Source organism: Rhinopithecus roxellana, chromosome 13 (genome assembly GCF_007565055.1).
Source record: "Rhinopithecus roxellana isolate Shanxi Qingling chromosome 13, ASM756505v1, whole genome shotgun sequence".
Classification (NCBI taxonomy): Eukaryota; Metazoa; Chordata; class Mammalia; order Primates; family Cercopithecidae; genus Rhinopithecus; species Rhinopithecus roxellana.
In genome coordinates this window covers 3,989,758-4,060,096 of record NC_044561.1, presented here as the reverse complement: position 1 = coordinate 4,060,096, position 70,339 = coordinate 3,989,758, and the positions used below count along the sequence as shown (strand labels likewise).

The following is a 70,339-nucleotide window of genomic DNA, read 5'->3' as shown; positions in this document are numbered from 1 at the left end:
TCTAGCCTGGGCAACAGAGCAAGACTCCATCTCAAAAACAAGCAAACAAAAACAGGTAAAGATGACACAGATTAACACCCTCATAAACACAGATGCAAATATTATTAACAAAATCGTATCACATTGAAAATAATATGTAAATATATACAACATTATCCATAGCATTTACTCCCAGGAATGCAAGGCTGGGAAGAAAGAAATAAAACTGTATTTTCAAATATCAGGATTGTGTGTAAAATCCTGTGGGATCATCCAAAAACTATTACAGCTTAACAAGGTTGAAGGATGCAAGATCACTGTATTAAAATCAATTATATTGCTGTATAATAGCAATAAACAATTGAGAATTAAAATTTCTTAAAACCCAGTTATAATAGCATCCAAAATATAAAATACATAGAGAAAATAATCTAACAAAAGCTACATGCAAAATCATATATTAATAATGAAAAAACATTTCTGAGAGAAATTAAAGATGATCTAAATAAATGAAGAGCCATACCATGGTCATGAATCAGAAGACTCAACATTTTAAATATGTCAATTCCTCCCAAATTAATCTATAGATTCACTGTAATCACAATAAAAATTCCAGCAATTTTCTTGTTGAAATTGATTGCTGTTTCTAAAATTCACAGAGGAATGCGATGCAGGCCAGGCACAGTGGCTCATGCCTATAATCTCAGCACTTAAAGAGGCCAAGGCAGGTGGATTGCTTGAGTCCAGGAGTTCGAGACCAGCCTGGGCAACATGGTGAAACCCCATCTCTACAAAAGGACAAAAATTAGCTGGGTGTGGTGGTGCATGCCTGTAATTCCATCTACCCGGGAGGCTGAGGCAGGAGAATCTCTTGAATCTGAGAGGCAGAGGTTGCAGTGCACCAAGATCGTGCCACTGCACTTCAGCCTGGGTGACAGAGTGAGACTCCATCTCAAAAAAAAATAAAAAATACAGGTATGAACACGCTTCAAAAAATAAAAAATAGAGTCTCAGCATAGAAATAGGAGATAAAAGGAAGAATCAGATAGAAATTTTAGAAGTAGAAAATATAACAACTGAAATAAAAAGCTCAGTGAATGGGCTCAAAAGTGTAAAAGAGGACAACACAAGCAGTGAACTGGAAGACAGGACAACAGAAATTACCCAATCTGAACAACAGAAAGAAAATGGACTGGTAAAAGTAAACAAGAAAGAAAAGAAAAGAGCCCAGGCGCAGTGGCTCATATCTGTAATCCCAGCACTTTGGGAGGCCAAGGCGGGCAGATCATGAGGTCAGGAGATCGAGACCATCCCTGGCTAACACAGTGAAACCCCATCTCTACTAAGAATACAAAAACAAAATTAGCCGAGCATGGTGGTGGGCGCCTGTAGTCCCAACCACTGCGGAGGTTGAAGCAAGAGAATGACGTGAACCCGGGAGGCGGAGTTTGCAGTGAGCCAAGATCACACCACTGCACTCCAGCCTGGGCAACAGAGCGAGACTCCATCTTGAAAAAAAAAAGGAGAAGAAGAAAAAAAGAAACAAACAATAAAAACAACCTCAGGGACCTGTGAGGCTATTAATAAAGGATCAGAGTGGGGCGTGGTAGCTCACCCCTGTAATCCCAGCATTTTGGGAGGCAGAGGCAGAAGGATTGCTTGAGCCCAGGAGTTTGAGACCATCCTGGACAACACAGTAAGATGCCATCTCTACAAAAAACACAAAGATTAACTGAGTGTGGGGGCTGGGCACAGTGGCTCACACCTGTAATTCCAGGACTTTGGGAGGCCGAGGTGGGCAGACCACAAGGTCAAGAGATCAAGACCATCCTGGCCAACTTGGTGAAACCCCATCTCTACCAAAAATACAAAAATGAGCTGGGCGTGGTGGCAGGCGCCTGTAATCCCAGCTGCACAGGAGGCTGAGGCAGGAGAATCACTGGAATCCGGGAGGCAGCGGTTGCAGTGAGCCGAGATCGTGCCACTGCACTCCATCCTGGCGAAAGAGCAAGACTCCCACTCAAAAACAAAACACAAATTGAGTGTGGTGGTGCACACTGTGGTCCCAGCTACTCTGGGGGCAGAAGTGGGAGGAACGCTCGAGCCTGGAAGGTCTAGGTTGCAGTGAGTCATGATTCTGCCACTGTACTCCAGCCTGGGTAACAGAGTAAGACACTGTTTCAAAAAAATACATTAATAAATAAATAATCAAATGAATAAATATTCAAAGAAAACATTCCTACTTGGCAAAATGCATAAAACAATAGATTCAAGAAGCTGAGAGAAAGAATTCCAATCAGGATAAACCCAAAGAAGTTCACACTGGGTTTTCTGGAGCAAGATGGCCAAAGAGGAACAGCTCCAGCCTCCAGCTTCCAGCGCGAGCGACACAGAAGACGGGTGATTTCTGCATTTTCAACTGAGGTACTGGGTTCATCTCACTGTGGAGTGCCGGATAATCGGTGCTGGTTAGCTGGTGCAGCCCGACCAGCCACAGCTGAAGCAGGGCAAGGCATTGCCTCACCTGGGAAGCGCAAGGGGGCAGGGAATCCCTTTTCCTAGCCAAGGGAAATTGAGACACCCAACACCTGGAAAATCGGGTAACTCCCACCCTAATACTGCGCTTTGCCAAGGGTCTTAGCAAACGGCACACCAGGAGATTATATCCCACACCTGGCCCGGAGGGTCTCACGCCCACGGAGCCTCCCTCATTGCTAGCACAGCAGTCTGAGATCTAACTGCAAGGCAGCAGAGAGGCTAGGGGAGGGGCGCCCGCCATTGCTGAGGCTAAAGTAGGTAAACAAGCCTCCAGGAAGCTCGAACTGAGTGGAGCCCACCGCAGCTCAAGGAGGCCTGCCTGCCTCTGTAGACTCCACCTCTGGGGATAGGGCATAGCTAAACAAAAAGCAGCAAAAACGTCTGCAGATGTAAAAGACCCTGTCTGACAGCTTTGAAGAGAGCAGTGCGTCTCCCAGCATGGAGATTGAGATCTGAGAACGGACAGACTGCATGCTCAAGTGGGTCCCTGACCCTTGAGTAACCTAACTGGGAGACATCCCCCACTAAGTGCAGACCGACACCTCACACCTCACATGGCTGGGCACACCTCTGAGATGACGTTTCCAGAGCAAGAATCAGACAGCAACACTCGCTGTTCAGCAATATTCTATCTTCTGCAGCCTCCGCTGCTGATACCCAGGCAAACAGGGTCTGGAGTGGACCTCAAGCAAACTCCAACAGACCTGCAGCTGAGGGTCCTGACTGTTAGAAGGAAAACTAACAAACAGAAAGGACACCCACACCAAAACCCCATTGGTACGTCACCATCATCAAAGACCAAAGGCAGATAAAACCACAAAGATGGGGAAAAAGCAGGGCAGAAAAGCTGGAAATTCAAAAAATCAGAGCACATCTCCCCCTCCAAAGGAACGCAGCTCATGATCAGCAATGGATCAAAGCTGGACAGAGAATGACTGTGACGAGTTGAGAAAAGAAGGCTTCGGTCAATCAAACTTCTCAGAGCTAAAGGAGGAACTACGTACCCAGTGCAAAGAAACTAAAAATCTTGAAAAAAGAATGGAAGAATGGATAACTAGAATAATCAACACAGAAAAGGCCATAAACGAACTGACAGAGATGAAAACCATGACACAAGAATTACGTGACAAATGCACAACCTTCAGTAACCGACTCGATCAACTGGAATAAAGAGTATCAATGATTGAAGATCAAATGAATGAAATGAAGTGAGAAGAGAAGTCTAGAGAAAAAAGAGGAAAAAGAAATGAACAAAGCCTCCAAGAAATATGGGATTATGTGAAAAGACCAAATCTACGTCTGATTGGTGTGCCTGAAAGTGAGGGGGAAAATGGAACCAAGCTGGAAAATACTCTTCAGGATATCATCCAGGAGAAATTCCCCAACCTAGAAAGGCAGGCCAACATTCAAATTCGGGAAATACAGAGAATGCCACAAAGATACTCCTCGAGAAGAGCAACTCCAAGACACATAACTGTCAGATTCACCAAAGTTGAAATGAAGGAAAAAATGTTAAGGGCAGCCAGAGAGAAAGGTCAGGTTACCCACAAAGGGAAGCCCATCAGACTAACACAGATCTCTCGGCAGAAATTCTACAAGCCAGAAGAGTGGGGGCCAATATTCAACATTCTTAGAGAAAAGAATTTTCGCCGGGCGCGGTGGCTCAAGTCTGTAATCCCAGCACTTTGGGAGGCCGAGACGGGCGGATCACAAGGTCAGGAGATCGAGACCATCCTGGCTAACACGGTGAAACCCCATCTCTACTAAAAAATACAAAAACAAAAAACTAGCCGGGCGAGATGGCGGGTGCCTGTAGTCCCAGCTACTCCAGAGGCTGAGGCAGGAGAATGGTGTGAACCCGGGAGGCGGAGCTTGCAGTGAGCTGAGATCTGGCCACTGCACTCCAGCCTGGGCGACAGAGCGAGACTCCGTCTCAAAAAAAAAAAAAAGAAAAGAAAAGAAAAGAATTTTCAACCCAGAATTTCATATCCAGTCAAACTAAGTTTCACAAGTGAAGGAGAAATAAAATCCTTTACAGACAAGCAAATGCTTAGAGATGTTGTTACCACCAGGCCTGTCCTACAAGAGACCCTGAAGGAAGCACTAAATATGGAAAGGAACAACCAGTACTAGCCATTGCAAAAACATGCCAAAATGTAAAGACCATCGATGCTAGGTAGAAACTGCATCAACTAACGAGCAAAATAACCAGCTAATATCACAATGACAGGATCAAGTTCACATATAACAATATTAACCTTAAATGTAAATGGACTAAATGGTCCAATTAAAAGACACAGACTGGCAAATTGGATAAAGAGTCAAGACCCATCAGTTTGCTGTATTCAGGAGACCCATCTCACATGCAGACACACACATAGGCTCAAAATAAAGGGATGGAGGAAGATCTACCAAGCAAATGGAAAACAAAAAAAGCAGGAGTTGCAATCCTACTCTCTGATAAAACAGACTTTAAACCATCAAAGATCAAAAGAGACAAAGAAGGCCATTACATAATGGTAAAGGGATCAATTCATCAGGAAGAGCTAACTATCCTAAATATATATGCACCCAATACAGGAGCACCCAGATTCATAAAGCAAGTCCTTAGAGACTTACAAAGAGACTTAGACTCCCATACAAAAATAATGGGAGACTTCGACACCCCACTGTCAACATTAGACAGATCAACAAGACAGAAAGTCAACAAGGATATCCAGGAATTGAACTCAACTCTGCACCAAGTGGACCTAATAGACATCTACAGAACTCTCCACCCCAAATCAACAGAATATACATTCTTCTCAGCACCACATCGCACTTATTCCAAAATTGACCACATAGTTGGAAGTAAAGCACTCCTCAGCAAATGTAAAAGAACAGAAATTATAACAAACTGTCTTTCAGACCACAGTGCAATCAAACTAGAACTCAGGACTAAGAAACTCAATCAAAATTGCTCAACTACATGGAAACTGAACAACTTGCTCCTGAACGACAACTGGGTATATAACGAAATGAAGGCAGAAATCAAGATGTTCTTTGAAACCAATGAGAACAAAGACACAACATACCAGAATCTCTGGGACACATTTAAAGCAGTGTGTAGAGGGAAATTTATAGCACTAAATGCCCACAAGAGAAAGCTGGAAAGATCTAAAATTGACACCCTAACATCACAATTAAAAGAACTAGAGAAGCAAGAGCAAACACATTCAAAAGCTAGCAGAAGGCAAGAAATAACTAAGATCAGAGTAGAACTGAAGGAGATAGAGACACAAAAAACCCTCCAAAAAATCAGTGAATCCAGGAGCTGGTTTTTTGAAAAGATCAACAAAATTGATAGACCACTAGCAAGACTAACAAAGAAAAAAAGAGAGAAGAATCAAATAGACGCAATAAAAAATTACAAAGGGGATATCACCACTTACCCCAAAGAAATACAAACTACCATCAGAGAATACTATAAACACCTCTATGCAAATAAACTAGAAAACCTAGAAGAAATAGATAATTTCCTGGACACTTACATTCTCTCAAGACTAAACCAGGAAGAAGTTGAATCCCTGAATAGACCAATAGCAGACTCTGAAATTGAGGCAATAATTAATAGCCTACCAACTAAAAAAAGTCCAGGACCAGACGGATTCACAGCCGAATTCTACCAGAGGTACAAGGAGGAGCTGGTACCATTCCTTCTGAAACTATTCCAATCAACAGAAAAAGAAGGAATCCTCCCTAACTCATTTTATGAGGCCAACATCATCCTGATACAAAAACGCCTGGCAGAGACACAACAAAACAAGATAATTTTAGACCAATATCCCTGATGAACGTCGATGCAGAACTCTCCAATAAAATACTGGCAAACCGAATCCAGCAGCACATCAAAAAGCTTATCCACCATGATCAAGTGGGCTTCATCCCTGGGATGCAAGCCTGGTTCAACATATGCAAATCAATAAATGTAATCCAGCATATAAACAGAACCAAAGACAAAAACCACATGATTATCTTAATAGATGCAGAAAAGGCCTTAGACAAAATTCAACAGCCCTTCATGCTAAAAACGCTCAATAAATTCGGTATTGATGGAACATGTCTCAAAATAATAAGAGCTATTTATGACAAACCCACAGCCAATATAATACTGAATGGGCAAAAACTGGAAGCATTCCCTTTGAAAACTGGCACAAGACAGGGATGCCCTCTCTCACCACTCCTATTCAACATAGTGTTGGAAGTTCTGGCCACAGCAATCAGCCAAGAGAAAGAAATCAAAGGTATTCAGTTAGGAAAAGAAGAAGTCAAATTGTCCCTGTTTGCAGATTACATGACTGTATATTTAGAAAACCCCATCATCTCAGCCCAAAATCTCCTTAAGCTGATAAGCAACTTCAGCAAAGTCTCAGGATACAAAATCAATGTGCAAAAATCATAAGCATTCTTATACACCAGTAACAGACAAACAGAGAGCCAAATCATGAATGAACTCCCATTCACAATAGCTTCAAAGAGAATAAAATACCTAGGAATCCAACTTACAAGGGATGTAAAGGACCTCTTCAAGGAGAACTACAAACCACTGCTCAGTGAAATAAAAGAGGACACAAACAAATGGAAGAACATTCCATGATCATGGACAGGAAAAATCAATATCATGAAAATGGCCATACTGCCCAAGGTAACTTATAAATTGAATGCCATCCCCATCAAGCTACCAATGACTTTCTTCACAGAATTGGAAAAAACTGCTTTAAAGTTCACATAGAACCAAAAAAGCATTGCCAAGACAATCCTAAGTCAAAAGAACAAAGCTGGAGGCATCACGCTACCTGACTTCAAACTATACTACAAGTCTACAGTAATCAAAACAGCATGGTACTGGTACCAAAACAGAGATATAGACCAATGGAACAGAACAGAGCCCTCAGAAATAATACCACACATCTACAGCCATCTGATCTTTGACAAACCTGACAAAAACAAGAAATGGGGAAAGGATTCCCTATTTAATAAATGGTCCTGGGAAAATTGGCTAGCCATAAGTAGAAAGCTGAAACTGGATCCTTTCCTTACTCCTTATACGAAAATTAATTCAAGATGGATTAGAGACTTCAATGTTAGACCTAATACCATAAAAACCCTAGAAGAAAACCTAGGTAATACCATTCAGGACATAGGCATGGGCAAGGACTTCAAGTCTAAAACACCAAAAACAACGGCAACAAAAGCCAAAATTGACAAATGGGATCTAATTAAAACTAAAGAGCTTCTGCACAGCAAAAGAAACTACCATCAGAGTGAACAGGCAACCTACAGAATGGGAGCAAATTTTTGCAATCCACTCATCTGACAAAGGGCTAATATCCAGAACCTACAAAGAACTCAAACAAATTTACAAGAAAAAAACAAACAACCCCATCAAAAAGTGGGCAAAGGATATGAACAGACACTTCTCAAAAGAAGACATGTGGCCAGGTGCAGTGGCTCAGGCCTGTAATCCCAGCACTTTGGGAGGCTGAGACGGGCGGATCACGAGGTCAGGAGATCGAGACCATCCTGGCTAACACGGTGAAACCCTGTCTCTACTAAAAAAAAAAACAAAAAACTAGCCGGGCGAGGTGGCGGGCGCCTGTAGTCCCAGCTACTCGGGAGGCTGAGGCAGGAGAATGGCGTAAACCCGGGGGGCGGAGCGTGCAGTGAGCTGAGATCCGGCCACTGCACTCCAGCCTGGGCCACAGAGCAAGACTCCGTCTCAAAAAAAAAAAAAAAAAAAAAAGAAGGCATTCATACAGTCAACAGATACATGAAAAAATGCTCATCATCACTGGCCATCAGAGAAATGCAAATCAAAACCACAATGAGATACCATCTCACACCAGTTAGAATGGCAATCATTAAAAAGTCAGGAAACAACAGGTGCTGGAGAGGATGTGGAGAAATAGGAACACTTTTACACTGCTGGTGGGATTGTAAACTAGTTCAACCATTGTGGAAAACAGTATGGCGATTCCTCAAGGATCTAGAACTAGAAATACCATATGACCCAGCCACCCCATTACTGGGTATATGCCCAAAGGATTATAAATCATGCTGCTATAAAGACACATGCACACATATGTTTATTGCAGCACTATTCACAATAGCAAAGACTTGGAATCAACCCAAATGTTCGTCACTGACAGACTGGATTAAGAAAATGTGGCACATATACACCATGGAATACTATGCAGCCATAAAAAAGGATGAGTTTGTGTCCTTTGTAGGGACATGGATACAGCTGGAAACCATCATTCTCAGCAAACTATCGCAAGAACAGAAAACCAAACATCGCATATTCTCACTCACAGGTGGGAACTGAACAATGAGATCACTTGGACACGGGAAGGGGAACATCACACACTGGGGCCTATTGTGGGGAGGGGGGAGGGGGGAGGGGGGAGGGATGGCATTGGGAGTTATACCTGATGTAAATGACAAGCTGATGGGTGCAGCACACCAACATGGCACATGTATACATATGTAACAAACCTGCACGTTGTGCACATGTACCCTAGAACTTAAAGTATAATAATAATAATAATAAAAGAAGTTCACACCAAGACACATTATAGTCAAACTTCTGAAAACAAAACAAAAAAATTATTTGAAAGCAGCCAGAGGAAAACAATTTGTTACTTACATAGAAAAAATAATTTGAATGACAGCTGATTTCTCATTAGACAACAGAAAGCAGAAAGAAGTGACACAGCATTTTTCAACTGTTAAAAAAAAAACTATCAACTCAGAATCCCATATCCAATGAAAATATCCTTCAAGAATGCTGGGGGAAATCAGAAAATTCTGAAAGGAAGGAAAACTAAGAGAATTTGTCACCAACTAATATGCCCAGTTGGTTTTTTTATAAAGTGCTGATGCAATTCAATGGAGGAAAAATGGCTTTTCAACAAATGGTTCTGGAGTAATCAGATATTCATAGGCAAGAAAATGAATCTTGAACTAAGTTTTACATTATATACAAAAATTATGACAAGGTGTAGTGGCTCATGCCTATAATTCCAGCATTTTGAGAAGCTATGGTGGGTAGATCACTTGAAGTCAGGAGTTCAAGACCAGCCTGGCCAACATGGTGAAACCCCGTCTCTACTAAAAATACAAAAATTAGCTGGGTGTGATGGTGTGCACCTGTAATTCCAGCTACTTCAGAGGATGAGGCACTAGAATCAGGGAGGCAGAAGTTGCAGTAAGCCAAGATCATGCAACTGCACTCCAGCCTGGGTGAGGGAGTAAGATTCTGTCTCAAAAAAAAAAAAAAAAAAAAAAAAGGACCACATAGACCATGGACTCAAATGTAAATCATCAAACATTTAGGAGAAAATCTTCTGGACCTAGAGCTCTGCAAAGCATTTTTAGTCTTGACACCAAAAGCGCAATCCATAACAGGAAAAATAATAAACTGGATTTCATCAAAACTAAGCACATTTGCTCTGTGAAAGACCCTGTTCAGAGGATGAAAAGGCACAGAGTGGGATAAAATATTTGCAAACTATGCATCTGACAAAGGACTAGTATCTAGAATATATAAAGAACTCCCAAAACTCAAAAGTAAATAATCTAAATAAAAAATGTACAAAAGACATGAAAAAGCACTTCACTAAAGAGAATATACAGATTGGAAATAAACTTGGGAAAGGATGTTCAATATCACTAGCCATTAAGGGAATGCAAACTAAAATTACAATGGGATATCCTGTACACTTACCCAAATGGCTAAATGTAAAAAGTTGCTACACCAAATATAGGAGAGGATGTCGAGACACTGGATCACTCATAAATTGCCAATGAGAATGTAAAATGATACAGTTATTCTGGAAAACAATTTGGCAGTTTCTTTTTTTTTTTCCCCTGAGACAGAGTCTTGCTCTGTCACCCAGGCTGGCATGCAGCGGTGTGATCTTGGTTCACTGCAACCTCTGCCTCCCGGGTTCAAGCAATACTCCTGCCTCAGCCTCCCAAGTAGCTGGGATTACAGGCAGACACCACCATGCCTGGCCAACTTTTGTATTTTTAGTAGAGATGGGGTTTCACCATGTTGGCCAGGCTGGTCTTGAACTCCAGACCTTGTGATCCACCTGTCTCAGACTCCCAAAGTGCTGGAATTACAGGTGTGAGCCACTGCACCCAGCCTAATTTGGCAGTTTCTTAAACAACTAAATATGCAATAACCATGTGACCCACTGCACTTGGGCATTTATACAGAGAAACGAAGACTTACGTTGACAGAAAAGCCATACACAAATGTTTATAGTAATTTGATTTGTAGTAGCCAAAAACCAAAACAACCCACATGTCCTTCAAGGGGTGAATGGTTAAACAAACTGTGGTGCCTCCATACCATGGAATACTACTCAAATGTAAAAAGGAATAAAGTATTTATACATGTAACAAGCTTCATGAACCTCAAGAAATTGATACTGAGTGAAAAAAAAAAAGCCTAGCCAAAAGGTCATATAGTGTATGATTTCATTTATATCATAATCTTGAAATGATCAAATTATAGAAATGGGTACAGCAAGGTGGCTCACGCCTGTAATCCCAGCACTTTGGGAGGCTGAGGTGGGAGGATTGCTTGAGCCCAGGAGTTCAAGACAAGCCTGGGCAACAAGGTAAGACCCAGTCTCTACAAAAAAATTACAAAACAATTTAGCTGTACATGGTGGTATGTGCCTGTAGTCCCAGCTACTTGGGAGGCTGAGGTGGAAGGATCTCAAGGGGAGGCTGCAGTGAGTCAAGATTGTATCACTACACTCCAGCCTGGGCCACAGAGTAAGATGCTGTCTCAAAAAACAAAAATTACAGAAATGAAGTTCCTTTGTCAGGGACTAAGGAGGAGAAGAGGGAAAGGCAATATGAAGAATCCTTGTAGTGATGGAGATAGTCTGTATCTTGATTATATTAATGTCAATATCCTAGTTGTGACATTTTACTACTGTTTTACAAGATGTTACCATTGGGGGAAACTGGGTAATGGGTACACCTGACCACTCTGTATTACTGATTACACAAATGAATCTATATCATCTCAACATAAACATTTAATTTAAAATATGCCACATAATATAGGAAACATGATAAAAGTCACTTTCTCTTCCTTATGGGGACAAGAAAGAAAAGCAGAAGTATGAGGCAATGTGTGGCTGTATATGTGGGCTCTGAGGAATTGTTTCCAGTTCCTGATACCTCCCCCTTGCTTTGGCTTGCATCTTGGAGCCCTATGAGCCCATATGCCACTGGAATAAAAAAGACCCTCTGCTCTTAATACTGACTTTATTGTGATCTCAGAGAAGAAGGACACAAATAGATGCTTGGCCATCTCAGGCAGGGGATCTTTAAACTGAAGCCAAAAGAGGGGTGGGGGTGAGGGGAGAGGAAGTAGAACACTGAACTGGGGTAAGAAATTCTGGGATCTGGTTCTCACTCTACTACCAACTACACAAGTCCCTTAAATGCTGAGGGCTTCAATTCAACCCAATTTAACATTCTCTGGGCACTAAGGACAGTGGCGAAAAGAGGCCAGGTAGGTGGTTAACCCTTATCCCTTATCTATATCAATACCTATCACCAAAAAGAGCAATATTATTTGCTACAGACACTGACATTTCTCAATCTTGGATAAAAGTGCATGAAAGGGGCTGGGCGTGGTGGCTCACTCCTGTAATCCCAGCACTTTGGGAGGCCAAAGCAGGTGGATCATCTCAGGTCAGGAGTTCGAGATCAGCATGGCTAACATGGCAAAACCCCATCTCTACTAAAAATACAAAAATTAGCCGGGCATGGTGGTGGGTGCCTGTAATCCCACCTACTCAGGAGGCTGAGGCAGAATTGCTTGAACCTGGGAGACAGAGGTTGCAGTATGCTGAGATTGTGCCACTGCACTCCATTCTGGGCCACAGAGCAAGACTCCATCTCAAAAAAAAAGTACACGAACCCACCTTTAGAAATCTCTATTTGGGCCGAGCACGGTGGCTCTCGCTTGTAATCCCAGCACTTTGGGAGGCCGAGGTGGGCAGATCACAAGGTCAGGAGATCGAGACCATCCTGGCTAACACGGTGAAAACCCGTCTCTAGTAATAATACAAAAAAAAAAAAATTAGCCTGGCGTGGTGGCAGGCGCCTATAGTCCCAGCTACTCATAGCACCAGCTACTCGGGAGTCTGAGCCAGGATAATGGCGTGAACCCGGGAGGTGAGGCTTGCAGTGAGCCAAGATCGCGCCACTGCACTCCAGTCTGGGTGACAGAGTCAGACTCTGTCTCAAAACAAAAACAGAAATCTCCATTTGTATTAATCCATAATTACAATATAAGTGAAAAATAAGAGGCTTAAGATGCAAACACAGTTTGAAGACAATCTGCTGGATGTTCTCCAACCATCCCCCTGAACAAGGCTGCTGCCCTTCAGTGGCTCTTAGTCACTAAGATCTACTCTGAAAGGTGTGAGGGCTGAGACTAAAGAAAGTCAACAGAATTCTCATAATCTGATTAGTAGACAAAGGAAAAGAAAACTAACATTTATCAAACATCTGTGTCCACCTGACACTCTTCTAGGCACTTCATATTATGTACGTTGTCTCATTTAATCCTACTGTGTGGTAGTCATCCTTATCCCCATTTTATACATGCAGAAACCAAAGTTCGTAGACGAAAGGTAACTTGACATACAGCTTGTAGCTGATGTCAGGGTCTGACTCTAAAGTTCAAATTATTTTTACTATATACTACATTGCCTCTATCACTATGGAGGATATTTATTTTCAGAACTGTTCTGTTCTTTCCCAATTTTCTAAAATCACTCTTGTTAATAAGAATAAATAAGGTTTTTTTTCCCTTTTTAAGGTATGATAGCAAAAAGGCACCATTCACTAAATTACACTGAACTCTACACATTTAAAAAATGATCAAGGACCATTTCCGCCCCTCAGTGGCTTTACTGTGATATAATTTACATACTATAAAATATCTCCTTCACCCATTTTAAGTGTAAAACTAAATGAATTTTAGTATATTTTAAAAGTTGTACACTGTCACTACAAACTAATTTTAGAGTATTGCCATCAGTCTTAAAAGAAACCTTAAGGCCAGGCAGGGTGGCTCACCCTTGTAATCCCAGCACTTGGGTAGGCCGAGATGGGCGGATCACAGGTTAGGAGTTCAAGAACAGTCTGGCCAACATGGCAAAAACCTGTCTCTACTAAAAATACAAAAATTAGCCAGGGGTGATGGTGTATGCCTGTAATCCCAGCTACTTGGGAGGCTGAGGCAAGAGAATCGCTTGAACCCAGGAGACGGAGGCTGCAGTGAGCCGCGATCGCACCACTGCACTCCAGCCTGGGTGACACAGTGAGACTCCTCTGTCCACCGCCCCCTGCCCAAGAAAAAAGGAAACCTTGTGCCTTTCACATTCAGTCCCCATTTTCACTCTCAGCATCTGATAACCACTCATCTTCTATCTCTATAGATTTGTGTCTTCTGAATCCTTTATATAAAGAGAATAATATGATATGTGCTATTTGTGTTTAGCTTTTTTCACTTAGTGTATTTTCAGGGTTCAACATTGCTGAAGAGTATCCATTACATGGATATACCACATGTATTAGGCCCTTCTTGCATTGCTATAAAGAAATACCTGAGGCTGGGTGATTCGTAGAGAAAAGAGGTTTAGGCTGGCCGTGGTGGCTCATGACTGTAATCCCACACATTGGGAGGCTGATGTAGGTGGATCACTTGAGGTCAGGAGTTTGAGACCAGCCTGACCAACACGGTGAAACCTTGCCTCTACTAAAAATACAAAAATTAGCCAGGCATGGTGGCGTGCGCCTATAATCCTACCTACTTGGAAGGCTGAAGCAGGAGAATCACTTGAACCCAGGAGGCAGAGGTTACAGTGAGCTGAGATCGTGCCATCACCCTCCAGCCTGGGCAACAGAGCAAGACTCCACCTCAAAAAAAAAAAAAAAAAAGAGAGAGAGAGAGAGAAAAAAAGAGGTTTAATTGACTTAGAGTTTTGCAGGCTGTGTAAGCATGGCTCCAGCATCTGCTCCTGGTGAGGGCCTCAGGAAGTTTCCAATCACAGCAGAAGGAAAAGGGAGAGCAGGGATGTCACATGGTGACAGCAGGAGCAAGAGAGCAAAGCGGGAGATGCCATACACCTTTAAACAACCAGATTGCAGATGAACTCACTCATCACCAAGGGGATGGTGCGAAGCTGTTCATGAGGGATCTGCCTCCATGATCCATTCACCTCCCACCAGGCTTCAACTCCAACACTGGGGATGACATTTCGACATGAGATTTGGAGGGGACAAACATCCAAACCATATCACCACTATTTTGGGTTTTGTTTAGGTTTGTTTTTTTGTCACCCAGGCTGGAGTACAGTGGTAGGATCGTAGCTTATAGTAAGCTCGAACTCCTGGGTTCAAGCAATCCTCCTACCTCAGCCTCCTGAGTAGCTGGGACTACAGACACGTACCACCATGCTCAGCTATTTTAACTAATTTTTGTAGAGATCCAGTATCACTATGTTGCCCAAGCTGTTCTCAAACTCCTGGCCTCAAGCAATCCTGAGATTACAGGAATGAGCCACCATGCCTGGCTGACAGACCACATTCTATTTATCCACTTATCAACTGATAGCCATTTGAGTGTTTTTAGTTTTTGGCTATGGTGAATAATGCTGCTATGAACATTTGCATACAAGTCTTTGTATGGACAAAAATTTCTTCAGGGTAAATACCTAGGATTGGAATTGCTGGATCACACAGTAAGTCTACGTTTAACTTTTTTTTTTTTTTTTTAAATAGAGTCTCACTATTTTGCCTAGTCTGGTCTCAAACTCCTAAGCTCAAGTGATGCTTCTTCCTGGCTATATTTAACTGTTTAAGAAACTGCCAGACTGTTTTCCCAAATGGCTATACCATTTTACATTCCCACCAACAAAGTATGAAAGTTCTAATTTCTCTACATTCTTGCCAATACTAACGTTTGTCTTTTTTTTTTTTTTTTTTTTTTTTTTTTGAGATGGAGTCTTGCTGTGTCACCCAGGCTGGAATGCAATGGTGTAACCTTGCCTCACTGCAACCTCCACCTCCCGAGTCAAGCAATTCTCCTGCCTCAGCTTCCCTAGTAGCTGGGATTACAGGCATGCACAACCAAGCCCAGCTAATTTTCCTATTTTTAGTAGAGAAGGGGTTTCAACATGTTAGCCAGGCTGGTCTCGAACTCCTGAACTCAAGTTTCCACCAGCCTTGGCCTCTCAAAGTGCTGGGATTACAGGTGTGAGCCACCGTGCCTGGCTGTGTCTGTCTTTTTTATTCTAGCCATTCTACTGAGTGAGAAATGCTATCTCATGAGGGCTTTGATTTGTGTTTCCCTAATGGTTCATGATGTTGAATGTCTTTCCATATATGTATTGGTCATCTGTATATCCTCTTTGGAGAAATGGTTATTCAAATAATTTGCCCATTAAAATAAAAATTTCATCTTTAAGAGCAGTTTTGAGTTCACAGCAAAACTGAACAGAAAATACAGGGTTCCCCTACCCCCACACACTCAGAGCCTCCCCCCACCATCAACATCAGGCACCAGAGGAAACATTTGTTACAAGCAATGACGCTATACTGACACAACAGTATCACCCATATCCCATAGCTTACATTCGGTTTCACTCTTGGTGTTGTATATCCTGTAGGGTTTGACAAAATGTGTAGTAACATGTATCCACCCTTATATAGTCCAGAGTAATTTCACTACCCTAAACATTCTCTGTGCACCACCTCTGTGCATTTCTCCCCACTCCCAGCCCCTGCCATCTTTTTACTGTCTCCATAGTTTTACCTTTTCCAGGATGTAATATAGTTGGAATCATACAGTATGTAGCTTTTTCAGATTGGCTTCTTTCACTTAGTTATATGCATTTAAGGTTTCTCCATGCCTTTTCATGGCTTAATAGCTCATTTCTCTCTAGTGCTCAATACAGTTCATTGTCTGGATATACCACAGTTTATTTATCCACTCACCTGCTAAAGGACATCCAGGTTGCTTTCAAGTTTTGGCAATTACAAATAAAGCTGCTGTAAACATCCACGTGTAGGTTTCTGTGTGGACATAAGTTTTCAGCTCATTTGGGTAAACACTAAGAAGTGCAATGGCTGGATCTTCTGATAGGAGTATGTTCAGTTTTGTAAGAAAGCCAAACTGTCTTCCAAAGTTGCTGTATCATTTTGCATTCCTACCAATAAGGAGAGTTCCTGTTGCTTCACATCCTCACCAACATTTGTGTTGCCACCCTTGACCATTTCTAAATTTGGCTATTTGTCTTTTCATTATTGAGTTGTAAGAATTTTATGTATGCTAGATACAAGTCCCTTATGGAACATGTGATATGCAAAAATTTTCTCCCAGTTTGTGAGTTGTTTAGAGGTCTTTTTCTTTTTTTCAGACAGGGTCTCACTCTGTCGCCCAGACTGCAGTACAGTGGCGCAATCTTGGCTCACCGCAACCTCCGCCTCCCAGGCTCAAGTGATTCTCCTGCATCAGCCTCCTGACTAGCTGAGATTACAGGTGCCCACCACCACACCAGCAAATTTTTGTATTTTTAGTAGAGACGGGGTTTCACCATGTTGGCCAGGTGGGTCTCAAACTCCTGACCTCAGGTGATACACCCGCCTTGGCCTCCCAAAGTGCTGGAATGACAGGTATGAGCCACCACCCCCGGCTGATATACTCATTTTATAGATGAGAAAACTGAGGCACAAAGAGACTAAGTTACTTTACAGCATTGGGGTTGAAGCCCAGGCAGCTGGTGCCACAGTCGGTTTTCTGACTCTCACAGCACCTATATACCATGATATCTACCTGTGTGATTCTTACTGCACCATTGCAGTCCAGCCTAGGTAAATCTCACTCTGTCTCAAAAAAAAAAAAAAGAAAAAAAAAAAAGGATATATCAACACTATCTCACTGGTGTGTTGTGGGGCCTAGTCAAGTTAATGTACCTAGAAAACTAGAGAACAGTGGCTACTAAGGACATCTAAGGACACTTTATATAAACCTTAAGTGTGTTACAACTTCTTAAGTCAGTACTGAGGTTCAAAAGCTTCCATTTTATTATTATGCTTTATAATTTATGTATGTTACGTGCTTCCTTTTTTATAGCTCACTTGAATATACACATACATTTTAGAAGATAATAAGGAAGAAAAAAGTATATCTGGTCCTTTAACCCTTCGAAATGGTAAAGTTTGGACTAGATGCAGGGGTAAGCTCAGTCCTGGCCCCTGGCCCTTCCCCAGTACTCACAGGTTCCTGTCAACTGCACCTTCAGAAAAAGACCGAGACTCTTAGGCAGGAGTCAGGCAGGTGGGGGGCGATCTGTCACGTGACCTAGACTCTGGGCCACCTGAGTTTCCTCACCTGTAAAATGGGGATGCTGACGGTACCTACCTGACCTGAGAGCGGAGAACACTGAGATATCTTGCCCGTGGCCTGCCCTGTGGTTAGCTGTTCTTTTTTCCTTGACACTTGTAGGTTCCTCTCGTTGGAAAACGCCAGCGAAGAGAGACACCCAGAATGGACGATCTAAGGTTCCTTCCAGCTTCCAAATTCTGGTCTGCTTTTCAGAGATCCAGGGCTCAGGATGCGAATGTGCCTGTCTACGATGGGGCTGCCGTTACAGCCTTCCTCCCGCGGCTCTGGAGACGCGCCGGCGCTTTGACACCTCTCCTGCGCTAAGGAAGAGTTGGTTTACAAGAAAAATAAGTATACCCTGGCCCTGCAGAAAGCCGCCAGGCGGCAGGGCAAGCGCCACCGCAGTCCAGGCGCCATTATCTGCCTCAGCAGTTACCTCGGGGGCCCACCGCGAGGAGGTTCTTCGAGGCCTGCGCGTCCACGGACACTACCAGGGAGCACGGCGGGCAGCCGGATAGCAGGACGCTGACGGAAGCCCCGCAGTCGCTCGGCGTCCCCGGCTCCAGCTCACTACCCAGCTACCACCCTGCTGTCCGAGCGTCCCCTGGTGGCGACGCCGGCCCGTTAGCGCGACAGATACGTTAGTCCAAAGGCCAAGCGGCGCTTCTGTAGGTGAGCATGCGCAGCCCCCACCGTTCGCTCAGCCAGAGAGAGGCTTCCCAGCCAATCGGAGAGCCTTACAGTCATCCTCCCGCCCACCCAGCATACAGGCGGGGCATTTCTCCTCAGCCAATGAGAAAAGACATTCGCCCGCGGGTCGCACGCGCGGCTTGCAAGAGGCGGGGTTGTGGAGCGGATACTTTGGCAAGATGGCGGCGAGCGGCGTCCGCCAAGCTGCCTCTACCGCCAGCACCTTTGTGAAGCCCATTTTCAGTCGGGACATGAACGAGGCCAAGCGGAGGGTGCGCGAGCTCTACCGCGCCTGGTATCGGGAGGTGCCGAACACTGGTGAGAGGTAGCGGCTTACGTGGGGACCCGGAGGCCGCCGCTCAAGGTCGTAGTCGGCCCGACCGGGGTTTCTCATGGGCCGAGCTGAGGTCACCAATTTGGGCAGAGGCGATTGCGGGTGCTTCGGGAGAAGAGCGTCACCCGAGCCTACCATGGGCCGGACCCGGCGGCGGCGCCGTGGTCAGACCGGCCGTCCCCAGCGTTCGTATGGCGCCCTCGGAGCTTTGGTCTGTTTTGTCCCCCGCAATTGGCAGAAGGACGAGGACTGTCAGTGACACACTCACTTTGTGGGGGAGGCAGCGGAGGCACCGAGAGGCGAAGTGATGTGCCCAGGGCCCAGGCCGAGCCACTGGTGTACCTGGAACCCACAGTCTAGAGTTGCAGAGTGTAATTTAGATGTCCGTTGGATTTTTTGTTTTGTTTGTGAGAGTCTCGCTGTGTAGCCCAGCCTGGAGTGAAGTGGCACGATCTCGGCTCACTGCAACCTCTGCCTCCTGCGTTCAAGCGATTCTCCTACCTCAGCCTCCCGAGTAGCTGGGACTACAGGCGTTCGCTAGCACGCCGGGCTAATTTTTGTATCTTTAGTAGAGATGGGATTTCACCATGTTGGCCAGGCTGGTCTCCACCTCCTGACCTCAAGTGATCTGCTGGCCTTGGCCTCCCAAAGTACTGGGATTACAGGCGTGAGCCACTGCGCCCGGCCTGACTCGGTGTTTTCACATGGCGCGTAATGCTAGTCGGAGAAAGAGGTGTTTTTTGTTTTTTGTTTTTGTTTGTTTGTTTTGTTTTTGAGACGGAGTCTCACTCTGTTGCTCAGGCTGGAGCGCAGTGGTGCGATCTCGGCTCACTGCAAGCTCCGTCTCCTGGGTTCTCGCCATTCTCCTGCCTCAGTCTCCCGAGTAGCTGGGATTACAGGCGCCCGCCACCACGCCCGGCATATGTATTTGTATTTTTAGTAGAGACGGGGTTTCACCGTGTTAGTCAGGATGGTCTCGATCTCCTGACCTCGTGATCCGCCCGTCTTGGCCTCCCGAAGTGTGAGAAAGAGGTGTTTTTGAGTGAGCTGGAGCATGGTGCCACTCCTCAGGGCTGTCGAGTCCCTGCTTGTGTGTGTGTGAAGAGGCGGTAGAATGTGGTGGTTAGGAGCATGAACTTTTATCCAGGCGCTGCCCTCAACTAACTATGTGACGTTGGGCCGGTTATTTCATCTGTTCCTGTTTCTTTATCTTTAAAATGGGAATGATAATTCCTTCTTCAGAAAGTTACTGTATTAAGTTAAAATATCTAGAGTGCTTAGAACAGGGCTTGGTGCATATTTAACTCATTAAATATTAGCTGCTGCCATTGTTTTTGTTGTTATTTTTTTTATTTATAGGGCTTACCTTAGCAGCAGCTTCCAAGCAGAACCCGGTTCTTTGACATCTGAGAACCGTCTCTGCTCCACAGAGTCCCTGTCCTCAAGCTGACTTTTGGAAAAATTGCTACTGACCAGAACTTAAACCCACGCGATACTAGAGAAGGAGAAACTTGACTGATCCGCTGGTTCAGGGACTGCAAATTCAGATGCCTTCAAGGGCAGGCAGATAAAAGATGTGTGTGGGGAGCGACAGTAGCAGTGTTTATGTGTATGTGTGTGTGTTTTGGGGTGGTGCATTCCAGTTCAGAAGTTTGAAAACATAATGTTTGCCTGGCAGAATACTTCTAGGAGTACCCAGAACCCTCTCTGGTTGCAGGAGGAAGGTGCTGGGGGAAGGAGGACCACATTCAAAAAGGGTGGCTTGTGAAGGGTAGATCAGTGGCCAAGTAGAAGACAGAACCCAGGTATCCTGACTCTGAGAATCCAGCTCTTTCTAAACCATCCCCTCCCAAGACCTTCCCTCAAATTCTGTTTTGGGAAGAAAGTCCTAAAGTCAGAAGGGTCTTGAGAGGAGGAAAAGAAGGCAGAGGGTTACAGGAGCCTAAAGAGCAAGGGAAGAGGAGAGAAAAGAAGGGGTCAAGGAGTGTGCATCCCTATGGGGAAGATCAGTGATCTGTAGCTGGCCAGTTACTCAGACCTGTGCCACATGGGTTTTATGGTATCCATCATCAGGACTCCAGCTGAGGATTCAAATCAAGGAAGGGGAAAATAGTGTCAATAACTTAGAACAGCCTGAGTATTAATAAACGTAAAATTTTAAGTATTTAATGAAAAAAATAGTATTGATAACTCTTTTTTTTTTTTTTTTTTTTTTTTTGAGACAGTCTCGCTCTGTCTCCCAGGCTGGAGTGCAATGGCACGATCTCGGCTCACTGCAACCTCCGCCTCCTGGGTTCAAGTGATTCCCCATGCCTCAGCCTCCCAAATAGCTGGGATTATAGGCGCGCGCCACCACACCTGGCTAACTTTTGTATTTTTAGTAGAGATGGGGTTTCACCATGTTGGCCAGGCTGTCTCGAACTTCTGACCTCAGGTGATCCACTGGCCTCGGCCTGCCAAAGTGCTGGGATTACAGGCATGAGCCACTGTGACTGGCTGATAACTAACATTTATTGAAATGCTTACATATGACTCAGCACTATGACTTATTTTAGGGTGGGCTCTAATAGCTTCCTCTTGCCTTGTAGATGAGAAAACTGAGGCACATAAATTTGTCTCAGATGACATCGTTAGGAAGTAGGCAACCTGTAAACCCCTAATACCCGGCTCTTAGCTTCTACTGCAGTTTTCCCTGAATCTCCCAGGGCCCAGTTTTGCATGGGAGCACAGGGATAGAACTGCCTTTGAATCCTTCCTTTGAAAAAATATGACATGCTGTTTGCTGGCCGTAAGATAACAGGAGACTTTCTATAGAAACGGTTCATTCATTTAATTTCCATTTCATTAAGTATCTGTTGTACTTCAGAGTCAGTACTAGATGCCTAGAGAGATACAAAAATGTATAAAACACAACCCTACCTTCAGGGGTCTGATGGTCTAATCTTATGGTCTAGTCTATTTTAGGCATTTAACCAGATAATTAAACCCAAGGTATTATAGAGGTATGGGGGAAAAAGTGTGACAGTTTTAACAGCCAGGATTTGGATCATGCTTTATAAGGTGTCACTTGATTTTTCACTATATTCCTGTAAAAGAATTAGGTTAGAGTTTATTTTCTTTCCTATTTTTTTAGATGAGATGACAGGCTAAGGAGGCTGTACCCCAGGCAAGATCATAATTTATAATGATCTGGAGACCTTACCCAGCTTATTTGACCCCTAATCCCACATTATTTTCCATTATACTATGCTGCCTTCCCATCTAAGAATACAGGCCTTGTGCCTTGTATGAATACAACCAAAATGAATTAGAGCAAATAACTGAGAGCAGTATCGGACTGTCCTTCCAAATCTGTCAGAGCCTTCTGGACTCACGAAAGCCTTAACAATAACTTCAGAAAAGCACACAGAGACTGTGGAAAAGTCACCTTCACCCAAAAAGGGTACTTCCTTTTGAGCCTCACAGATTTTTTCAAATTGAAATAGAAGTAGATTGAAATTGAATTAGATCAATAGAAGTAATTGAAATTGAAATAGATCACTCAGGATTCAAAGAATAAGCCAGGAATTTGTGAGCTGAGAAAGAACAATTGGAACTGATTTACATCAGGGTTTCTCAACAGTGGCATGTGGGCTGGACGATTGCTGTGCAGGGCTGTCCCCTGCATCATAGGATGTTTAGCAGCATCCCTGGCCTCTACCCACAAGATGCCAGTAGCACCCACCCCATGGGTGTGACAACCAAAAATGCTTCCAGACACTACCAAATGTTCTGGGGGGCAAAATCGTTGCTGGTTTGCCACAGATTTAGACCAAGGAACGATTCAGTCTACGGCTAGGCTATTTCCATTTGCTTTTCTGCAGCCTTTCTCGCTGGTTGGGGGGTGCATTCAGAGTGCTGGGATGGGAGGAGGGAGCCTGGGACAGACCTATATGGAATTTATCTTTCTAGAGACAAGGGTTCTTAATCTGAGGATGGGCACTCAAGGATCTGTAACCTCCTGAAACTATAAGTAAAATGTTGCATTTATGCAGTGTCAACATTTTGCTGACGAGAAGATTCATCACCCAGTGCCCTGCTGTGTAGTAGTTCAGGAGATCATGAGGAATGGGAGCTGATGGGCACAAGCTCCCGTAAGTATGCCCAGAGAAATCTTGTTTTTTCATTCCCAAAGTTGGTCAGGAATCTAAAATAAAAAATGCAGGAACGATAAGCACTGATAGTAGGGGAAGATTCCTCATAATCTCTTCCTTAAAAGAGCACTGGATTCTAGGCACACGTGTACCAAGGACAGGTTTGGTCAGGTGTGGTAGCTTACACTTGTAATCCCAGCACTTTGGGAGGCAGAGGCAGAAGGATCGCTTAAGCCCAGGAGTTCAAGACCAGCTTAGGCAATGTAGTGAGACGCCCGTCTCCACAAAAAACTAAAAAAGTATGGGCGCGATGGTGCATGCGTGTAGTCTCAGCTACTGGGGAGGCTGAGGTGGGAGAATTGCTTGAGCCGGGAGGTCAAGGCTGCAGTGAGCCATGATCATGCCATTGCACTCCAGCCTGGGTGACACAGCAAGACCCTGTCTTAAAAAAATAATAATAAAATTCCAGATTCCATATTAGTTGGCATTTATTTTTGCATCTGTCTTCTTATTGTCCCTTTGTCTGCTCTTTACTGGAATTCCTAATATACCTTGGTGAACAGCTCTGTGGGAGGTAGAACTCAAATTTATAGTGTTTGCCAGTTTCCATGGTATAAATACTCCCACCATGATTGATTTTTAAGTGAAGTCAGTGTGGACGGATTTGGGAAGAGATGTATAACTGGCTCTCCATGAGAGCCTGCTCCAGCACACCCTGGACACTTACTTCTAGTGAATGCTCCTCTGTCCTCTGTGGTGTTAACATTGACCTATCAAGCTGGGATGCCAGTTCTCCTAGTAGATTTCTGCTGTTGCTTTTTCCTTGGTTGGATCAGAAACTTTGTTTTCTTTGCAGCATGGCCTATGATATGTCCCTCAGCAGAGGCTTTATTTTTCTATCACTGTCACTAAGTTAGGAGTAAAAAGATTCAGGTGAGGTCCAGTGGCTCATGCCCATAATCCCAACACCTTTTGGGAGGTCAAGGATTGCTGGAAGCCAGGAGTTCCAGACCAGCCTGGGGAACATAGTGAGACCCTGCTTCTACAAAAAAAAAAAAAATTTAAGGTTCAAACTTTATTGCTAATTCAATCAGAAAATGGCCTTCATCATTTTCAGAGCTGGTTATGATAGTTCTGTAGGCCAGGGTGAACATGTCACAGGAATGACCACAAGACAAGGTATTCCAAAGAAATACACTGGTTTCCTTCACTACAGTGCTCATTCTAGCCTGGGAGCCTTGATACTGCTGTCCCCACAGCCTAGTATGCCTCTGTGTATCCCACCTACCACGCAAGACCCTGTTCATGACCCTGTCATCAACAAATCCACAGATGGCTGAGCGTCCCAGGGGGTGGTAATGCATGTAACTGAAACCTAATTTTCAAAGGACATCCGTACGTCTCATCTGAAGTTCCAGGTTACTGAGTCTTTGTCACTATTTTAGGAGCTTAATCAGGGATTATTGAGTATTATGATTTTATGTTTATATTCATAGCTGGCTGTCCCTCCAGTCAGAATTTAACACCTAGACAAGTGGAGCAACATCTTAAACTTTGCTTCCTCCAAGTAACCTAAGATGGTATTAATTGCTTGTTGGATTGAAGCCTCCCTAACCTGCATAAACCCCTAGCAGTCTCCCTCAACTCAAAGTTTGTGTAGTACTTAACAGCCTAGGCCACATCATTTTACATTAATTTCAATCCTGTTTTCTTTTGCCGATTGTTCCATATAAAAATAATGCTAATGTCTATTGAGAGCTTATTCCATGTGAGGCACTATTGTGAGCATTTTGCATTGTCTCATGAAATCTCCACAAGAGCCCTGGAGTTATATGTGCTGTTACTGTCTTCATTTTATTGATAAATAAATACACTCAGCCAGGACAATGGCTCACGCATGTAATCCCAGCAACTTGCCAGGCTGAGAGGCAGGAGGATCACGGGGGCCCAGGAGTTCAAGGGTGCAGGTAGCTATGATAACACAGAGCAAGACCCTGTCTCCAAAAAAATAATTTTTTTTTTTTTTTTTGAGACAGTCTCACTCTGTCACCCAGGCTGGAGTGCAGTGGCACCATCTCAGCTCACTGCAACCTCCGCCTCCCGGGTTGAAGTGATTCTCCTGCCTCAGCCTCCCGAGTAGCTGGGATTACAGGCGCCCGCCACCACACCCGGCTAATGTTTGTATTTTTAGTAGAGATGGGGTTCGCCATGTTGGCCAGGCTGGTCTTGAACTCCTGACCTCAGGTGATCCACCCACCTCAGCCTCCCAAAGTGCTGGGATTACAGGCGTGAGCTGCCGTACCCGGCTAAAAAAAATAATTTTTAAAAAAATACACTCAGGCACAAGAAAGTTAACTTACACAGGATCATATACCTAACAAAAGTTGGGATTTGAGGCCGGGCGCGGTGGCTCAAGCCTGTAATCCCAGCACTTTGGGAGGCCGAGACGGGTGGATCACGAGGTCAGGAGATCGAGACCATCCTGGCTAACACGGTGAAACCCGTCTCTACTAAAAAAATACAAAAAAAAAAACTAGCCGGGCAATGTGGCGGGCACCTGTAGTCCCAGTTATTCGGGAGGCTGAGGCAGGAGAATGGCATAAAGCCGGGAGGCGGAGCTTGCAGTGAGCTGAGATCCGGCCACTGCACTCCAGCCTGGGTGATAGAGCGAGACTCCGTCTCAAAAAAAAAAAAGTTGGGATTTGAACCTAGGTTGTTCAAACTCTTGAACAATGCTTTACTGCCTCTTCAAATTCAGTGGTCTTTTTCCCCAAACAAAATAATAAGTTCCTTGAGAGCAAATGCCATGAATCACACGTCTCATCCTCAGGCACCTAGCCTAGGGTCAGGCTGATTTTTGGTGAAGGAATGAATGGGCGACCTGTATGTGTTCAGTGAGTATCCTTTGACTCTAGGTTTTAAAAACATGTTTTAACCATACAATTTCTACCCTGAGTCATGTTTTTCTCTCTAGTACACCAATTCCAGCTGGACATCACTGTGAAAATGGGACGGGATAAAGTCCGAGAAATGTTTATGAAGAATGCCCACGTCACAGACCCCAGGGTGGTTGATCTTCTGGTCATTAAGGTAACTGACCCTCCCTGACCAATTTAAAAGATCAGCCAACTTGTTCATTACTTCTCAGTCTTTCCAAATGAACATTTTGTCTCCAAGTTTAGAAAGCAGCTACTGGTTCAGCAGTGATTATTGCTGTATTTCAGAGAAATACTTGAACTTGGAGGTTATCATCTGGATAAATAGATAAGATTCATCAAGGCAACATCCACTGGGACTTGCATTTTATAACCAAAAAAAAAAAAAGGGTTTGGGAGGAAAGTTTGAATTCTTCTTGAACCTCATCCCTAGAAGTTACCACTTCATCTGAATGCCAGTTTACAGCTGGAAGAGGCAGTTAGGCTGGTTATGAGTCCTGTATAAATGGGGTCAAATCCTGGGGCTGATTCTGTCCCCCTGGCCAGTCACATTAGCATCAATGGGAGCTTCAGCATAGACCAGTCAGTAACAGAAGAAATGATAAGCAGAAACATAAGCCAGTCAGGTTAGGTGGTCATGGGATAAGAGCCTGTTAACCTATATGTTTCTCCTCTTGGTACCAGTTAACCAGAGTTAAAGAATCTTTGAAAGGTCTCAGAAATCATTTACCCCAACCATCTGATTGTCCAGACATAGAAACTTTGCCCAGACAGAGTAGTTACTTGCCCAAGGTCATTCAACAAGTCCATGCTGAGCAGAGAATAGAATCCTGGCCTTCAGTGTCATATGCCTTCAACTTGACCACTGTGACTGATGACCTCTCTCCTCGCTGTTCAGGGAAAGATGGAACTGGAAGAAACAATTAAAGTATGGAAGCAGCGGACACATGTTATGCGGTTCTTCCATGAAACAGAAGCGCCAAGGCCAAAGGATTTCCTATCCAAGTTCTATGTTGGCCATGACCCATGAAATCACTCAGTGGAAAGGTGCATGTTGATATTATTTTAGAGCACAAATAAACTCACTATACGATGGTCACTTTGTGATAGAATTCCATTGATGAACCAATGTTCTGAAGCCTGTTTTTGCCTGAGCAAGTGGGGCTTTGGTATACACACCACCTGTTCTTTCCCTTTTCTTGAAATGTGGTGTTTGCTGTAAATTGGACTGAATTATTTTTCTCAGAACCTTGCATGTCAGTAAACAGGAAGGAAGGAGGCCATCTGTTCAAAAACTGTGACACTGGGCATGAGGCTGGATAACTTGTTAATGTAGTAGTTTCTACAGTCCCCATGATTAGACACCTTTGTGTCAGGGCACAGATATCCAAAATTAGCCAGCTCTTGCTGTCAGAGAGGGATCAGAGCAGCACTAACAGGCGCAAAAGTAGAGCTGTCAAAATGGGCTAGTTTTCCTTGGGTTCTGAAGAAAATGGATGTGCAAAGGCTTGGCTCCACTACTTGTAACAAGCTCTAGCCCTTAAAATGAAATTAACTTCCTACTCAGGCACCCTGCTAGGTGCACAGCTATTCAATATACACACAGAGAAAAGAAATATTCCTACTGTCTTTGCAAACTCTGGTGTACCTCTCAGTGGCAGGAGAATAAACATCAACCCTGGTTCAAGAACTGATCTGTTTGGATGGTAGTCTTCTCTCATCCTTCCCAGGGCAATCCAAATGATAGAGAAGGGGGTTTGGAACCTATAGGTATGATCAGTGAGGATTCCCATACTTTTTTTTTTTTTTTTTTTTTGTAGCGATGGGGTCTCTCCATTGCCCAGGCTGGTCTTTTTTTTTTTTTTTTTTTTGAGATGGAGTCTCGCTGTTGTTGCCCAGGCTGGAGTGCAGTGGCGTGATCTTGGCTCACTGCACCCCCCGCTTCCTGGTTCAAGTGATTCTCCCTGCCTCAGCCTCCCAAGTAGCTGGGATTACAGGCGTGGACCACCACATCCAGCTAGTTTTATATTTTTAGAAGAGACAGAGTTTCACCATGTTGGCCAGGCTGCTCTCAAACTCTTGACCTCAAGCAATCCACCCACCTTGGCCTCCCAAAGTGCTGGCGTGAGCCACTGCGCCCAGGCTGGTCTTGAACTTTGGGCTAAAGTGATCCTCCTGCCTCAGCCTCCCAAAGTGTTGGGACTACAGGCCTCAGCCATTGTGCATGGCCCCAAAACTTACGGCACCAAGGATCCCTTTATATTTTCACCTTAGGAACCTGAGGAGAAAACTCAAAAGTGTTTTTGTGTTCTCTCACTCAGTAACAATAAACACATAAGACTTCTGTGATCAAACGTATGAGGGTTTTTCCCCACACTAAGCAACCAGTCAGTTCTGCAGCAGACACCAGCTGGCTGTCCTTCAATTCTCTTCCAACACTATCTACCTGGAGATAGCATCAGATTCCACAGGTTTGGGGCTCAGTCCCACAAGATTGCTCCCACCCCCATTAGACAACATTCACAAGTCCAAGCCTCCAGCACTTCTGAGCTTCAAGTTGGGGTTCCCATGACCCCTTCTTTTTAATTTGCTGGAGCAGCTTGCAGAACTCGGGAACACTTAGGTCCATTTACTGGTTTATTATAAAGGATATCACAAAAAATACAGATGAAGAGATGCATAGGGTAAGGTATAGAAGGGGCATGGAGCTTCCAAGTTCTCTCCAGGCATGCCACTTTCCAAAGCCAAGTGTTCTGTTCTCCGAAAGCTCTCTGAACCTGTCTTCTTGGGCCTTTTATGGAGACCTCATTGGATAGGGATGATTGAAGCATGGACAACGGTGGAAAAATGGGAGTAGACAAAAGAGGCATAATCTAATACAGATGGAGTGGGGAAGTCCAACAAGGCCTGTCCACATTTCTTCCTCCCAGGTAAGGGGCAGAATCCTTTCTGAAATGGGGGTCTCATGACGTAAAATCAGACAAGGTAGGTCAGAGAATTCTTTTTATGGCCAACTCGAAGACAGGCAAAGGAAGATTATACTTTTAGTTTCTATGGCCTACCTTGGGGAGAAAAAGCAGCAGGTGAAAGGAGGTCAGGAGAAGGTCTGAGAAAGAGACTTGTTTTCTGAGGCCCGAAGTGCCCAACATTGTAACAAAAGCCTAAAACAAGGGCTTTGGGAGTTATAAGCCAGGAAATAGATGAAAACCTATATATATATATCCTCATATCACAGAACCCAAGTTTTGAATCATTCTAGTTATATTTAAGTAGTACGCTAACAAGCAGAGCATACTACTTAAATGACTGGCACTGAACACAGAGTGTCATGAAGCTTTAGTTAGGCCGTGTAGCTTTCTTAAGGGAAAATGAGCAGTTTCTGTTGGGCTTTTGTAAACAATGAAAATTGTTCCCAGGCCCCCAGAATAGTTCACCGGGCTCCATTGCAGCCTGGATAGCCTGGGCCTATGTTTCTCTCATAAATAAAGGACAGCAGAGACAACCGCACCAACTAGAGCCTAGGCATACTGGGAACTTGCAGCAATCACTCAGTCACACACAGCTGATATTTATTACGTTTATTCATAATTTGCTTGTTTGTGCAGTGCTTAGTGGACAGCACATCTCAGGGAGCCTGCCAGAGCCTGGGGTGGGATATGGTCATGGACCATACAGGAAGCTTCACCAGACTGGGAGGCTGAGGGCCTTCCCTGAGCCCTTCTGCTGATAGGGAAGGCAGAGAAGCTGAGAGCATCACCATTTCTTCAGTTACTGCTTTCTCCTTTCTGTAATGCCTGGAAGAAAGGAAAGCAGCAGTGAACTGGGCAATAGAGTAGTCTTCCATCCGCAGACTGAAAGAATTCCACAAAGTGCTTCTATCAAACATGGCAGGAGAAAGGCAGCTTTGAGCACGTTTGATTGTTTATGCATATGTTAACTGGGCATTCACCACGGGCCAGGCACTGGGGGCCCAAAGGTATAAAAAATGTCTCCTGCCAGCAAGAAGCTCAGAGTCTAGTAAAAGTTTGGTTTGAGTATGTTTAGACACATAATACCAAGTATTTGAAGAGATGTACTGGAGGTACTGGTTGCTCAGAGGAAGGAGTAGTCAACTTTCAAATGAAGGGAGGAAGGAAGACTTCAAAGACACTGTAGAAGGGGTGGAATTAAGACCCAGAGCTCTCGGAAACAGTCTTCCATGTGGGAGGAACAATGAGCCAATGTTTGGGGGTGGGTATGAGTGTGAAAACTCAAGAAATGGTGAATACTGGGAATCGGTGTGTGGCTGGAAATATGGAAGATGAGACTGGAATAAGGTGTGTGACCAGATTATGGCAAGCCTTGAATGCCAGGCTAAGGAGTCAGGAGTGTCCTCATCTTTGACAGTAATGCCATGAAGCACATATTAGAGCACATGAAGTTGGCTGGGCACAGTGACTCACGCCTGTAATCGCAGCACTCTGGGAGGCCGAGGTGGGTGGATCACCTGAGGTCGGGAGTTTGAGACCAACCTGACTAACATGGAGAACCCTGTCTACTAAAAATACAAAATTAGCCGGGCATGGTAGCGCATGCCTGTAATCCAAGCTACTCAGTAGGCTGAGGCAGGAGAATCGCTTGAACCTGGAAGGCAGAGGTTGCAGTGAGTCGAGATCATACCATTGCACTCCAGCCTGGGTAACGAGCGAAACTCCATCTCAAAAAACAAACAAAAAACATTAGCCACCAAATGGGTAAATTCATTAAAGCTTCTGCCCTTAGTGTCCAAATGCTGCTACCAGGCCAGACTGCATCACAGACAGATGCTCCACCCTGCTTCCTCGTCCATCTAGGGTAAAGCAAGTCTTACCTGTTAGTCATCATCATCGTCATCCTCTGGAACAAAAATGTCATGTTCCTCAAGTAGAGCGGCAAAGTTCTTGCTAATGAGTGTCCCGACATAGAGAAAGGGGATCACAATGGAGAACACACGGAGAAGGCCAAAGGACATCTGCAGAGGGTCAGAGTGGCAGCTGTGAGCTCCAGAGCCCACTCTGGCAGGACCAAAGAAGACCTGGCCCTCTCACGGACAGACCCTCCTGTGGACCTCAGACCCATCATAAGCAACTTGATTTTAAAATCCTTGGAAAAATTCAGGGCAAGAAAAGTAATTAGAAAAGGAGAGGGCCAGGCGGGGTGGCTCACACCTGTAATCCCAGCACTTTGGGAAGCCAAGGTGGGTGGACCACCTGAGGTCAGGAGCTTGAGACCAGCCTAGCCAACATGGTGAAACCCCGTCTCTACTAAAAATACAAAAAAATTAGCCCAGCATGGTGGCGCACGCCTGTAATCCCAGCTACTTGGGAGGATGAGGCAGGAGAATTGCTTGAACCCAGGAGACAGGGGTTGCAGTGAGCCAAGATTGCACCATTGCACTCCAGCCTCAGCAACAGAGTGAGTCTCTGTCTAAAAAAAAGAAAAAAGGCCAGGCGCAGTGGCTCATATCTGTAATCCCAGCACTTTGGGAGGCCAAGGCAAGCAGATCACAAGGTCAGGAGTTCGAAACCAGCCTGGCCAACATGGTGAAACCCCATCTCTACTAAAAATACAAAAAATTAGCCGGGTGTGGTGGTACACGCCTGTAGTCCCAGCTACTCAGAAGACTGAGGCAGAAGAATCACTTGAACCCGGGAGGCGGAGGTTGCAGTGAGCCGAGACTGTGCCACTGTACTCCAGCCTGGGTGACAAGGTGAGATTCCATCTCAAAAAAAAAAAAAAAAACAATAATAAAAAGGGATAAGGTGACTGTTATGGCCATCAAAGTGGATGAAAAGTCCACTGCAAAGAAAAGTCTAAGCCACCCTAGACATCTAAAGTTAGGACACAGCCTGCTAATTACTTTAAATCCCTACAGGCAGACGGGTGCACCAGTACTAGGAGGGCCAGACTACGGTGAGCTCTACCTGAACACGAAATACACGAAAACCGCTGACAGAAACATGTACACTGAAGGGATATTCTATACAGTTCATTAAGTAACAAGTTCCCTGATGCCTGAGAAATTTTGATTTAAAAATTTTAGAAACAGATGTATTTGAAACTGGGCATGTATTTACACTCAAAGACTATTTAGATGGATTGGGAGAATGTCAGTAAAATCTCAGCAACGTTTCTCTCGTATTCCTAGAATTTTAAAAAACGTTTTTTCCAACTGCTTTGATAAGGCAGGTCTTTCCCAACATGGACCTGCAGTCAACTGTGTGAGTTAGCATAGGCCAGACTAGCTTTAAGAGAATGTTTTCTTAACTCCCACACCACAAGGCCCTGCAGTGCTAAAGCAAACTTTTGCTGGATATAAGGGACTGTTTTCGTTTTCCCTAGAAAAACGCAAGCATGTGACAGCGTTCAGTGTTGGAAAAAGATAGAACCTGATGGGGACGGTACCAGGAAGAAACCCGGATGCTGCGGCCTCAGCGATGGCCTTGGATACTAACTTCACCGCTCTAGCCTGATTGTTCATTTGAAAAACCGTGATTTTAATAATTCCCTGTACATCTGTCAGGACTGTAAATCACATGAATACTAGGTGACAACTCATAAAAAGATGAGGCCCGTCCCACGTACCCTTTATTTACAGAGTCCTTTCACAATTCATATTTCATCCCATAAACTAGGAGACAGGCAAGGCAGAGATTACAGGACTGGTCTAAGCTAGAAGCACACGGCCTAGTCTTCTGACTCCAGAGGAGCAGAGCACCCCACCTCTCAGGACAAGCTAATGTGAAAAGCCATCTTCCCCTCAGCGTTTTCCCCCCATCTTCTGTCTACCTACCATTTTCTACACACCTGTCAAAATTAGCAACTCACTAGCGTATTTATTCTTGGTCCGCCTTCCAGTCTAAGGTAATCGTTATGATTGGCCTTGGCTCCCGTCAATCAGCGCCGCCCTCACGCACTCCCCACAATGATTGGCCTCAGCCCCTTCGCCCCGTCTCCAGGCAGACACTCACTTTCACCGGTTTGGGCAAAATGGCGCCGCTGCGGGTAACGATGACTGACCTCGACGGTACCAGGCTCTGGCCTAAGCCACTCCGTGCGGCGGCGACATCGCCATCTTTCCTCAAGCTAGGCCCGCTTCGGAGAGCCCCGGACCTGACTGGTGCCAGTGCTAGCCAGCGAGCCGCTCCGGACGCCATGCCCCCAGCTCCGCCCCTCACCCGGGCACCCGGACCCCACCGCCCGGCCCTGGTGCCGCCCTCGGGAAGAACACCGCCCGAAGCCTCGCGAGACTTTGAGGAGCACACGAGAAGCCCAGCCCTCCCATTCGTGCAGTGCTGGCGGTGGGAGGTGTTTGTCACTGGCCAGCGTGGTAACGTCACGAGAGCAGCGGCACCGCCCCAGCTCCCTACGTCCGCGTCCTCCGGGGCGGGGCTGCGGTCCTGGATCCCGCACCAAGGACGGCAGGGTAGCCAGAGCAGGACCTAACGGCCGGCTGTGGAAATAAACCCAGGGAGACGAATGAGTAATAATGAAAAAGCTTTACTAGTGTTTTAACCGCGTACAAAACACTGTAGCAATAAGAGAAGGGCCCGTGTTATCTGTGCTTCAACAAAATGCAGTGGCTGCGGAGCTTCCAGGCAGGGCTGGGGAACAGGCCGGGCGCCCGCCCTGGGCGCATCTCCGCCTCCTGCGGGTAAGAGGCTCCGAGCGTCCCCCTTAGGCCTAGTTGGGTGCGGGTCAGTCCTGCCCAAGGCCCCAGTGAGGGGAGCCGAGGCTAGGAAGGGGCAAGTTTTGTGTGTTTGGGAGGGGGTGTCTCCTCCCGGCCTCTGCGTCTTCCCCCTGCGGCGTCAGTCTGGTCAGGCTCTGGTGACCCAGCCGCTTTGCCTCCCAGAACACTAGAAAAATCACGCTCGATGTTGGGAAGAGTAGCAAGGAAAGGTCCTGGCAGGTACACTCTGGGTGACAAACAGGGCTATGAGAGTTTCCAGGTGGTTTCTCGAGCAGCTTCAGTTTACCGGAGCCCAGCCAGGAGAGAGAATTTTAGCACAGGAAACGGAATCCCGTGTCCAAACTCCTAGAATACCCAGGACTGAGAACCAAAGCAACAAACTTTACCCAGGGAGCCACGCTGCCTACCCACCTCTTCTTTAACCCCTCACTTGGCAGCTCCAGGAGTTGGCTGCTGAAGACAGAGTACAGGCGGGCATTTCGTTGACATAAAAAAGCTACAAGCCCCTTCTGGGGCAAGGTCCAGCACCATCTGTTAACAGGGGAGCCGGGGAGAAAGGATGGGACCCCAACACTCTGAGCAGAATAAATCTCTCTTCACTGGCCAAAGACCCTCTGCCTCAAAGGGCCCTACCCAAACTGCTGAGTGAGGATCCCCAGTCTTCCCACCCCTCTCAGGAAGAGCTGGGTCCCAGAAACTCCTGTGACACAATAAATCCACTTTCTCTGACAGTGTCAGAGCCTCAAGCCAATACTGCAGCCTACCTCGGATTTAAATGCACACGAGACTCCGCAGGTTGGAAATTATGGCTCTAGAGCCTGGTGTATAGGTCAAAGGTAGGGCAAGCCTGTGACACTCTCAGGTGACATTTCCCACTTCCTTCATTTCATTAACATCCCCTGGGAGGGGCCAGTCAGGCCAGTGAAGTCAGGAGATTGGGGTCTTGCTCTGTGGCGTCCATGTCTCCTTTCCTCTCTGGACCTCAGGAAATAAAGAGGATGGAAGGAATGGTCCCTCAGTCCCTTCCAGACACATGGGTGGATCTGGAATCTGGAGAATGCCTAAATAGCAGGAAGGAGAGAACCCATGTCCCCTCCCAAAACACAACGTTGGAAATGGGTAAACATTTAACTCCTGAAAAAGAACTCGCCCTGGTTTCCTGACTCAAAGGGTGCAGACTTAGGGCTTATCCTGTTCCTCACATTTTGGCTGGCTCCTCTGGGCCCTCTGCTGCCAACACTGCCGCAGCTCCACGATCTCCTGGCCATACCAGTCATGCAGGGTAGAGAAGCAGGAGGTCTCAGGGGACACAGGGCTCTGCCCCCTGCCTAGGAGAAGGCTGGCAGGGCCCTGCAGCTCCCACTCAGCCAACCCCTGCCCTGAAGACCTGCTGCCCGCTTCTTCAACCAAGCCCACGGGGCTGCTGTCCTTGGAGAGGGAGTGGCCATTCTCCAGGCCCGCAGATCGGTGGTTAGGAGCCTGGGGCTTACAGCGGCTGGCAACAGACTTCCAGGATGAGCGGCGTTGCAAAGCGAGGCTCTGGCGTGCGTCCTGCAACTGGCTCTCCAACTCACGTACCACCAGGCGCATGTAGCCAAAGCTTGCCCGAGACAGTGCCTTCACCCAGGCCTCCTGGGCCGCCGGCCCTTCTGCGGCCAGCAGGTGTGGGCGCACTCCAGGGGCATCAAAGCAGATGGCAAAGGCAAACTCCTCAGGCACGGGAGCCTCAGCCAGCTCCACTGTGCAGCCTTCCAGCACCACCAGGCTCAGCGGGGCCCGGCCCTCGCGACTCTCAAAGGAGAACAGCAGGTTGCCCTTGAGGACAAACCAGCATCTTCGGCCAGTGCCACTAGGGGTCGATGGGGTCCCTGGGCCCCCCCAGGTGCGCAGGAAGCCCGTGTGGTCTGCTGGGGAGTCGCTGAGTGCATAGTGGGCTACACTCCTTTCATTCAGCTTCATGGCTCCCACAGGAACTGTGAGGCAAGAGAGATGGCCGCGGATCAGAGAGGGAGGTGGTTCCGTGCCCCACTGGGGAAGAGCACTGGCTCCGGAGGCGACCTGGACCCCAGCCCTGGAGCTCCTACTTGCTTGCTGTGTCCGTAAGGCCCCTAAAGTCTCCTGAGAAGTGGGCTCGTCTCTCCTTCTTTTTCTCTCAAAGGGATGTTGTGAGGATCATGCAAAAAAAAAACTGGACATTGGCGGACTTGGAGAAAAGAATAACAAGATTGCATCAGACAGGAGGCATGGCAGGACCTGGGCAGGGCTTTCTAAAATCCAAAGAAACAGGCGTCAGCTGAGCTGAAATGGACCCCAGACCCATCGAAACCACTGTGCTTAAACTATTCCCTGATCTGGGGTCCTCTCAACTCCCAACTCTGAGGCCAAGCTTCCAGGGTTTCCATGACCCTCCTGGGCCTCTACTGGCCTCTTATTTGCATATAGCAGTTGAATCTTATTGACCTAAAGGCAGAAGCTGAGGCACAAAATATAACTTTAAAGAGTTTACTTGAGTGAAAATAAGGACAACTGCCCAGAACAAACGTCTAAGTTGCCGTGGGGTGTGCTGCATTGGGCCTTTCCTACAAGCAAGTTTTTATAGGCAGAAGGGGGCAAGGATGACAAAGTTGTTTGGCATGAATTCTCCTTGGTTTATAGAAATAACATTGATTGGCGGGGTGCGGTGGCTCACATCTGTAATCCCAGCACTTTGGGAGGCCGAGGTGGGTGGATCACCTGAGCTCAGGAGTTCGAAACCAGCCTCGCCAACATGGTGAAACCCCATCTCTAAATACAAAAATTAGCCGGGCACAGTGGCAGGTGCCTGTAATCCCACCTGCTCGGGAGGCTGAGGCAGGAGAATTGCTTGATCACAGGAGGCAGAGGTTGCAGTGAGCTGAGATTGTGCCATTGCACTCCAGCCTGGGTGACAAGAGAGAAACTCCATCTCAAAAAAAAAAAAAAGAAATAATATTGATTAGTGATTGGCTATATATTGTTGAACTATAGGGTAAGAACTGTAGGGTGTCCAGTGTACAACATTTTATGGCTACTTGGTGTCCCTCTAGAGCCACGTAGCAAGTGGCTTCAAGAGGTAATTCTTGATCCTTCTGTAGTTCATGAGTGTGATGATTGGGTGTTCACGTGCATGTGTGAACCGTGCCACCCTTGAACCTTGTTACCATGTGGGCACATTACCGATCTGACATGAAGAAAAGAAAATAAAAAAGTAAAAGAGATAATTCTTTAGCTCAAGGGAGGAGTAAGACTTGACAGCTGTTGCATTTCAATATGTCTGGGCCTGATTATTTAAAGGGGCTCCAGTTCCTCAGATAAAACATTATTTTTCTCTCTCAATATGCAGCCTTCAGGGCCAGATGGGGACCTACTCTGTAAACAAAGAGTGTAGCATAAACCCAGGGTACAGCTGAGAAGATCTAACCATAACCATTGAATGTGGGTGCCCCCAGGATCATGAACGGCACTTAGTCCAACTGTCCTTACTCATGGAAAACCAAGGCCCAGCGCAGGGAGGGGAACTTGCCCAAGGTTACATGACCGATGAGATGCAGAGCTTCGTCTCCCAAATCCCTCACACGCTACCCACTTACCAGCAGGGCTCACTGGGGGAGGGCAGGGACCTCTTGTCTGGCCACACAGCTCAGCCCTTGGACCACCTAGTTCCCAAAGAGCCTGCAAAACAATTCTCAAGCCCAGTCAGCTTATCCCAAAGAATGAGAACTCCTACTCCACCTTCGAGGCCTAATGAAACCACAGCCTCCACCAGGAAGCCTTCCGTGACCCCTGAGAATCCCCCCACCCATCTACCCAGCCAGGAACCCCTGAGCAGCTTAAGGGGCTGGGTCCCCTTTTCTTGACCTTTACTCTTCAGACCCCAGCTCCCTGCCTGAGTCCAGGTCAGAGCTACACGTGCCCTCATGGTTCCTAGCTTTTCCCTTCTAGCATTTCCCACTCAGTTTCTTTGTGGCTTTAACTGAAGTCACCTAATCTGGGAGGCCTTGCATGATCACCGTATCATCTAAGGTGGCTCTGACCACCAGGGTGGCCTGACGTAAGGTCATCTGACCAGTAGACCCCCCATTTCTGGTTTCCTTCATCTCACGATGTCATTTGTGTTTACAGCACTGTTCCCAGCCCCAGAATGTCTAGGGTGGGGCTCGGCTAAGTTCCCAGGAGAACCCCAATATCCAGCACTGTGCAGGGCTCAGAGAGGCCCTCAGGAGGGATCTGTTGAATTAATGGGAATACATCAGTGGAGAAATCAAAGTCTCCCGCCCTCCCGGAGCCTACAGTCCCACAGGGAGAAACACACTGTAGGCAAACAAAATAAATACTAATAAATTAATGAAAGAATAATTAGTGAAATAAGAGGTACCAAAAGGACCGGTAATGCTAAGGGTTATGGAGAAAAACAAGTCAGATCCCTGGATGGGGAGAGAGGCCATTCCAGTAGGGGTGGCCCAGGAAGTGGAAGGAGGAGATCACAGATGTTTGCCAGAGGAGTGACCTCACTGGGGGTCCTGGGCCCGGCACTGGGGCACACCGAAGGGGTGGGCAGCCCGTGAGGCCATGCCCCCTCCCCTCTCCCGCCTCCGGGGAAGGGCGCTCCCTCCTCTCCACCAGTAGGGGGGTCAGGCCGCCCGCACACCCGGCCTCCCGCCTGCCCCGGCGTCTTCCTGGATTCTTTTGTTGGACGAGAGGCGAGCTGGGGGTGCGAGACCGCGGTGCCAGTGGCCACTGCGGGGATCCCCAACCCGGCTGTCGCCCTAAACAGGGGTCATCTCGGTCAGGGTCTCCCTGGCTACCGCCTCGGTTTCCCCGTCCTCGTGTCGGGGCTGTTACCCACCACGTCCCCGCGGCCACGCCTTCCCTGGGGCCACTTCCTCCCGGAGCCCGCCAGGTCCACTCTCACCTCCCGCCGCCGATTGCACCGAAGCCCAAGAGGGCGATCTCGACTCGAGACCCCTCGCCTCCGCCTGGGCTGCAACGTGGCCGCGGGAGCTGGGAGACCCCGCCCGGGAGGTTGGAGTTACCGCCCCTCCCCGCCCAGTATTCACCCGGCCCGGGATCTCCGAGGCGGCCTCGGGATCTGCGAGGGCGGGAAACTGAGGCCCGAGAGGGCGTTGAACTGCCCGAGCCACAGAACTGGTCGGTGCCGGTGGCCTCGAACCCAGAGGTTCTCAGATGGTCCGCGGGCCTCGGACCCATCGTCCGGAAAACTCAGTCCATCTCTTCCTCTCTGGTCCCCCCTCTCCCTGCTAGGCCTGCTTCCGGGGCAGAGCCAAACCACAGACGTCTCGCTCTGGGCACCTCCTAAGGGTGGGCTCCTACACAGCCTGCGAGGGCCGGTCAAGCTTTTTTGGCCACCCACCGGGCCACCGGGGTCAGCTGACTTCTGCCTCTGGAAATTACCCATTTCTGCTTCCCTGGCCTGAAGCCCACCGGCAGCCCCCAGGCTCTGCCCTAGTGGGTCCAGGAGGCGGCCTGCGGTGAAGGTCTCGGGAATGCACAACCAAACCCAAGAGACTGGAGCTTCTGGAAGGCCCTGGAAGCCAGAGGTGTCCTCAAACATCTGCCATGAACTTGGCTCCCACCTCAGAGCCTTTGCCCTTGCAGTTCCTGCAGCCTAGAATGGCCTTCCTTCCCACCCCCAGCCGCAGCTCCACTCCTCAGGACGCCTCTGGACGCAGATTTGAGTCTCTGCTCAGAGGTCCCCTCTGGGACCATTGCAAAGCAACCTGCCTTGCAGTCTGTGTCCCATCCCTGGGGTGTTATTTCCATCAGAGCACTCACTGCTAGAGTAAACTCTCCTATGCTCATACTTTTATTTTCTTGTTTATTGCCTGTCTCCCCTACTAAATTTTATTCAGTTAATACTATACACCCAAATAAATGTGTTAGAAGGTAATAAGTGGCACGGAAAAAACAGAGGAGGATAAGGGAGATGGGAAATTGTGGGAGTAGGGAGGTTGCAATTGCAAATAGAGTGGTCAGGGTAGGCCTCACTGAAAAAGTAACATTGGACAAATACTTGAAGGAAATGAGGGAGCCAGTCATGCCAATTCCAGGCAGAGGGCACAGTCAGCGCAGTGGCCCTCAGGCCTGTTGTGTTTGAGGACCTGCAAGAAGGCCAGTGAGGCTGGGAGGCCTGGGGAGGGGGTGGCAAACAGTAAGAGGTGGGGGTGGAAGGGGTGGGATGGGGCTCTGTAAATCTGGGAGGACTGTTAGTCTAGACAGGGCTGTGAGAAGGGACCTGAGAGATTTCAAGGCGTACTCTCGCTGCTGTGGCGAGAATCAATGTCAGTGGAAGCTGGAGACCAGTGAGGAGCCTGCTGCCATTATCCAGGCGAGATGTCACAAGGGCGGTGAGAGCAGGGAGGGAGAGGCAGCCAGATTTAGAATGGCTTTTGAAGGTAGACAACACAGGATTTGCTGAGGAGTTGGATGTAGGGAGTGAGGGAAAGAGCAGGAAGGACTGCACAGTTTTGGCTTGAGCACCTAGGAGAGTTGTCATTATCTGAGATGTGGAAAGTGGCCGGTGCTTGGTCTGGGTTATGTTTGAGATGCCCAGTGGTCATCTGAGTGAAGGTGCTGTTAGGGGTCAGAAAGCGATGCCTAAAAATATGACACTTGGACGTGCTGAGTACTTTGAACCAAAGGGCACTGGAAGAGCCTCAGAAGCAAAGTCTCTCTCTGACCTTCTCCTGCCCCCCTTCTTTCTCCCGTTTTTCTCCTGCAAGGCAGGCCATAGATACTGAAATTCCTCCTCCTTGAGGTGAGTTACAGAAACTACAAATATTGGCCGGGCACAGTGGCTCATGCCTGTCATGCTAGCACTTTGGGAGGCTGAGGCGGGCGGATCACAAGATCAAGAGATCGAGACCATCCTGGCCAACATGGTGAAACCCTGTCACTACTAAAAATACAAAAATTACCTGGGCGTGGTGGTGTGCGCCTGTAGTCCAAACTACTCAGGAGGCTGAGGCAGGAGAATGAATCACTTGAGCCTGGGAGGTGGAGGTTGCAGTGAGCAGAGATCGCGCCACTGCCCTCCAGCCTGGTGACAGAGGGAGACTCTGTCTCAAAAAAAAAAAAAAAAAAAGAAAGAAAAAGGAAAAGAAAAAAAAGAAACTACGAATATTACTGGAAACATCCCCCACCTTTCTGTGTCAGGCCTGGCCATAAAGGAATTCTCTGACCTACCTTGTCTGATACTAGGCCATAAGACTCTCATTCCAGAAGGGGTCCTGCCCTCTTCCCAGCAGGAGGGAATGCCACACAGAGAGAAGAAGAAGAATCTGAACAGACAGACACTGCTGGTTTCCACACTCAGCTGTTAACATCAAATCATTCCCTTTTGTCTAATTGCGTTTATACAATCGTCTATTCCTTATTCCTTTTTTCTGTTGCCCAGGCTGGAGTACAGTGACATAATCACAGCTCGCTACAACCTCGACCTCCTGGACTCAAGCAGTCCTCCTACCTCAGCCTCCCAAGGAGCTGGAACCACAGGCACCTGCCCGGTTTTTTAATTTTTTGTAGAGACGGGGTCTCACTATGTTGGACACAGGCTGTCCTTAAATGTCTGGCCTCAAGCGATCCTCCTGCCTCAGCCTTCCAAACTGCTGGGATTACAGGCATGAGCCAGCAGACCCGGCCAGGGGTGTCCATTCTTCATCAAACAAAGACATAAAAATAAAGTTTTCCCTGAGTATTTGTGTCTTCATTCCTGAAGGCTCCCAAGTCACATAAAACATTGCGTAAATCAATCTGTTACGCTTTTCTCTTGCTAACCTATATTTTGTTTATAGGAGTGTCCGCTGTGACCTTTGGGATGAGTAAGGAAAAATATCTTTCTGCCCCTACAATGCCCAGAACAAAGCATGTGGCAGCTAGCAGTTTCTCAATAAATACTTGATGAATGAATGAAGAAGGAAGTAGCCGAGCCTGTGCGAGCAGTCCCTGAGCGTCAGGCGGGGAAGCGGAGCCGGCTGCCTTTGCTGGAGCTGCGACTGCCTGCTTTGCTGCCTCCCGCGCATCCTCCTTGTAGAGACGATTAATCCCAGACTTCCATTTTCCCAGCGGCTCACTAGGGGGGGCCTTGCTTCAGAGCAGTCTCTCATTTCCTCTGCACAAAGCCCTCAGCAGGTATTCACTGCACGGCCGCTTACTGAGCGCCCACGGTGAGGCTGGCACGATCCTCGCCCTCGTGGTCCCCACAGCGGTGGAGGCCTCGCGGGGTCCGGGCCACGAAGGACAGCCCCAAGCCGGCTCTGCCAATGCCAGCCTCGCTAGCACGCAGGGCGGGACCCCAGTGGGGGAGGGCTTGGGGAGGCTGGGAAGCTGGGCCCGTATGGGCGGGGCACAGCGTTGCTAGCGGGGATTCTGATAGGTTGCGAGGAGGGTTGCCTTCGTGAGGCCCCGCCCTCACTGGAACGCTTCAGGCTTATCAGATTACCGGAATCGAGTCAGAAGCGGCCGCGGGTCTGAGGGCTTCGGTAAGATAAGTGCGGCGGGAGGGGGCTCTGCGGTTTTGGCGGGCCCAGGGCGGGAACCCGGACCCGGCTAGGAGTCCGGAGCCTGGCCGCAGCCCTGCCGCTCCGCTCTTTCTGGGCGACCTTAAGCCGGTCGCTGCCTTTTTCTGAGCCCTGACCGGGCCGAAGGCGGCCCGTAGGCGCTCAGGACTCCCAGCACTGCAGAGGGTGTAAGGTCTGACATCCAAGACACATTGTTTAGTATTTCTGAAGGAAGAACTCAAGCTCCGGGAAGTGAGGCTGGGGATTGGGCGGGCAACTTGGGGACCGAGTGTAGGATCCACGTACAAGGTTGAGGGCGGCCGAACTCGCCAGGCAGCCGTGACCCCAGTGCTTTTCTGACGTTTCTTAGCTTCCAGGGCCCAAGACATACAGCTGATACACGCAGACCAGATCTGGTCAGGTTCTCGGAAGCTGAGTCCAGAGCAATGCTGTTGAAGACAGGTACCTACACCGGCTGGGGTGGCTTGGGAGGCAGGGGTGAGTGCCAGAGTGCTGCGAGGAGGGCTTTGGCGTTTCTTCCCTAATGTGGGTATGTGGGGAGACAGGTTCCCTCTCTCTTTTACTTAGAGCTGGGCAGGAAGGGAAGGAGATGCTTCCCCATACAGGAATAATTTCTCCTTTAAAGGGGCCCTTCCTTTCTCACTTCCTCTCCCTCAAGTACAGAGACCTTCCCTATCTGATGTGACATCAACATGTGCGGAGAACCGCCTGTACAGTCCCTACAGTAACTCCATATTATAGATAAGGAAACTGAGGTCCGAGGAGGAAAGGGCTCACTTAGGTGAGCTGATTGGGTGCTGGTCCTGGCTGGCTTACTTCTTAAGCCTCTCTGAGGCCTCTTGAGGGTCTGCGGTAGAGAGCAAAGAGCCCTGGACTGGGGCTCAGGAGTCCTGGAGTCTGGCCAATGGCCCCGACTTAAGGATTTTTCAACTTTCCTGTGGAGTGAAAGCGACACACATTCAGTAGAAACCACAGTACCTATACAACCATTGTGTTTCAGTATTCAGTAAGTTGCATGAAATATTCAACAATTTATCATAAAATAGGCTTTGTGTTAGATGATTTTGCCCAGCTGTAGGCTAATGTGCGTTGTCGCACTTTTTTTTTTTTTTTTTTTTTTTGAGATGGAGTCTCACTCTGTCACCCAGGCTGGACTGGAGTGGAGTGGCACAATCTCGGCTCACTGCAACCTCCAGCTCCCAGGTTCAAGCAAGTCTACTGCTCAGCCTCCTGAGTAGCTGGGACTGCAGACACTCGCCACCTCACCCCGGTATTTTTTTGTAGTTTTAGTAGAGATGGGGTTTCACCATGTTGCCCAAGCTGGTCTTGAACTCCTGACTTAGCAGTGATCCGCCCACCTCGGCCTTACAGGCGTGAGCCACCGTGCCTGACCTGTCGGCACTTTTAAGGTAGGCTAGGCTCAGCTATGATGTTTGGCAGGTAGGTGTATTAAGTACATTTTTGACATAATATTTTCTTTATTATTTTGAGATGGGGTCTCGCTCTGTCACAGCCCAGGCTAGCATTCAGTGGCACGATCTCAGCTCACTGCAGCCTCCGCCTTTGGGGTTCAAGTGATCCTCTTGCCTCAGCCTCCCGGGTACAGCACACACCACCATGCCTAAGTTTTTGAATTTTTAGTAGAGACAAGGTTTCACCATGTTGGCCTGACCTCAGGTGATCCACTCGCCTCGGCCTTCCAGAGTGTTGGGAATGCAGGTGTGAGCCACTGCACCTGGCTGATGTAATATTTTCAACTTACACTGGGTTTACGAGAACAGTAGTTCCATGGTAGGCCTAGGAGCATATGTACTGTTAAGTTCTGTATATGGGATGGGAGGAGCTGATGGGGGTTATGGGAAGGACATAACTTCAGGTGTTAGTTTTGCTAATTCAAGCACTGCTGTGGTGACGGCCAGACCTCAAGCCACTGCCTGGCCCAGGCACCATCCTCCCACTTACTGCTTTGCAAGAACCAGCCATTGCAGGAAGAGCCAATTCTACCCTAAACCCAGAAGTCTAGTTTCCCCTATATATAGGCAGGCAGCCTCTGTAGGGCTGAGCAACATACAGATGGGATGGGATGAGGGCTGGAACTGTGGAGGCAACTGACAGTCACCATTCCCTCCTCCCTTGCCCCCTAGTGCTCTTGCTGGGGCATGTGGCCCAGGTGCTGATGCTGGACAATGGGCTCCTGCAGACACCACCCTATGGGCTGGCTGGCCTGGGAACGCTTCCGCTGCAACATTAACTGTGATGAGGACCCAAAGAACTGCATCAGGTGAGTAAGGTCCACATCCACCTGATGAGCCTTGCCCAGGGCCCTGCAGAGTTGGGGGCAGGAAGTGGAGGGTCCAGTAGAAAAGAGGGCAAGGTCAGAGTTCTTCATCCCAGAGACTGCAGCCAGAAGTCACTCGGACTGTCTGACACCTAGCCCCGTGACCTGCCTGGGGCCTCTGTAGGGACTGTCAGGCCCTAACCTGGTCACGAGGCAGAGACCTTACATGAACCCAGCCCCTGAGATAACTGTTAGAAGGTCAGGCCAGGCCCCCGTATTTCCCCTGACCCAGTCCTGCCTTTTGGCCTGGGGCCAGCCACTCCTTTCAAGCCAGCTTATGGCTCATGGCACAATCCCTGGTGGGCATTTACACTGATACCTGGCTTAGGACTCAGCAAGGTCATGGTTTTCATAGCACAGATTCAATCAGAGCTGAGGCAGGGTGTGGCTAAGGGCTGGGCTGGGTCCCTGAGCTACCCCATCCCTCCGCCCCTCACTAGTGAAAGGCTCTTCATGGAGATGGCTGACCGGATGGCACAAGATGGATGGCGGGACATGGGCTACACATACCTCAACATTGATGACTGCTGGATCGGTGGGCGCGATGCCAGTGGCCGCCTGATGCCAGATCCCAAGCGCTTCCCTCATGGCATTCCCTTCCTGGCTGACTATGTGAGCCTGACCCCTGCCCTGCCCTTGGCCTCAGGGCTAGACTACTCCTTTCGCCCTACCTTGCTCAGAGCTCATTTACATGATTGAGATCTCACAGTCTAGCAGGGTAAACAGACAAATGAACACCGACTTTGGGCCCACTGTGGTGAGAGCCAGAAAGGGCATCTCAGGTTCCCTGGAGGAGGCAGTTCTTGAGCTGAGCCCAGAGAGATGGCATTGGAGGCGGAGAGGATGGCAGGAGCAAAAGCCTAGGGGCAAGAAACAGCCGCTGGGAGGTGTGTGTTGGGGGAGAGGTGGGCCATCGTGGGCAGAGGCCGGGCCAGCATGCTGGGACCACCTCCTTTGGTCAGTGGGAGCCACTGGAGATTTAATGGAACTGGGTCAGATGTGCCTTGAAGAGGCTCTCTGAGGGTCCTGCTTGAGTCCACTGTGTCCTCAAACCCCCACAGGTTCACTCCCTGGGCCTGAAGTTGGGCATCTACGCTGACATGGGCAACTTCACCTGCATGGGTTACCCAGGCACCACACTGGACAAGGTGGTCCAGGATGCTCAGACCTTCGCCGAGTGGAAAGTAGACATGCTCAAGCTGGATGGCTGCTTCTCCACCGCCGAGGAGCGGGCCCAAGGTAAGTTATGCAGCTGGCTGGGGCACACAGGCAGACGGGGAGGGTGGCCATGAAGACCCACCCAGCGCCCTCTTGGCTGAACTTCCCAATTCCCCCCACTCAGGGGTTAGGGGGATTGTGGCTCCCAGGCTCCCTAAATATGGGTGGCAGCATAGCCCACCCCAGAATCATCTGAGGCTCTGGGTATGTGGGAAGGCACCTACTCTTTGGAGCTTGTTTCTTCACATCTGTTGGGAAAAGGTCTGGGCTAAGCCCCCAGACTGCCTCCTGCCCCTCCTCAGGACTGAAACAGATTGGGCTTTCTCTAGGGTACCCCAAGATGGCTGCTGCCCTGAATGCCACAGGCCGCCCAATCGCCTTCTCCTGCAGCTGGCCAGCCTACGAAGGTGGCCTCCCCCCAAGGGTAAGCCATTCTGCGCCCTGCCTGATGGCGCTTCCCACACCCAGGCCTCCTTGCCTCCTGAGTGCCAGGCTTCAGGGATGGGGCCTTCCAGAGCCAGGGCTGCTCTCACCACAGGTGCCCATATGGTGATTTGTAGGTGTCTAGAGACCTACGTAAGTACCCCAAAAGAGCGGGTGGGCTCAGCCAGCCCCGAGAGGTGTGTGTGTTGGAGGGAGGGGCAGGCCTTAGAGAAGAGGCCCTTGTGAGGTGGGCTGAAGGAGTTGAGATCAGAGGCAGGAGAGCCATCTGTGCTGGCACACAGCGCCCAGGATCCCAGGAGGTGCCCATTGGGCGAGGAGACCCAGAAGGCTGGGGAGGCCAGGCAGGTGGGGCCGAGCCTCAGAGTGGCCTGTGGGCTCATGATGGGTCCCTCAGCATGCCTGACACCAAAAAGGGTGGGCTCAGGCCTGTGGAGCTGAGAAGACAGCAGACAGCGGTTTCTCACGAGAGAACATGGTGGTGGGTGGGTGTCAGGGAGGGTTGTTTGTGGGTGCACCAGCCTGGGCCCACACCCTGGGCTTGACCCAAGCTGGCATGAGAGGACAGGGTAGGCTCCTGGCACCAGCATGCACAGAGGGGAGACCCCGGTAGCCCCAGAGCAGGGCCACCCTCTGAGGCCCTCCTCATCCTGAGCAAGCCGGTGGGTCCTGTTCTCTTCCCCCTTTCCCACTCTCTGTGTCTCCTGCTGAGCCTCCCCAACTCCTGTGTGGGTCTCTGGGCTGCAGCATGTGATTCTGGTGCTGGACTTCCCCTTGACATCCAGGTGAACTACAGTCTGCTGGCGGACATCTGCAACCTCTGGCGTAACTATGGTGACATCCAGGACTCCTGGCAGAGCGTGCTCTCCATCCTGAATTGGTTCGTGAAGTATCAGGACATACTGCAGCCGGTGGCCGGCCCTGGGCACTGGAATGACCCCGACATGGTACCAGGATGGAGGGGGATGTCCCTAGGCCCACCATCTGTGACGACCCTGCTCCCCACTGCCCTGTGCTCTCTTCCTCCCTGGAGGCTCACTGCCAGGTTCTAGGTCAGCGCTTCTGAAATTTGTCCCTGAACTAGTTGCTTTAGACTTGATCCAGAAGCTGGTTTCCAGGGCCCCATACCCCACTTTTTTTTTTTTTTTTTTTTTTGAGACGGAGTTTTGCTGTCTTCCAGGCTGGAGTGCAGTAGCTGGATTTCAGCTCACTGCAAGCTCCGCCTCCTGGGTTCACGCCATTCTCCTGCCTCAGCCTCTCGAGTAGCTGGGACTAGACACCCGCCACCATGTCCGGCTAATTTTTTGTATTTTTTAGTAGAGACGGGGTTTCACTGTGTTAGCCAGGATGGTCTCGATCTCCTGACCTCATGATCCGCCCACCTTGGCCTCCCAAAGTGCTGGGATTACAGGCGTGATCCACCGCGCCCGGCCCCATCCCCCCACATTTTGCATCAGAATGTTTAGGGGAAGAACCTGGGAATGCCCACTGTTAACCATCTCCCCAGGCAATTCTGATGTTTCTGAAAGCTCAAGAACTTGGGTCTGTAATGATCCTGGAATAAGATGTTATTGCTGTGCAGGTTGAAGATCACGACCTTGCTATTCCTAGTGCCTGGACTGCCCTCCCCCCTCTGCCTCTGATCCTTTTGTCAATGCCCTGCCTCATCCTCCACAGGCATGACTGGCCCTCCCAGTCCTGCTTCTAGCCCTTCCGTTTTATCTCAGTCATTGCCCTGTGACATTTTGTTGTTGTTGCAATTTATAACTTTATAATTACGTTAATCAACAAGCATTTACTACCTGATTGATCCTATGATTATAAGAATTACAAGTGCTAAGCCAGGTGGAGGGAGCAACCTGGAGGAGCAGGAACTGGCCTGCTGTGGAGTCCCAGCTCTAGCTCTGCCAGTTTACCTTGGGCAAGTAACTTAATTTGTTGTGCCTCAGTTTTGTCAATTGGAAAATAAGAATAGTAGCTACCTTATAGGGTTGTTTTGAGCATTAAAATAACTCTGAAATGCTTGGTACAGTGATGGGCACATACACAGTGCTCGAATTGTTGTCACTAAGCCTGTAACTTGTGTCCCGACTATGGATTGCTTGCCCTGGGGTCAGGAGTCCCCTTGGTCCATTCAGCTGTGGCTAGGGCAGGTGGGTGTGGCCAGTGGTAGGTGCAGGGACTTTGTCCAGTTCTGTTTCCTACCACTGTCACGCTGGAACATTTATTGACTTTACCTAGTTTATAAGCTTTTTGACAACAGGAGCCCATTTGATCATCTGAACAAACAGCGATGTAGCCAGGGCGTATTACCACCCCCATCATCCCCGCGGGGTTTTTGTTTTTTATTTTTTTAGATGGAGTCTTGCTCTGCTGCCCAGGCTGGAGTGCAATGGCACGATCTCTGCTCACTGCAACCTCTGCTTCCCAGCTTCAAGAGATTGTCCTGACTCAGCCTCCCGAGTAGCTGGGATTACAGGCGCCTGCCACCACGCCCGGCTAATTTTTTTTGTGTGTATGTTTTTAGTAGAGACGGGGTTCCACCATGTTGGCCAGACTGGTCTCGAACTCCTGACCTCATGATCTGCCCGCCTCAGCCTCCCAAAGTGCTGGGATTACAGGTGTGAGCCACCACACCCGGCCTATTTATTTATTTAGAGACAGAGTTGTGCTCTTGTTGCCCAGGCTGGAGTGCAATGGCATGATCTTATCTCGCCGCAACCTCTGCCTCCCAGGTTCAAGTGATTCTCCTGCCTCAGCCTCCCAAGTAGCTGAGATTACAGGCGTGCACCACCACGCCTGGCTAATTTTGCATTTTTGGTAGGGATGGGGTTTCTCCATGTTGGTTAGGCTGGTCTTGAACTCCTGACCTCAGGTGATCTGCCCTCCTTGGCCTTCCAAAGTGCTGGGATTACAGGTGTGAGCCACCACACCTGGCCTTTTGTTTTTTGAGTCAGAGTCTCACTCTTGCCCAGGCTGGAGTGCAGTGGTGCAATCTCAGCTCACTGCAACCTCTGCCTTCTGGTTCAAGTGATTCTTGTGCTTGAACAAGTAGCTGGGATTACAGGTGCGTACCACCACGACTGGGTAATTTTTATATTTTCAGTAAAGACAAGGTTTTGCTATGTTGGCCAGGATGGTCTCTAACTTCTGGGCTCAAGTGATTCACCTGCCTCAGCCTCCCAAAGTGCTAGGATTACAAGCATGCGACACCTCATCTGGCCATCTGCCCTCCTCCCTAGCACCTGACTCCATGTTCTTGATGGAAAATAAAAGCTGATGCTCAGAGGGAAAGTAACTTAACTCCCCCAAGGCCACAGGGCTGGGGAATGGCGTTTGCTGAACCAGGCCTCCTCCACATGCAGCCATCCTTCCCTAATCCCTAATTGCTCTTCCTCGGCTACAAGTTTGGGGATGGTCCCTGTGTCTACCTCCCTGAGGAGATCAGAGCTGACTACTCCTCTTCTCTGCCCCTAGCTGCTCATTGGAAACTTCGGTCTCAGCTTAGAGCAATCCCGAGCCCAGATGGCCCTGTGGACGGTGCTGGCAGCCCCCCTCTTGATGTCCACAGACCTGCGTACCATCTCCGCCCAGAACATGGACATTCTGCAGAATCCACTCATGATCAAAATCAACCAGGATCCCTTAGGCATCCAGGGACGCAGGATTCACAAGGTACTGGGGTGTGCAGGGAAGGAAGGGGAGGGCTGAGGAACTGGGCTCTCCTGAGAGAAAGGCTGCCAGCCTCCCTGGGGGCAACACCTGGGGAGATACAGGAGTTGCCCAGTCCCCAACCAGGGCTCACCCTTCTGGTTGCTTATGATTGTTGAGGACTGTGCTAGGAGCTGCTCCAACTGTCCTGCTCTTGCTAGGTGAGAGCAGGGCTGAGCAGGACAGCTCAAGGGAGTCGGGGATGAGAGGCATCAGCCATGTAAGTGCACACAGGAAGGGTGAGAGGGACAGGGCTTCTATACACCCGTGATGGCCTGCGGAGAACTTGGGCTTCCCTCCAGAGCAGGAGGAGCTGGTTTGTTTTTGAGACAGGGTCTCACTATGTGACCCAGGCTGGAGAACAGTGGCACAATTTCGGCTCACTGCCATCTCCACCTCCCGGGTTCAAGCAATTCTTGTGCCTCAGCCTCCTGAGTAGCTGGTACTACAGGCGCCTGCCACCACGCCCAGCTAATTTTTGTATTTTTAGTAGAGACACCATGTCAGACTGGTCTCGAACTCCTGGCCTCAGGTGATCCACCAGCATTAGCCTCCCAAAATGCTGGGATTACAGGCATGAGCCACTGCACCCGGCCAGGAGAAGCTGTTACAGCCAAGGAATACAACGACTACTAGTGGCTGCTATTTATTGAGTACCTACTATGTGCTGGGAGTTTTAGATACCTTTTCTCAGCAAGGTACTTATCTTGCCATTTTACAAATGAGAAAACTGAAACTTCGAGAGTCTGAGTAACTGTATCTCAAGGCTACACAGTTGCTACAAACAAGACTGGACTTCAGTGTCACCTCAAAGCCTTTATTATTATTATTATTATTATTTTTTTTTTTTTTTTTTTTTTTTTTTTTTTTTTGAGATGGAGTCTCACTCTGTAGCCCAGGCTGGAGTACAGTGGCACCATCTCAGCTCACTGCAACCTCTGGCTCCCAGGTTCAAGCAATTCTCCTGCCTCAGCCTCCCAGGTAGCTGGGATTACAGATGTATACCACCAAGCCTGGCTAATTTTTTTTTTTTGTATTTTTTTTCAGTAGAGACAGGGTTTCACCATGTTGGCCAGGCTAGTCTCAAACTCCCGACCTCAGGTGATCCACTGGCCTTGGCCTCACAAAGTAATGGGATTACAGGAGGCGTGAGTCACTGTGCCTTGGCCGCCTTTGCTCTTTACCAAATCCTGGACTCTGATAAAAAGAAACCTACAGAACTACAGAAGGCACCCATAGAACTGGTGATGCCCAGAGGAAGTAACAATTCCCTGCCAGAGGGGCTGATGGTGGAGCTGGGCCTGGAGAACCTTCTGGAGGATGGCAGTTCACATCCAGCTCCACTCTCCACCCTCCTGGAACAGAGATCACTGTTCCCACTGGACAGCACCCTTTAGGTCAGCACTGGCAGCTGTTTGGGGCCGGCACTCACGCGCTGTACTGTTGTTGCTTCCTCGTTTCTGTGTTTATCCCTCCCATTGTCCTATGAACTTCCGGGGCAGGGCCTCATGCATTTGTCTCAGTGTGCTAGCATAGGGGCTGGGCTCAGAGTAGGTGTTGATGAGTATCTGCTGAGTCAGGGAAGGCAGGCAGGTAGGGTTAGATAAGCTGGGGTGCTAGAGGCCTGTGGCATCCTCCCTAAGCCTGTGTGATATGGAGCTGTGAACTGGGGGACCCAGAACTCAGGGAGGGCCAGGGAGGCAATGGTAGGTCCTGTCTGAGCAAGGGACCCCAGCCAGTAGCCATCTTCTGTGCCCAGGAAAAATCTCTTATCGAAGTGTACATGCGGCCTCTGTCCAACAAGGCCAGCACCTTAGTCTTCTTCAGCTGCAGGACCGATATGCCTTATCACTACCACTCCTCCCTTGGCCAGCTGAACTTCACCGGGTCTGTGACATACGAGGTGAGCACCTGGCTGCCTGCAGCCATCCGCCTGGGCTTCAGATTTCCGTGGGAGGGTATTGTGGGGGGGTGGTTGTTCACATATGGCCTCCCCTGAGCCGTGGGCTTAGGGCCTCTGGCAGGTGCCCATGGGGAGCTGCAGGCACTGAGAGCTGCAGCCAGTGCCGTGCTCTGCACCAGTGTTTTCAACCTATGCAAACAGAACTACTGCATATAAATATGAATCCCATTAGCCTCTAGGGCTATACTCCTCCCTCCCAAGGATCAGCCCTTGCTGGCACATTCCTCAGTTTTCCATGGGCTGGGGCTTTCTCCACTGCCTGTGTTTGGGCATCTGTTGGATTTGCTGGTGGAGAAGTGATGGGGATTCAGGGCTCCCACTTCTGTAGGGCATACTGGAAGCCCAGCACAGACAGGCCAAAGTCCAGGAAGAAGGCTTCTACATCCTCTAGGGGGGGTCTCTGTGCAGCCATTCTCATGGTGGCATTGGTGATGTCCCTCCCCACTGCAGGCCCAGGACGTCTACTCAGGTGACATCATCAGTGGCCTCCGAGTTGAAACCAACTTCACAGTGATCATCAACCCTTCGGGGGTAGTGATGTGGTACCTGTATCCCTGTCAAGAACCTGGAGATGTCCCAGCAGTAAGGAGCTGGGACATGTGACAGGCTGTGATGGCACCACTGAGCCTAGACCATAGAGCCTTGGCATGCCCAGGGCAAGTGGGCAGGTTCTCTGCTCCCCAGGCCTGCTCGGTGACTGACCCCATCATACCCAAAGTGCAATCTCAGGGCCAGGTTCTATGCCCTGCCCAAGCGTAAACCTTCTTGGAAACTTTTGGGGCAATTTTCCTGTGGCCTTCCTGGCCTCTACTTCGTGTGTGCAGCCCCACAGACGTTGCTGAGCAACTCGCCAGCCTCCGAAGCCCCATGCCCATCAGGACTCTAGCCTCTGACCTTGCTGCTGACTCTGAAATCAGGATTTGGAATTTTTCTAATTAGGAGTAGAGAGATCTGACCTCTTGCCAGGAATGCCCATGAATCGTGTGATTGGCTTTTCTACCCATAGAGGGCCTTGCAGGCTGATACCACCTGGGAGTGAGGGTCACAAAGGAGACCTTGGCACCTTCAGGTCACCAATAAACCTGTTCTTTAATCGAGTAGTTGTAATATGGACCTCAGGTACCTTTAGTTAGGGACTCTGATGGCACTACACGGGGTGCTGGATTCAAATCTCACCTCTATGGAAGATGTCTGGCATCTTCTGGCCCCTCCTTTTCCAAAGTGATCTGAAGATTGTACTTCCAAGAGATGCCAGACTTGCCTCACACCCAGGAGCTGCCCCTGCTGTGCCTGGTATGCTGGCAGTGGTGATGGTGACCTCCTTTGCAGCCAGGTTGTCACAACACAATGAGGCCAAGTAGCAATGCTCCCAGGTCCTGCAGCTTGTGCTCTGCCCAGCAGTGCCCCTGGTGCAGCACTTCAGCCTGCTCTTCTCTCTGGTGGCTCCACCCCCACCCCTACTTCTTTCCCTTTATTATTTCTCTCCCAACCTGGCTGCAAAGGAGGTTCATATTCTCCAGATGTGTCCACAAACCTGTCCAGGAGTTGTGTCTTAAAATTGATTTCCTGTTCCTCTTCCTTAGGACAGGGGTGATAGTCAAAGCGAAGGAATGATGGGCTCTTGCCTATCTTGCTTTGGTCCTTATTTCTCAAGCCCTCCTCTTTTAGCCAAGGCTACAGGGCATTTGTCTTCCCTGGTGGCTCTCTCCCGTTTGGAGAGAGCAGGTGGCAGAGCAAGCTAGCTAGGTCCTCCTTGGGCTTTGAATGTGGGAGCACCCAGTGCCCCAGGCCTTGCACTGTCCTGCCCAAGGAGTATTTCCTGGGTGGATCTCCCATACGCCTCAGGGTTCTGAGGTCCTTGTATTTAGGGTATGGTGTAAAAACTTACATGTGCACATTTTGTTACATCACTTAAGATTACTCGAGCTTCACTAGTTAAATATAGAGTCACCAGAGAAAGTTCCTTTCCCCACTTGATATCTTGAGGCTGTTGAGAAACTTAGGACAGAAACCTACCTCATCCTGGGCCTCTGTCCTTGAAGGCCTGCCCCTCTGTGCATAGCTCTGGCTTTGGGTCTTGTTCATAGTGCTGTTCAAGCATAATGGAATAGTCTCAGGTGGGGACACCTCTTGCCAGCTCCATGAAGGCTTTCCGACCAGTCTGGGATGTGGTGGGAAATGAGTTGAGACCAGGGACTTGGGAGTTGGGTCAGAGTTGCGCCTGGACTTAACCAGTTATTTCCCTTGCCTTTCAGCCCAAGATAGCTACATGTCTTTACTTGCTGTGTAAGTTATCCTTTTGTCCTGGGGGTGCCTGATTGATCCTGTCTCTTCACCCTTCATTCTTTCAACAAACATGCCATCTATCTCCCAGGACATTTATTCCCTTCTATTCAAGGCCAGTTAGGAAGCAATTATTTTTTCTCAGTTCAATACAGACTTGTTTGGACCCAAGGTACCCTTTCTCTTTTTTTTTTTTTCTGAGATGGAGTCTCGCTCTGTCGCCCAGGCTGGAGTGCAGTGGCCGGATCTCAGCTCACTGCAAGCTCCGCCTCCTGGGTTCACGCCATTCTCCTGCCTCAGCCTCCTGAGTAGCTGGGACTACAGGCGCCCGCCACCGCGCCCAGCTAATTTTTTGTATTTTTAGTAGAGACGGGGTTTCACCGTGGTCTCGATCTCCTGACCTTGTGATCTGCCCGCCTCGGCCTCCCAAAGTGCTGGGATTACAGGCCTGAGCCACCGCGCCCGGCACCCTTTCTCTTTTTAAAAACTTTTTATCGGCCGGGCGCGGTGGCTCAAGCCTGTAATCCCAGCACTTTGGGAGGCCGAGACGGGCGGATCATGAGGTCAGGAGATCAAGACCATCCTGGCTAATACGGTGAAACCCCGTCTCTACTAAAAAATACAAAAAAATAGCCGGGCGACGAGGCGGGCGCCTGTAGTCCCAGCTACTCGGGAGGCTGAGACAGGAGAATGGCGTGAACCCGGGAGGCGGAGCTTGCAGTGAGCTGAGAGCCGGCCACTGCACTCCAGCCTGGGCGGCAGAGCAAGACTCCGTCTCAAAAAAAAAAAAAAAAAAAAAAAAAAAAAAAAAAACTTTTTATCATGAAAACTTTCAAATACAAAAATAAAATGGTAGAGTGAACCTCCATGTATCCAGCATCCAGCTCCAATAACCATCAACTTGTACCATTGTTTCATCTCTCTTCCTACACATGCTCTTCTGATGTGTGAGCTAGAGTATCTGAAAGGAAATTTCAGAAAACCCTAAAAACCACTATGTCTCAACAGATAAGGGCTTTAAAAATACATATATGGGCTGGGGCGGTGGCTCACACCTGTAATCCCAGCACTTTGGGAGGCCAAGGTGGGTGGATCACAAGGTAAGGAGATCAAGACCATCCTGGCTAACATGGTGAAACCCCGTCTCTACTAAAAATGCAAAAAATTAGCCAGATGTAGTGGCGGGCACCTGTAGTCTCAGCTACTTGGGAGGCTGAGGCAGAAGGACGGCGTGATCCTGGGAGGCAGAGCTTGCAGTGAGCCAAGAGAGCGCCACTGCACTCCAGCCTGGGTGACAGAGCCAGACTCCATCTCAAAAAAAAAAAAAAAAAAAAAAAAAAAAATATATATATATATATATATATATACATACACACATACACACACACACATATATATATAACCTTAATACAATTTTCCTATCCAACAAAACATAATTTTAAAATAATCTAATAATCAGTCTATGTTCAGTTTTTGGCAGTTGTCTCAAAAATCTCTCTATAGTTTGTCTGAATCAAGATCCAGTAAAATGGTACAGCACGAACCACTGAAAGTTTGCTCCCTTCATAAAAGCATTGAAAAACCTGCCACATACTATCAAAATCAACTTTCACAGAACTCTGGAAATTAGCCAAAAGTTTGCAACCCAGAAAACTTCAACTAAAAAAAAAAAACAATTGAATTCCAGTAGGAACAGCAAGCTATGTGGTATTTTACCTTATTACCAGATTTTAAATCAGCTATTTTAAACATGTTCAAAGAGCCAAAGGAAGCCAGTCTAAAGAAATAAAGGAAAAAGAACAAGAATGATGTCCAAACAGAATAACAAAAAAGAGATAAAATATAGTGGGGAAGAAAGCACAAATTCTGAAGTTGGAAAGTACAATAATTGAAATGAGGAATTCACTGAAGAGGTTTAGCAGTAGATTTGACAGAAAAAGAATCAGCAAACTTGAAGATAGATATGTTGAAATTAACCTCTCTGAGGAAAAGAAAGAAACAAGAATGAAGAACAATGAGCAAAACTTCTAAAACCTTTGGGATACCACCAAATGTACCAATATACACATAAAAAAAGAGAAAGGGGCAGAATATTGGAAGAAAGAATGGTTGAAAATGTCTCACATTTGATGGAAAATATCTACCTATCCAAGAAGCTCAATGAACTCCAAGTAGGTTAAACTCAAAGAGCTCCATACCTAGACATATAATCAAACCCTCAAAAGATAGAATGTTGAAAGCGGCAAGACAAAAGCAACTCATCACACAAGGGAGTCTCAATAAGATTAACAACGGACTTCTCATCAGAAACCATGGGAAAACAAGAAGGCAATGGGTACATTTAAAAATAACCAAGAGTATAATTGGATTGTTTGTCACAAAGGATAAATGCTTGAGGAGCCAGACACCCCCTTTTCCATGATGTGATTATTACAGGAATGCAATGTCTGCATCAAAACATCTCGTGTACTCCATAAACATACACACCTACTATGCATCCAGAAAAATGAAAAATGAAAAAAGGCAGTGGGTTGACATATTCAAAGTGTTGAAAGAAAAAGACTATCTATGAAAAAATCTGTATTTGGTCAAACTATGTTTCAAAAATGAAGGAAACATGAAAACATTCCCAGATAAACAAAAACTGAGTTCATCTCTAGCCAACCTGCCCTACATAAAATACAAAAGGACGTCCTTCAGGCCGAAATGGAAGGAAACTAGAAGTAACTTGAATCCACATGGAGAAATACAGAGCACCAGTAAATGGAACTACATAAGTAAATATAAATGATTTTGGTTTGTAACTCATTTTTTGTCCCCATCTGATTTAAAAGGCAACTTAAATGCAGTAATTATAAACTAAGATGGATAGACCATGTATAAAGATGTAATTTGTAACAATAACAGCATAAAGGAGGAGGGGAACAGCTATATAAGAAGCAAAATTTTTGTATACAAGTGGCATGAATTAGTATTAATCAGAATGAGATAGTTCAGAATAAGATGTTAATGGTAATCCCTATGGCAGCCATAAAAAACTTTAAAAATATAGTAAATATATGACAGATAAAATGGTACAAAATAAAATGTCTAACCCAAAAAGAGGCAGTAATGGAAGAAATGTGGAACAAAAGAGATTTAAGACATAACGCACAAATAGTAAAATGGCAAATGTAAACCTCATCAATAATTACATGTAAATGGATTAAACATAGATCGACCAGAATGCATTTAAAACATACACACACAAGTGCACACACAATCCAAATATGTGCTTTATTTAAGAGACACTTTAGACTCAAAGACATAAGAGGTTGGAAGTAAAAGGGCAGGAAAAGATACACCATGTAACTGGTAGCAAAAGTATTAGGGTTGGGGGGGGTCTATGTTAATATCAGAAAAAGACTTTAAGACAAAAATTGTTACTAGATCCAAGATTTTATAACATTGAAAGGATCAATCCACCTAAAAGATATAATTATACACATTAGTATACCTAACAAGAGTCCAAATATATAAAGTAAAACCAGACACAACTGATTAGAGAAATAGATAATTCAACAATAAGTGTTACAGACCAACACATCACTTTCAATAATTGATAGAATGAGACAGAAGTTCAGCAAGAAAACAGAAAAAAACATTATAAACCAATTAGACCTAACAGACATCTACAGAACATTCCACCCAATAGCAGCAGAATATACATTCTTCTCAGTACAAATGGAACATTCTCCTGGACAGACCATACATTAGGCTATAAAATAAGTATCACTAAATTGTAAAATACGGAAATTGCAGGCACGGTGGCTCACACCTGTAATCCCAGCACTTTGGGAGGCTGAGTCGGATAGATCACCTGAGGTCAGGAGTTCCAGATCAGCCTGACCAACATGGTGAAACCCCGTCTCTACTAAAAATACAAAAATTAGCCAGGCTTGGTGGCGGTCGTCTGTAATCCCAGCTACTCTGGAGGCTGAGGCAGGAGAATCGCTTGAACCCTGAGGCGGAGGCTGCAGTGAACCGAGATTGCGCCACTGCACTCCAGCCTGGGTGACAGAGTGAGACTCGGTCTCAAAAAAAAAAAAAAAAAAGTTAGCTGGGCATGGTGGTGGGTGCCTGTTGATGCAGGAGAATCATTTGAATTTGGGAGGCAGAGGATGCAGTGAGCCGAGATCACACCACTGCACTCCAGCCTGGGTGACAGAGTGAAACTCTGTCTCAGAAGAAAAAAAAAAAAAAAGAGGACACACACTTTCAATCTCAGTATCTACCAAAAAGCTACAGTAATAAAAACAGTGTGGTACTGGCATAACAATAGATGTACGGTTGAGAGTCCAGAAATAAACCCATATATCTATAGTTAATTGACTTTTTTTTCTTTTTTAGACACCAGGTCTCACTCTGTTGTCCAGGCTGGAGTGTACTAGTGTGACATAGCTCAGTGCAGGCTTAAACTCCTGGGTTCAGGCGAACCTCCCACCTTGGCCTCCCCAAGCACTGGGATCACAGGCATAAACAACTGCATCAAGCCAGTTAACTGATTTTTTTTTTTTTTTAAACAAAGGTTCTAAGACCCTTCAATTAGAAAATAGTCTTTTAGGCCGGGCGCGGTGGCTCAAGCCTGTAATCCCAGCACTTTGGGAGGCCGAGACGGGCGGATCACGAGGTCAGGAGGTCGAGACCATCCTGGCTAACACGGTGAAACCCCGTCTCTACTAAAAAATACAAAAATCTAGCCGGGCGAGGTGGTGGGCGCCTGTAGTCCCAGCTACTCAGGAGGCTGAGGCAGGAGAATGGCGTGAACCCGGGAGGCGGAGCTTGCAGTGAGCCGAGATCATGCCACTGCACTCCGGCGTGGGCGACAGATGCCCATCATCATTAGTCATCAGTCACTGTAGAAACCTGCCTGGCAGTTCCTCAAAATGTTAAACAGAGTTACCATATGATCCAGCAATTCCACTCTTAGGTAGGTACCTAGGAGAAATTTTAAAATATACCTACACAAAGACTTGTATGTGAAAGCTCACAGCATTATTCATAACCAAAAAGTATAAAGAACTCAAATGTCTACCAACTGATGAATGGATAAACAAAATGTGTTATATCCATGCAATCCACACAGTATATCCATACTGACACATGCTACAACATGGTTGAACCTTGAAAACTTTATGCTAAGTGAAAGCCAGACACAAAAGGACAGGCATTGTATTAGTCCATTTATATGAAATGTCTGGAATAGGCAAACCTATGGAGACAAAAAGTAGATAAATGGTTGCCAAGGGATGGAGGGAAGAGGAAATGAGAAGTGATTGCTAATGGTTATGGCGTTTCTTTCTGGGTAATGAAAATGTTCTGGAATTACAGTGCTTATGGTTGCCCATCTCCCTGTTCAAATAACACGTGACTTTTGTCTCCTGACTGGAGCCTTTCAGGTATACAGAGAGCCTACAATTAGTTGCTGTTCAAGGATCCAGGTGAGAGACAGGGAGGCTGGGACAGGGATGACTGCAGTGAAGATGAAAAGAGGGACTGGCCAGATCTCCAAGACTCAGTGACCGTTGGGAGGGGCTGCCAAGGCAATATGCACAGACCAAAGACACATTGGTAAATAAAGACAAAAGAGAGGGGAAACTGTTGAAAAGTACCTATTTTGCCACCCTTATTTCCAGCAACAGTCTAGAATTTCTGGACTCCAAGGAAAAAATACAAGTAGGTTCCAGGCCTGGCACAGCGGCTCATGCCTCTAATACCAGCACTTTTGGAGGCCAAGGTGGGTGGATCACCTGAGGTCAGGAGTTCAAGACCAGCCTGGCCAACATGATGAAACCCTGTCTCTACTAAAAATACAAAAAATTAGCTGGGCATGGTGGTACACACCTGTAGTCCCACCTACTCAAGAGGCTGAGGAACAAGAATCACTGGAACCAGGTGGAGGTAGCCTGGGTGACAGAGCCACACTCCATCTCAAAAAAAAAAAAAAAAAAAAAAGAGGGAAAAAATACAAGGTGGTTCCTGTAAGGTGGTTCCTACTTACAGGGCTTCAAGAAGTTCTCAGAAACTATTCCTCAAGACAGTCCCTGGAGAGGCTGTGCGTAAAGTCCTACAAAGAGAGACCTTTACCTCTACAAAGACCCTTTATCTCTCCAGGTTGGAACAAAGCCATCTGCACTGACTTGGGGTGTGTAAAATAATTGAGATGATTTTCCTTACTAAAAAGATGGACCGGTTTATAGAATGAGAGTAAGATGGTAATTTAGTTGTATATCCTAATATCTAGATTTAAATCCTCGCTTCACTTACAGCTGTGCTATCTTGAGCACCCTACTTAATCTCTCTGTGCTTCTACTTCCTCTATAATGGGGATAATGTATTACAATATTCTATTTCCTTTATAATGGGGATAATAGTTCCTACACCTCATGGGATTATCGCTCAGGTTTTAAGTGAGCTAATTTATGTAAAGCACTGAGAATGGCACCTGAATAAGCAGTTATTCAGGCCCAGGCTTTTCTAGGTTTTTGCCACCTAGCTTGGGAGCCCTAGGACATTTAAAAAGCTGTGGGAAATCACAGTCTCTCCCTCTAAATGGGCTTCCCATCCCTCCCTTGACCCCAGCCTTTTAAAGACCAGATTTAGGTTTCCTGAACAATTAAGCAGAAAATGCAGAGTTCCCATATACCCTCTCTTCACTCACTATTTCCCCTATTGTTAACATCCTGCATTAATGTGGTAGATTTGTTATAATTGATAATATTGATACATTATTATTAGCAAACATTCATAATTTACATTAGGGTTCACTCTTTATGCTGTACATTCACTGGGTTTTCACTAATGTGTCATGAGGCATACCCACTGTTACAGTATCATACATAATAGTTTCACTGCCATAAATATTTGTTCCACCTGGTTCATCCCTCCCTTCCCTCTCCCCGACTCCTGGAAAGCACTGATCTTTTCACTGTCTCCATAGTTTTGCCTTTTCTAGAATGTCACAGAGTTTGAATCATACAATAAATAGCCTTTCAGATTGGCTTCTTTCACTTAGCAATATGAATTTAGGGTTCCTCCATATCTTTTCATGGTTTGATAGTACATTACTTTTTAAGCAATGTACTTAAATAATATTCCATTGTATAGATATACCAGTTTATCCATTCAACTATTCAAGGACATCTTTGTTGCTTCCAGGTTTCAGTAATTATGAATAAAGCTGCTATAAATATTTGAGTGCAGATTTTTGTGGACATAGATTTTCAACTTATTTGGATAAATACCAAGGAGCACAACTGCTGGGACATATGGTAAGAGTATATTTAGTTTAGTAAGAAACTGCCAAACTGTCTTCCAAAGTGTACCATTTTGTACTCCCATCAGCAATGAGCGTTCCTGTTGCTCCACATCCTCACCACAATTTGTTGTCAGCATTTTGGATTTTAGCCATTCTAATAAGTGTATAATAGTATCTGTTTTCATTTGCAGTTCCTTAATGACATATGATGTTCAGCATCTTCTAATATGCATGTTTGCCATCTTTTTATCTTCTTTGGTGAGGTGTCTGTTTGGGTCTTTTATCTTTTTTAATTAGGTTTTTTGATGGGCGGGGGGAATGGAGTCTCACTCTGTTGTCCAGGCTGGAGTGCAGTGGCATGATCTTGGCTCACTGCAACCTCCACCTCCTGGGTTCAAGAGATCCTACTGCCTCAACCTCCTGAGTAGCTGGGATTACAGGCATGCGCCACCACACCCAGCTAATTTTTGTATTTTTTTAGTAGAGACGGGGTTTTGTCATGTTGGCTAGGCTGGTCTCAAACTCCTAACCTCAGGTGATCCACCTGCCTCGGCTTCCCAAAGTACTGGGATTACAAGCATGAGCCACCACGCCTGGCCCAGGTTGGTTTTTATGTTTGTTTTTTGTTTTTTTAATTATTGAGTTATAAGAGTTGGCGTTTTTGTTTGTTTTTAGAGACAGGATCTTGCTCTGTCACCCAGACTAGAAGATAGTGGCACAATCATTGTTCACTGCAGCCTCAAGCAATCCTCCCACCTAAGCCTCCTGAGTAGCTAGGACTGTAGGAATGCCCAGCTAATTTTTATAGTTTTTTGTAGAGACAGGGTCTCACTATGTTGCCCAGACTGGTCTTAAACTGGCAATCTTCCCACTTTGGCCTCCCAAAGGTTACAGGCATGAGCCACCTGTAAATTTTAGATATAAAAGATGGCAGAATGTGCCACACCAAAATGTGCCACTTTTTTTTTTTTTTTTTTTGAGATGGAGTCTTGCTTCTTTACCCAGGCTGGAGTGCAATGGTGCAATACTGGCTCACTGCAACCTCTGCCTCTCAGGTTCAAGCAATTCTCCTGCCTCAGCCTCCCCAGTAGCTGGGATTATAGGCACGTGCCACCACACCTGGCTTATTTTTTTTACTTGTATTTTGTATTTGTATTCAACCTATCTTTTTTTTTTTTCATGCTTTTGATGTTATTTCTAAAGACTCACTGGAAAAGCCAAAATGTTTTTTTTTTTTTTTTTTTTTTTTGAGATGGAGTCTCACTCTGTCGCCCAGGTTGGAGTGCAGTGGCCGGATCTCAGCTCACTGCAAGCTCCGCCTCCAGGGTTTACGCCATTCTGCCTCAGCCTCCCGAGTAGCTGGGACTGCAGGCATTACAGGTGCGAGCCACCACGCCCGGCCTCCTATGTTATCTTCTAGAACTTTTATAGCTTGATGTTTTACAATTAGGTCTATATTGAGTTAATTTTTATGAAAAGTGTAAAGTCTGTGTCTAGATTTTTTCTTTTGGGATATGAATGTCCAATTGTGCTAGCACCACTTGTTGAGAAGACTGTCCCTTCTCCATTGCATTACCTGTGTCCCTTTGTAAAAAATGTTGGGCCCGGCGTGGAGGCTCACGCCTATAATTCCAGCACTTTGGGAGGTCGAGGTGGGTGGATCACAAGGTCAGGAGATCGAGACCATCCTGTCTAACACGGTGAACCCCGTCTCTACTAAAAATACAAAAAATTAGCTGGGCGTGGTGGCAGGTGCCTGTAGTCCCAGCTACTTGGGAGGCTGAGGCAGGAGAATGGCATGAACCCAGGAGGCGGAGCTTGCAGTGAGCCGATATTGTGCCACTGCACTCCAGCCTAGGAGACAGAGACTCCGTCTCAAAAAAAAAAAAAAAAAAAAAACTATATTTGTGTGGTGCACTCTGGACTCCATTCTGTTCCACTGATCTACTTGTCTACTGCTTTGCTAATGCCACATTGTCTTGATTACTATAACTTTACAGCAAGTCTTAAAGGATCAGTCCTTTGACTTTGTTCTTTTCAATATTGTGTTGGTCATTTGTGAACAAAGTAGGTTTTTCCTTCATTCTGAATATATACGCCTTTCCTTTCCTTTCCTTATCTTATTGGATTAGCCAGAACTTCCAACAGGAAGTTCAATAGAATAGGAATGGTGAAAGGGGACATTGCCTTGTTCCTGATCTTAGCAAGAAAGCATCTCATTTGCCACTACGGAGTTTTACGTCACCTGTAGGGTTTTTAGTTTTTGTACAGATGTTCTTTATCAAGCTGGGGATAGTGCCCTCTATTCCTAGTTTGCTGAGGGTTTTTCTTTTTTCTTTTTGAGACTGAGTCTTGCCCTGTCACCTAGGCTGGAGCGCAGTAGCACAATCCTGGCTCACTGCAAGCTCCGCCTCCCGGGTTCACGCCATTCTCCTACCTCAGCCTCCCGAGTAGCTGGGACTACAGGCACCCACCACCACGCCCGGTTAATTTTTTGTACTTTTTTTAATAGAGATGGGGTTTCACCGTGTTGGCCAGGATGGTCTTGATCTCCTGACCTCGTGATCTGCCCGCCTCGGCCTCCCAAAGTGCTGGGATTACAGGCGTGAGCCACGGTGCCCAGCCGAGGTTTTTATCCCTTATTGATTTTAGACTGGGCATAGTGGCTCATGCTTCTAATCCCAGTGCTTTGGGAGGCTGAGACAGGAGGATTGATTAACGCCAGGAGTTCAAAACCAGACTGGGCAACATAGTGAGATGCCCATCTCTCTTTAAAAAATTTTAAAAATAAAGAAAAAAAATTAGCCAGGTGTGGCATGTGCCTGTAGTCCCAGCTATTCAGGAGGCTGAGGCAGAAGGATCAACTTGAACCCAGGAGTTCCTAGTTACAGTGAGCTATGATCAAGCCACTGTACTCCAGCCTGGGTGACGGAATGACATCCATCTCTACAAAATAATTTTTTTTTTTTTTTTTTTTTTTGAGACAAGAGTGTCGCTCTGTCACCCAGGCTGGAGTGCAGTGGGTGATCTCGGCTCACTGCAAGCTCCGCCTTCCGGGTTCACGCCATTCTCCTGCCTCAGCCTCCCAAGTAGCTGGGACTATAGGCACCTGTCACCACGCCCAGCTAATTTTTTTTGTATTTTTAGTAGAGATGGGGTTTCACTGTGTTAGCCAAGATGGTCTCGATCTCCTGACCTCATGATCTGCCCACCTCGGCCTCCCAAAGTGCTGGGATTACAGGCATGAGACACCGCACCCAGCCAAAATAAATTTTTTAAAATTTATTTTCTGAGACAGTCTCTGTCACCCAGGCTGGAATGCAGTGGCACGAACATGGCTCACTGCAGCCTTGACTTCCTGGGTTCCAGCAATCTTCCTGCCTTAGCCTCCCCAGTAGCTGGGACTACAGGCACACACCACCATGCCCAGTGAAAGTTTTTTATTATTTGTAGAGACAGGGTCTTGCCTTGTTGCCCAGGCTAGTCTCAAATTCCTGGGCTTAAGCAATCCTCCTGCCTTGGCTTCCCAAAATGCTGGGATTACAGGCGTGAGCCACTGTACCTAGGCCAAAACCAAAATTTTTATTGATCTTTTCAAAGAACGAAATTTGGTTTTGTTGATTTTCTCTATTAATTCCTGCTATGGCTTGAATGTTTGTCCCCTCTGAAACTCATGTTGAAACTTAATCCCCAATGGGGCTGTATTGAAAGCTAAGGCCAGCTGGTTGCGGTGGCGCATGCTTATAATCTCAGCATTTTGGGTGGCTGAAGTGGGAGGATCGCTTGAGGCCAGGAGTTCAAGACCAGCCTAGTCAACATAATGAGACCCTGTCTGTAGAGATAAAAAAAGATTAAAAAAAATTTAGCTGGACATGGTGGCACATGCCTGGTGGGATAGGGACAGGGATGGATAGAAAGCATTCTAGGCACAGACTTGGTGAAACAGGAGAGCAAGGCACGTTCAGGTAACTCTTCTCCAAACCGAAAAGATAACTACTTGCCTCTCTGAGGCAACAGAGAAGGAAATCTTTTCTTTGGTTAACAACTTCAAACTGTAGCTCCAGGGCAGGAGAGGTGGCTCATGCCTGTAATCCCAGAACTTTGGGAGGCCAAGGTGGGTGGATCACTTGAGGCCAGTAGTTCAAGACCAGCGGCCAATATGGTGAAACCCTGTCTATACAAAAATACAAAAAATTAGCCAGGCATGATGGCAGTTCCCTATAATCCCAGCTATTTGGGAGACTGAGGCAGGAGAATGCACTTGAACCCAGGAGGTGAAGGTTGCAGTGAGCTTAGATCGTGCCACTGCACTCTAGCCTGGGCGACAGAGCAAGACTCCATCTCAAAAAAAAAAAAAAAAAAAAATCTAGTTCCAGTAGTTTTGGCTAGGGTGTCAAAGATTGTTGAAAGAACATTTGGACTTTAAAAGGAATTTGCTTCTCCTCAGTTGTGCACATGCATGCAGCTGATCCAGAATGGATGCTGGCCCTTCCCTCCATGCACGTGCTCACAACTGGCCCTTAAATTCACATGGATGCACACCACCAACCCCATAGCTACACACACACACACACAACTGCCGCTGTGCGTGTGCCTAGAGTCAACTCCAGCCCCTGCTGTTGGTCCTGGCCTTCACCACAATATATGCCCAAGTCTGGCCATTGCCATCACACATGTGCCAGCAGCTGGCTCCCACAACTGAGCATATACACACCACTAGCCCTAGCCCCCACCACAGGCTTGTTCCAGTCCCTTACTGCTGCACCTGGAAGCATTGCTGAGAACCTCAACAGCTCTTGCAGCCACTGTAGGCCCCCACACCTCTTGTCACCAAGGACCACACAGTTGCTGACATCACTGACCCAGCTCCCTGAGCCAATAAAACACTGTACTGCTCCATGAACCTGGAGCTGCCACATGCCCCCACACTTTGTGGAGGACCACTAGAACTAATGCCATGGCACACTGCAGCATGCTGCCCACCCACTCCTGAGAACTGAAAGTCTTTCCTTACCAAAGCTGCTCTATAAAACCTAGAAGAGACGGATTGCTTCTTCTCCTTTTTTTGTTTTTTTCTTGGCTCACTGCAACCTCTGCCTCATGGGCTCAAGGGATTGTCCCACCTTAGCCTCCTGAGTAGCTGGGACTACAGGTGTGTAGTCCCACCATGCCTGGGTAATTTTTGTATCTTTTTTGGTAGAGACAGGGTTTCACCGTGTTGCCCAAGCTAGTCCTCTTGAACTCCTGGGCTCAAGTGATCTGCCCACCTGGGCCTCCCAAAGTGCTGGGGTTACAGGCATGAGCCACCATACCCAGCCAATGATTATTTCTCTAAATGCGCAAACACCTATGCAAGGCTAGGAGGATCACAAGGAATCAGGGAAACATGACAACACCAAAGGAAGAAAATAAGCTTCTAGTAAATAATCCGAAGAGAGTGGATATCCATGAACTGCCTGATAAAAAATTTACAATAATTGTTTTAGAGAAATTCCACAAACTACAAGAGAACACAGATAAACGATTTAATGAAATCAGGAAAAGAATACAAGAACGAAATGAGAAGTTCAGCAAAGATAGAGGAAAATTAAAAAGAAACATTCTGGAGCTGAAGAATACAATGACTGAACTACCAAATGCAATACAGAACTTCAGAAGATAACTCAAGTAGAAGAAAGAATCTGCAGACTCAAAAACAGGTTATTTGAGATTATCCAATTGGAGGAGAAAAGACAAAAAAGAACTAAAATGCATGAAGAAAGCTTACAGGATTTATGAGACACTATCAAGTGAACTAATATACACATTATGGGGTTATGAGATGAAGAAGAGAGAGACAATGGAGTAGAAAGTGTATTTGAAGAAATAACTAAAAAGATTTCCCAATCTTTGGAGAGAAATAGACATCCAGACTGAAAAAGCCCATAGGACCCCCAAATAGGTTGAACACAAGTCTACAACAAGGCACATCAAAATGAAACTGTCAAAGTCAAATTTTGAAAGAACTCCTGGGCTCAAGTGATCTGCCCACCTGGGCCTCCCAAAGTGCTGGTGTTACAGGCATGAGCCACCATACCCAGCCAAGAAAAAAGCAACTTGTCATTCAAGGGAATCCCTATGAGATTATCAGATTTCTCCACAAAAATTTTGCAGGCCAGGAAAGAATGGGATATTTTCAAAATATTGACATAAAATGGCAACCAAGAATACTATACCCTACAAAGCTATCCTTTAAAAATGAAAGAGGGCCCGGGCGCGGTGGCTCAAGCCTGTAATCCCAGCACTTTGGGAGGCCGAGATGGGCGGATCATGAGGTCAGGAGATCGAGACCATCCTGGTTAACACGGTGAAACCCCATCTCTACTACAAAATACAAAAAACTAGCCAGGCGAGGTGGCGGGCGCCTATAGTCCCAGCTACTCGGGAGACTGAGGCAGGAGAATGGCATGAACCCGGGAGGCGGAGCTTGCAGTGAGCCGAGATCCGGCCACTGCACTCCAGCCTGGGCGACAGAGCCAGACTCCGTCTCAAAAAAAAAAAAAAATGAAAGAGATAGTCTTTCCCACATAAACAAATACTGAGTTTACCACCATTAGACCTGTCTTACAAGAAATGCTTAAGGGAGTTCTTCAAATGGAATTTAAAACATGCTAATCAGCAACGTGAAAGCAAAAATCTCACAGGCAAAGGTAAATATACAGTCAAATACAAAATAATATAACACTGTAATGGTGGTACCCAATCTACCCATAACACTAATACAAAAGTTGAAAAACAAAAATATCAAGAATAACTATAACCAAAAAAATTTGGTAACAGATTCACAATATAAAAAGAAGTAAACTCTGACTTGAAGAATACATAGTGGAGGGGAGTATGAGTGTGAAGTTTTTGTATGCAATTAAATTTAAGTTATTGTTAAATTAAAATAGATGGTTTTAACTGAAAGAAAATGTAGCCAGGTACGGTGGCTCATGATTTTAATCCTAGCACTTTGAAAGGCCAAGGCGGGTGGATCACTTGAGATCAGGAGTTCGAGACCAGCATGGCCAACATGGCAAAACCTCATCTCTACTAAAAATACAAAATCACTTGAACCCAGGAGGCCGAGGTTGCAGTGAGTGGAGATCATGCCACTGCACTCCAGCCTAGGTGACAGAGTGAGAATCAGTAAAATAAAATAACAATAATAAAATAAAATAAAATAAAATAAACATATATACAAGAGTCACAGGAACCACAAAGAAAAACCCTGTAGTGTATACACAAAAGATATAGACAAAAGAAGAATGAAAGCAAACCAAAACAATCATCAAATAACAAAAGAAAAGGAAGAAAACAAAAGAGCTACAAAACAGACTGAAAACAACTAACAGAATGGCAATATTAAGTCCTCACCTACCAATAAATACTTTAAATGTAAATGGATTAAACCCCCCCAATCAAAAGGCATAGAGTAGCTTAATGGATTTAAAAAAAAAAAAATCCAGTAATATGCTGTCTACAAAAGGCTTACTTTAGCTATAAGGACACTCAGACTAAAGGTGAAGGGATAGAAAAAGACACTCCATGCAAACGGTAACCAAAAGAGAGCAAAAGTGGCTATACTTGTATCAGACAAAACAGACTTTTTTCTTTTTTTTTTAAAGGCAGAATCTCGCTCTGTTGCCAGGATGGAGTGCAGCAGCATGATCTCGGCTCACTGTAACCTCACCTCCAGGTTCAAGCGACTCTCCTGCCTCAGCCCCCCGAGTAGTTGGGACTACAGGCGTGTGCCACCACGCCCAGCTAATTTATATATTTTACGTAGAGATGGGGTTTCACCACGTTGGCCAGGATTGTCTTTATCTCTTGACCTCGTGATCTGCCTGCATCAGCCTCCCCTCCCAAAGTGCTGGGATTACAGGCGTGTGCCACTGTGCCCAGCCAAAACAGACTTTTAAGTCCAAAACTGTTACTAGGGACAAAGAAAGTCATATAATGATAAAAGTTTCAATTCAACAGGAAGCTGTAACAATTATAAACATGTATGTACTGAACATCAGAGCACTTAAATATATAAATCAAATGTGGACAGATATGAAGAAAGAGGTTAAAAACAATATAATAGTAGGAGAATTCAATACTCCACTTTTTTTTTTTTTTTTTTTTTTTTTTTTTTTTTGAGACGGAGTCTCGCTCTGTCACCCAGGCTGGAGCGCTATGGCCGGATCTCAGCTCACTGCAAGCTCCGCCTCCCGGGTTCACGCCATTCTCCTGTCTCAGCCTCCCGGGTAGCTGGGACTACAGGCGCCGCCATGTCGCCCGGCTAGTTTTTTGTATTTTTTTAGTAGAGACGGGGTTTCACCGTGTTAGCCAGGATGGTCTCGATCTCCTGACCTCGTGATCCGCCCGTCTCGGCCTCCCAAAGTGCTGGGATTACAGGCTTGAGCCACCGCGCCCGGCCTGGAATACTCCACTTTTAATATTGGATAGCACATTCAGGTAGACAACCAATAAAAAACAACTGACTTGAATAACACTATACACCAAATGGACCTAACATACAGAACTTTCTAGTCAACAGCAGAATACAATTTCATCTCAAGTATACATGGAACATATTCCAGGATAGGTCACATGTTAAGTCACAAAACAAGTCTTAACAAATTTAAGAAGATTGAAATAATACCTGGTATCTTCTTAGGCCACAGTGGAATGAACTAGAAATCAATAACAAAAAGAAAATAGAAAAATTCACAAATTC

The 70,339-nt window shown here is 46.9% G+C and overlaps 4 protein-coding genes, 1 long non-coding RNA gene and 1 other non-coding gene across 15 annotated transcripts; 3 read left to right on the top strand and 3 right to left on the bottom strand.

Annotated features, from left to right (window-relative positions):
* Positions 1-14,815: 14,815 nt before the first annotated feature.
* Positions 14,816-18,553, bottom strand: LOC104669997. The gene is made up of 4 exons (XR_004052838.1): positions 18,423-18,553; positions 18,023-18,306; positions 16,597-16,808; positions 14,816-14,844 (listed from the first exon to the last, which is right to left on the bottom strand). It is a non-coding gene; the product is annotated as an uncharacterized LOC104669997 (long non-coding RNA).
* A 98-nt stretch (positions 18,554-18,651) lies between these two features.
* NDUFA6 (NADH:ubiquinone oxidoreductase subunit A6) lies at positions 18,652-27,178 on the top strand. The gene is made up of 3 exons (XM_010373460.2): positions 18,652-18,994; positions 26,118-26,233; positions 26,978-27,178. The coding sequence occupies exons 1-3, from the start codon at positions 18,856-18,858 to the stop codon at positions 27,107-27,109; spliced, it is 387 nt and encodes a 128-aa protein (XP_010371762.2). The 5' UTR covers positions 18,652-18,855; the 3' UTR covers positions 27,110-27,178.
* A 2,458-nt stretch (positions 27,179-29,636) lies between these two features.
* Positions 29,637-33,326, bottom strand: SMDT1 (single-pass membrane protein with aspartate rich tail 1). Its single transcript, XM_010373572.2, has 3 exons — positions 33,069-33,326; positions 30,929-31,069; positions 29,637-29,873 (listed from the first exon to the last, which is right to left on the bottom strand). The coding sequence occupies exons 1-2, from the start codon at positions 33,252-33,254 to the stop codon at positions 30,932-30,934; spliced, it is 324 nt and encodes a 107-aa protein (XP_010371874.1). The 5' UTR covers positions 33,255-33,326; the 3' UTR covers positions 29,637-29,873; positions 30,929-30,931.
* Positions 33,327-33,581: 255 nt separating this feature from the next.
* Positions 33,582-40,638, bottom strand: PHETA2 (PH domain containing endocytic trafficking adaptor 2). 10 transcript variants are annotated; one of them, XM_030915625.1, is made up of 3 exons: positions 37,396-40,638; positions 34,990-36,054; positions 33,582-34,762 (listed from the first exon to the last, which is right to left on the bottom strand). In XM_030915625.1, coding segments are annotated over exons 2-3 (759 nt in total). In that variant the 5' UTR covers positions 35,747-36,054; positions 37,396-40,638; the 3' UTR covers positions 33,582-34,760. The 10 variants fall into 10 exon arrangements, with proteins under 10 accessions (XP_030771485.1, XP_030771482.1, XP_030771477.1 ...); XM_030915622.1 differs by having other exon boundaries at positions 33,582-35,760; positions 35,872-36,054; XM_030915617.1 differs by having other exon boundaries at positions 33,582-36,054; positions 37,396-37,477; positions 38,652-40,637.
* LOC115893080 lies at positions 36,889-36,992 on the top strand. The gene has a single exon (XR_004053035.1). It is a non-coding gene; the product is annotated as a small nucleolar RNA U13 (small nucleolar RNA).
* Positions 40,639-42,180: 1,542 nt separating the features above from the next.
* NAGA (alpha-N-acetylgalactosaminidase) lies at positions 42,181-53,110 on the top strand. Its single transcript, XM_010373861.2, is given in 12 exon segments — positions 42,181-42,303; positions 42,692-42,783; positions 44,487-44,548; positions 44,550-44,623; positions 45,121-45,292; positions 45,742-45,919; positions 46,228-46,322; positions 47,125-47,286; positions 49,817-50,014; positions 51,810-51,953; positions 52,464-52,565; positions 52,567-53,110. Coding segments are annotated over 11 exon segments (1,236 nt in total). The 5' UTR covers positions 42,181-42,303; positions 42,692-42,767; the 3' UTR covers positions 52,600-53,110.
* The last annotated feature ends 17,229 nt before the right edge of the window (positions 53,111-70,339 follow it).

Coding starts and splice junctions, on each gene's coding strand:
- NDUFA6 (XM_010373460.2), top strand. CDS start 18,856: ATGGCGGCGAGCGGCGTCCGCCAAGCTGCCTCTACCGCCAGCACCTTT. Junction 18,995..26,117: donor TCGGGAGGTGCCGAACACTG/GTGAGAGGTAGC, acceptor TTTTCTCTCTAG/TACACCAATTCCAGCTGGAC. Junction 26,234..26,977: donor TTGATCTTCTGGTCATTAAG/GTAACTGACCCT, acceptor CTCGCTGTTCAG/GGAAAGATGGAACTGGAAGA.
- PHETA2 (XM_030915622.1), bottom strand. CDS start 35,746: ATGAAGCTGAATGAAAGGAGTGTAGCCCACTATGCACTCAGCGACTCC.
- SMDT1 (XM_010373572.2), bottom strand. CDS start 33,254: ATGGCGTCCGGAGCGGCTCGCTGGCTAGCACTGGCACCAGTCAGGTCC. Junction 31,070..33,068: donor TTTTGCCCAAACCGGTGAAA/GTGAGTGTCTGC, acceptor GACCCTCTGCAG/ATGTCCTTTGGCCTTCTCCG.